This window comes from Leuciscus leuciscus, assembly GCF_965113295.1.
Source record: "Leuciscus leuciscus genome assembly, chromosome: 7".
Lineage (NCBI taxonomy): Eukaryota > Metazoa > Chordata > Actinopteri > Cypriniformes > Leuciscidae > Leuciscus > Leuciscus leuciscus.
Genome location: NC_138731.1, coordinates 5,636,239 through 5,706,711, shown reverse-complemented (window position 1 = coordinate 5,706,711; position 70,473 = coordinate 5,636,239). Strand labels below are relative to the sequence as shown.

General features: G+C 39.9%; 1 protein-coding gene across 2 annotated transcripts; it reads right to left on the bottom strand.

Moving 5' to 3' along the window:
- Positions 1-12,406: 12,406 nt before the first annotated feature.
- LOC309503448 (prostaglandin F2 receptor negative regulator-like) lies at positions 12,407-58,918 on the bottom strand. Of its 2 annotated transcripts, none has more exons than XM_082176281.1 (4): positions 58,771-58,918; positions 52,968-53,339; positions 15,863-16,279; positions 12,407-15,748 (listed from the first exon to the last, which is right to left on the bottom strand). In XM_082176281.1, the coding sequence occupies exons 1-4, from the start codon at positions 58,835-58,837 to the stop codon at positions 15,744-15,746; spliced, it is 861 nt and encodes a 286-aa protein (XP_082032407.1). In that variant the 5' UTR covers positions 58,838-58,918; the 3' UTR covers positions 12,407-15,743. The 2 variants fall into 2 exon arrangements, with proteins under 2 accessions (XP_082032407.1, XP_082032406.1); XM_082176280.1 differs by having other exon boundaries at positions 12,407-15,719.
- Between the last annotated feature and the right edge of the window lie 11,555 nt (positions 58,919-70,473).

Here is a 70,473-nt window from a genome sequence, read left to right as displayed (position 1 = left end):
AAATATATCTAAAGCTTTAAAGCTTTAAATGTCTAAATATTTAATAAATGTTATCTAATTATGTAATCCATATGATACCGAAAGGTTGAGAGGATCCAGTTTAGCTATTATGTTTATGAGCATTTCCCAGTGAGGAAAGGACAAGGAAAGAGTGAAAATCTCACTCTAATTAAATGTAAATCGCCCTGAATTCAAATGTGAAAACAGATCAAATAATTTCTTTGTCGAAATGTTGCGATATTGTTTAATTTAAGTTCATAATTATTCTATAAATTATATTTAGTTTAACAGCAGCATGAAATACCCACTGTGGTTAGAGATTTATTTGTTTGTTTTTTTGTTTTTTTTAAACGCCCTCTGCTTTATTCACATTGGCCTAACCCTGGTTGTAAGGATCCAAAGATCCCAGTGGAATGTAATATTGGGTTGAACATTTTGTTCATGACAACAAATGAACATGAGTTTGAAGTTTGTATTTAGTTTTGCTTGGAAAAAGCTAGTAGTAGGAAAAAGTAGTGTTTTAATTCTTCAATTATTTAAATAAAGAAATATTTAGTTAATAAACTTTTATGACAGAATTACTACATAGCCTGAATGATTTAATTCCTTCATTATCAACACTTTAATAATGCTAATGTCTAGAATAGCGATTTAATTGTGAATTGCGACCCGAACACATTTAAGGGTGAAAATGTAATTGATGTTCAACAAAAAAAAAAAACAGATATAATACAGATGAACAAATGATAAAGCTCGGGTTACTGAATATTCAGTCCCTTACTTCAAAAGCACTTAATGTTAAAGATATGATTACAGAGTATAACCTAGATGTGCTTGTGTTGTGACAGAAACCTGGCTAAAACCAGATGATTACATTACTTTAAATGAGTCAACGCCCAAGATTACAGTTATAAACATGAGCCTCGTCTGAAAGGAAAAGGAGGAGGTGTTGCTGTGTTCATGCGTTCATGACCTCAAGGCTAGATTATAGTAATGCTCTACTGGGTGGTTGCCCTGCACGCTTAATAAATAAACTACAGCTGGTCCAAAACGCAGAAGCTCGAGTTCTTACCAGAACCAGGAAGTATGACCATATTAGCCTGGTTCTGTCAACACTGCATTGGCTGCCTATTAAACATCGTATACATTTTAAAATATTGCTGATTACTTACAAAGCACTAAATGGTTTATCTCCGCAGTACTTGAGCGAGCTCTTAACGCATTATAGTCCTTCACGCCTATTGCGATCTCAAAATTCCGGCCAGTTGATAATACCTAGAATATCAAAATCGACTGCTGGCGGTAGATCCTTTTCCTATTTAGCACCAAAACTCTGGAACAGTCTTCCTACCATTGTCCGGGAAGCAGACACACTCTGTCAGTTCAAAGCTAGACTAAAAACACATCTCTTTGACCTAGCATACACATAACACATTATAGACTTTTATAATTCAATGTTAGGCTGCATAGATTAGGTCGGCCGGAACCGGGAACACTTCCCATAAATCCTGATGTACTTGTTACATCATAAGAAGGATGTTTTTTTATGTAATTGGTGTGGATACGCAGCGACATATACAGTATTATTAGCTGTATGATGTGTTTCTAACCTGAAACATTTAATTTCGACAGAGACCCGGCGCGCCAGTGAGGCTGCAGACCTGGAGCCGGTAGATATACGGCACAGGCAGTTTTACACCCATGTTGTTCCTGATGCGTCCAGTAGGGGGAGAAGGATATACCATGAAATAACATAATTAAAGGGATAGTTCACCCAAAAATGAAAATTCTGTCATCATTTACATTGAAAAATGTCTGTAACCAAACAGTTGATGGACCCCAATGACTTCCATAGTATTTTTTTTTTCCTACTATGGAAGTCAATGGGGTCCATCAACTGTTTGGTTACAGACATTTTTCTAAATCTTCTTTTGTGTTCAGCAGAAAAAAGAAATTCATACAGGTTTGAAACAACTTGAGGGAGAGTAAATGATGACAGAATTTTCATTTTTGGGTGAACTATCCCTTTAAATCGACCCTGAAACTTACACATTAATAACCGTCCTGTCCATAGACTTTGAGCAATTTTGTGTTTTTTGTTCATTTAAATATGAACGTTACAGTGTAGATCTGCACTACGGATTAAAATATCTGTAGATTCAGTTGGGCTTCACTCTCTTCACTCAGCCTACAGAAGACTATTTGTTTTTGTGAATTAAAAAATTATTAATACTCATAGTTGGATCAGATGACAAGTAAATATATAGGACCTACTGTAGAATAGTTATATTCACCATAGGGTTTTATATACAGGAGACTGAGTGAAATATGTTTTTTTATGAATTTATATAAAGTTACTTTTAGATATTAGCCATATTAAGCCCATTAGACATACAGCACCGTGTAATCATATGGATCCTCGATGAAATATCTGCTGTACTATTCACTATTGGTCATCATACAGCTACAAAACAGTGTCCTACATAGCATTTTATGAAGACAAACATTTCTAAAATTCCAAGGGCAATTAAGAAGAAAGAGACAATATTACTAACATAAAACAATAAAATATTTATTAACACCATTTATGAATTATGATGACTCCCCGTAGATGACTCCCCTGTGGCTTGCAACTCTTCTTTAACTGTTTTTCTATCCTCCTGTCAAAGTCCTCCCGCTCACTGATAAAAAAATAAATAATAATTATAATATTATAAAGGACATCCATGGTGAATTTGATCTTGTGTGGGTGTGCTGTCCAGAATTGATGTCATGTGAGTGTGGATTGCATCAATTTGCTCCTGATCCTCATGTCCATGTCTCTGTAAGTCGTTTATACTAGACAAGCTATTGGTTTGGAATGCAGTGAAAAAAAGAGATGGTTTATAGTTATACAAGTTTAGAAAGGGAGAGAGATTTTCATTTCCTTAAGTACCTAAAGCAAACACACATCTTTATGAAATGCAAGTTAAAGAAAACTTGGTAAAGACAGAGTATGATAAAACCCACATTGCACATACATTTTAGTCCAGATCAGTAAGCTATAAAAAAAAAAAAAAATTTAAAATAAAAAAATTATAGGCTACATATGAATGAAGAGTTCAGATGCAAAAGCCTCTAAATGCCATCTGAAATTTTCTTATACAATGATCATTTTTATCAAGCTCGTATATTTAAAATCAATAATTTAACTTAAATGCCAATGAAGATACCTATTAATTGTCATTTAAGTGAAATTACTGAACTTAAATATACAAGCTTGATAAAAATGATCATTCTATAAGAAAATTTCAGATGGCATTTAGAGGCTTTTGCATCTGAACTCTTCATATATATATATATATATATATATATATATATATATATATATATATATATATATATATATATATTAAGATATAAATGAGATAATTAGATCATCTCATTTATAAGAAAGAACTCAAACCAGAATCTACATTCAAACCAAATGGGACAAAAGTTTTTAATGTGGGTTTTATCATGTATGATGTAATCAAGATATTTGAGTGAGTGTGCAGTTCAAATCTTTACTTAGAGAGAGAGATTTACATACATACATACATACATACATACATATATGCCTATTATAAATGTGTCTTCTGTGTGTTCACACCATAGACTGTAAAAAACAAGTTCACATATTTCCATATCTACAGTAATGTTGCCCCAGTAACCATGTGGAGTATGTTTTAATACAAGGAGTAAACAGGGTCTTACCAGAAGAGGCCATCTCACGCACGCAAGACAATTAAAAAGAAAATTAATTTTGAAAGTGAGTAGAGAAGACTAGGGGCAGCTAAACCTACACGTGTTAGCTAAGTTTGAGCCAGACAGAACATCAACCTGACCGACCGTCAAGAACTTTTTATAGACCCATCCATTGATATATAGAAATTAATTTATATCTACCCTTAGCTAATCGTTTATAAATAATAAACTTTAAATAAGCTAATAATAATATTAACCAGCAGCCATATCACCCTGTAGCCCAAGACCGGTTGCCCACTGAAGCTAAGCAGGGCTGAGCCTGGTTAGTACCTGGATGGGAGACCTCCTGCTGGAAGAGATGTTAGTGAGGCCACCAGGGGGCGCTGTTCACCCTGTGGTCTGTGTGGGTCCTAACGCCCCAGTATAGTGATGGGGACACTATACTGTCAAAGAGCACCGTTCTTCAGATGATACGTTAAACTGAGGTCCTGAATCTCTGAGGTCACAAATAAATCCCAGGATGTCCTTTGAAGGAGTAGGTGTGTAACCCTGGCATCCTGGCCAAATTTGCCCAGTGGCCTCTGTCCATCATGGCCTCCTAATCATCCCCATATATGTATATATATATACTGATTGGCTTCATCACTCTGTCTCCTCTCCACCAGTAAGCTGGTGGGCGTTCTGGTGCAGTATGGCTGCCGTCGCAGCATCCAGGTGGAGCTGCACATGGTGGTGGTTAAGGAGATTCCCCCTTCAAAGAAAAGCACTATGTAATAAATGTAATGAATGAATGAATTAATATTGCATAATTGCTAAACAACAATATCTTTAGCAGATTATTTAGCATAGGCTACCTCAATTTGTGTCACTGTGCAGCATCAGGAACAGCAAGGGTGTAAATCTGCCTGGGCCGTATATCTACCGGCTCCAGGTCTGCAGCCTCAGTGAGGCAGACACAAGAAACTTGCTAAAAAGAGATCCAGCGCGTCTGCGAGAGAGAGGCAAAGAAAAACGCCTGGACTTAATTTATGTTGCTTTGTACTATTTTCATTTTGTACCGTTTTAATTGTACAGAGCAAAGCTGCAATTTCTTTGGCAATACAAATTTAAAATGTCGCAAAAATAATATTCTGTATTTTTCATTTTGCATCGCAAAGGGTATAAACGCTAAACTCGATGCAACCCTGTTTTAAATAAATAAACTGTCCCGACACTTTATTTAAACCTTGAAATGTGCGATGGGGTTTTAAACTGAATTCATTTGAGTGTTCTTTTATATTTTCATTGTTTTTTCTATTGAAAGCAATACTATTTAATTAGTCTGTTATTTTTTTGAAGCCAAGTCTTTTTCTGATATGTTCAATGTATTCTGAAAATGTTCTTTTGTTGCTATGGCCGGGTATCACTGTCAGTCAACTCATTTTCATGAGCTATTCACAAAACAATAATAGCAGGTTAAAGGGTTAGTTCACCCAAAAATGAAAATGATGAAAATGATGTGTTAATGACTCACCCTCATGTCGTTCCAAGCCCGTAAGACCGTAGTATAAATGCGTAGCGCATCTGTGTTGTACGTCACACGTAGGCTCACTATTGGCCGACGCTGGTCATGTGTGTGATGCGTGTGTACAACACAGAAGCGCTACGCAGTGAATAGTTGTCATTTTCCTTTTGTAAGTATTTTTCTAGATGTTATCCTTGTTCTATGTCTCAATGACATGCAAGCAAACAACCAAATAAAGGATTTCAAGAAAAAAAAAAAAAAAAAAAGTATTCACTGGCTTCCTGTCACATGAGGCTGTCAACTTCCTACCCCTACTTCCAAGGCTGCGTTCCAGTCCAAAATTGTAATGCCCTTCACTTGCTAACTTCCCTCCGTCTTGTTCACTCGGATGTACGTCATTGCGAGTGCCCACTACTGGCGGAAACTGCAATGGGCTGAATTGGAACGTCCTAAGCCCTTGATCACTTGGAATCAGCTGTGGAGTTGATTTATTATTTACATTTGTTTTCCCTTTAAGAATTTGTTTAATGCAGCATCCAAATGTATTTATGGTTTTTGGGTTGTTTTCAATTAAACAAATTAGAATTAATATATCATAGAGTTGTTTGTTGTGGTGGTGATTAGACAAGATCTGTGGTGACGTCACAATCGTACTGCATTGTGGGACATATAGGTGCCTGAAGTGTACATATGAAGTAGACTCGCTCCCTCGGTCCAAATCGCGGGAACGAGGGTCTGTCCATCTATGGCCCTGTCCCAAATGGCACACTCCGGACTTGTGGACTTCCTCAGAGTCCACACTTTGGTGACGTCATGTAGTGCAGACCTATAGGGCCCTTGGCGCGAGTCCACGAGGGCGCATTGAGAGGTATTTTTGGGACAGACTCGATCGGCATGCCGGAAATAACGGTCTGGTTGTTGTTGGACAGGAGAAATCACATTTTTGCGCTCCGACGTCTTATCTGCATGTCCACTACACAGCCTAATTTTACAGTTCTATATTTTGATATTATGCATATCACCTGGGCATTAGACAATAGATAAATCATGCTTATTTAAATGATGTAGGCCTATACAGTTGTACATAATAATACATAATGTTCCATTTGAACTAAGATTACAATTTTAAAACATAATTTAAACATATTTTTTTCAATTTACAGGTTTCAATATTCATACTATGTTTACATATGACTCAGTAAAGCCCTGCCATTCGGTTCTATTTATTTAATGAATCATAATGCGATCGTATTATTAAACACGCTATTATTATGTTTGAGACATCAACCACTGGTCGATGACCATAATGTTTGTATAAACTGTAGGTAACAACTGGTAAAATGTACATTTAGGTCATAAAAACAGTAATATTTTCTTCACAGCCATGTCAACAATTATCCGTGAGTGAAATCTCCTCCCATCTGTTGTCTGATTGGCCGTTCGCAAGGATTCCTGGGTAGTTAAAGTGCGTGGAGCCTGCATCTATGCGGGCTTCGTGGAAGACCGCTTCAAGGGTACAAAGGGGGCGCTGCTGAGCACACTTCAGAGCGGTAAAATGCTGAATGGGACGGCCTACGGACTCGTAGACTCAGCGAGCACGCGCAATTCAAGTCCACGAGACCGAAAGTCCGCATGAAGTGCGCCATTTGGGACAGGGCCTAAACTTCCCTCGTCCACTTCACGAAGTGGAACGCACTTCAAAATGGCGGCGGGGATTCCCCCGAGGGGAAGTGCTTAGGGAAGTTCGCGAGTGCGTGTCTAAAAGTGGACTGGAACGCAGCACAAGAAGCATGGCGAAGTCAAACCCTCCCAAAGAAAGGTCATTTTAATGTTACTAATAAGTATTTTTTTATTGACATATATATATCTACATAATCATGAAGGTCTCTAGAATCATCCAAACAAAACAAATCTTACAAGAGATATATAGTTTTATTGTATACTTAGTCAAAAGTCCAAATGGCAACTGCCTTGTAAGTACATATCCCAGAGACCCCAGGCATCAAAATGTAATTTTATAACAATATATATATATATATATATATATATATATATTTAAACAAATGTAATTTTACTGCGTTTATTAATGTTTTTACTCCACATTTGGACATTTTTACTCCATCAAATTTATATAAAAAAATAAAAAATATTTTTTAAATAGGTTTTTATAAATAAATTAAAAAAGGAAGAAAATTTTTAATTCACCTTATAAAAGGCCCACATTTCCAAAATTTCATTCATGGGGATAACATGGATAATTTGACATGATTTAGTGTAAGATTTTTTGCCGATATTTTGGAAAATGCAGTTTTAAAAGTAAAAATAAATAAATAAAAATCACTTTAACCAGTAGATGGCTGCAGAGCTCTAAACGCACTAAAAGTTTAAAACTAAAAGACATCTTTTCACAAGTTCTTCCAGTTAGATTCATATCTACAAATTATGAAATCACAATTATAAAAACAGAAGTTATTTTTTGTCAACTTTAGCAGTTTTTGTACTGAAAAAAAATTAATAATAATAATAATTCAATAATGTTACATTATGACTAGAATCAAACCTGATCAGGATGTTACAAAGAGAAAGTTCTTTAGAGTTCATCATTTATTTCAAACATCCATTTTCCAAACGGCAAAAATCTTTCACTACCATGTCAAATTATCCATGTTATCCCCATGAATGAAAGTTAGAAATGTGGGTCAAAAAGACCCTGAACAGCACACAGGGGTTAAAAAAATGTATTTGTTGTTTGTTGTGTTTTCATATTCAAGAGATTATAAGATAGATGCAGCTTTTTTGGGTTCGCATCAAATGTTCTTCAATTTTTATACATAATAAATTTGTTTATGAATAAAGATTGATCTGTTGAAAGCAGTTATTTTGAGATAGATGCCAAATGTTCTCCTCCTATTCATATTTGACATTGAGGGGGTGCATACAACATATTTGCCCACTGGCAACTATAGTTGCCGCACATTCAAATACGATTTTCAAGAAAAAAAAAAAAAACCTGGGGAAAATAAATGCAGAACATGTTCACATAGGACACTATTAACACAACTATATGCATGAAACCATTCAGAAAAATTTGCCCACAAATGGGTTAATGCTAAAACACAAATGCTGCCGACTAACATCGTCCTGTCAATGTTTTAATTTTACGATCATTTAGTTTAATTTATTTCACTGTTATGTTTCAGTTAATAAATCTTCTAACAAATTAAAATAACATAAGTATAAGACACATGACTGTAATGAATGGTCCACTGAAGGCAAGTTGAGGTGAGAGCTAGTGATGTGACATTTGAACCGAGGCGTCGGAGCTTGTGTCGAGAAAAAATGGGCGTGCCAGATGAAGCCGCGATTCGAGGCTTGTGTTGTTAACGTGAAAATCACGTGACTAATGACAAACGAGGCCTCGGTTTGTGTGGATACGTCATCGGTTCGGTCTGAGTGTCGCTTCTGGATAAAAGGCGGTTCGAAACTCGCGCCACCTTGTGGGTGTTGTCAGCAGTAGTAAAAAGCAGATGTAGTAGTGTCAGAGAGCTAGAGAGTTAAATAACTATCATTGTCATTGTCGTTGTCGTTATTGTGTCATATGTGTTAGGGCTGTATATTATTACATTATCAGGTTAGAATAGTTATAGTATATTGTTATTATTAATTATAGTAGGCTTAGCTATATTATAGTCTTGTTATATTAATTAGATACGATTATTTGGATTGCTCTGGATTTTTTGATTTGGATTGTCCTTTTGGATTTGTTTGCTTTTTGTGACTCTTCCTTTTTCCTGGTAATGGAGACAGCAAGAAAGAGGGAATCCTGCCCTGTCTGGGCTCAACAGAAGCATCAGTATCCTCATTTATACCAGCTGGCACTGGCATTTTTTAAATAAGTGTGTTACCCCAACACACTTGAAATAATTCTGTTTCTCAATAAAAATCGATTGTAATCCTTCCTTCCAGACTATTCTGTTGCAGTTTACTTTATTACACTCCCTCCGCCATAAGCTCTGCACTAAACACAGTGTCACTGTTGTTGTTCATACTGTCACTATCCAAACAATTAATGAATATTTAATTAACTGTGTGTGTGACTCTGCACAAGTAAATTCAGACAGAGAAAGATACATATTTTATATTATACACAGTAATGGACAAATGTCTGCTCATGTCTTTTTATTATTGCAAATGAAAGGTTACATACATCAACAGCGAGTACAAAATAAATAAATACATATTTTTATTTATACAAATATATTTCTAAAATTTATATATTTTTCTAAAAAATATATATATATTGTAAATGGTAAATTTATTTACCATTTACCATATATTGTATAAAATTGGGGGGGGGGACGACACTGGTTCAGAATGAATGAATTTGTCTGCTATTTCTTTGCACAGTAGCTAGGTGTCACTAGTGAGCAATGCTGAATGAAGCTTCGAGTAATGAACCTTTGGCTGAAGCAATGGGCTGCGAGGTATCAGTGGTTCAGGAAGCCTCATTTTGCCATCACTAGTGAGAGCCCAAACGCAATTTATTTACAAAAAGAACACAATCAAACATAAAACAAAAACATGGCAAGGCATGAAAACTCAAAACTAAAGCAGGTTCACGTTCACGGACTAGAAAACAAGACTACAGGAGCCTGAACATGGAACAATCAATACTCAACAAAGACACAGGTCTAACAAGAGGGCTTAAATACACACAATACTAATGACAAGACAAGGGACACCTGTGAACAATTAACAATAAACCAATTACAATATGACACATGAACACATGGCAGGATCACAAGACTAAAACCAGGGGATCACATGACAGACAAAAGACAGGAACAAGAAACAAACACCCAAAACATGACAATAACCTATTGACATGCATAGCCTTTCTAAATTATAGAAAAACTGGGCACACAATGTTAACGTTTAGCCTACTTTGCTTAAATGTGATGTAATAATAGAAGCCTACATTTGTTTCAGCTCTAAATTTGTACTGTAATTTCAGTATTGTGATTATGAATTTGTTTAACTACAGTGTTTTGCTTGAATTTGAATGAGGTGAATATGAGATAATATGAATATGAGATAATAGATTGACATTATCTGCTACAGCTCTCAATGAGCCACGGCAGATTACGTAATGGAGAGAATAAACTGACACGTTTCAAAGTTTGTGATTATAGCGCCACTTAGCGATAAAAGGCAGCAAATACACATCCCCAATTTTACCACCGTGGGAACAGCAGTAATTATTCTGTTTTTATCAGAAATGATCAATTATTCTGGTTGAGTACCAACTGTACATCAACGACATGTGGATGTGTGGAAAGCCTCAACATCATCAAGATCTGTTAATTTGGTGAGTAGTTGTTTAGCTGTGGCTTGGGCACTGGGGAGTGAAGCTCGCAGTGTGGCCTCTAGGCGGAGCCATTCAAATGCATTTTCCGACCTTTCCTGACGCATAGACAACTCCTCTGAAAACCTCTGCTGGTGGAGTTAAACTTCAGCCAGCCAGCGCAAAATGTCCTCCATGTGGTACCAGAGAATGAGAGAGAGACAGATCTGTAGAATGCTGAGAGAGAGAGGGGAAAAAACATAAAAGTGTAGGTCAGAATCTGTCCTCAATTCTCACTTGCCCGCATTCTCCACCAGTTGTGGCCGGAGAAGAGAGGGCTATACGTGGTGAAATTACCCCGGAGGTTCCTTTATTAAGTGACAAAGATTATTAGATAATTAGTGCAGGTGTTCCAAGGTGCAGAAAAACTGGTGCTTCAGTGTAGAAGTGAAGCGGTGGCAACTTGCTGGAGTTTCTTAACAATCACTGGAGCCTACAGGAGAAAAGAACCAGAGAAACTGTTAGTCTGGTCTAGGGAGATCTAGTCTCCCCTAAGTTTCTTTCTGTTGTGCTTATATCCTCTTCCCCCAATGGCTCTCAGGTGGCTTGGGGAGTGCTTGGGGAGATGCCACACCAGAAAAATCACAAAAGTAGTCAACAAAAACACTTTCTAGGGCTAAGGCTCCTGAACATTAAATTGCTCACACCTAAGGCAGTTATTGTAAATGAAATGATCACAAAATAGATTTGATATATTCTGTCTTACCGAAACCTGGCATAAACCTGTTGATTATTTCGGTCTTAACGAGTCTTCTCCACCAGGATACTGTTATAAGCACGAGCCCCGTCTGATTGGTTGTGGCGGCGATGTTGCAACAATCTATAGAAATATTTTTTATATTACTCAGAAAACAGGAAACAGGTTTAATTCGTTTGAAATGCTTGTGCTAAATATTACAATATTTATCTCTCAGATATAAAAAAAAAAAAAAAACCCTACTGTCTCTTGCTTTAGCTATATAGATCCATGTATAGATCTCAAGAGCCCTATGTTGATAGAAAAGAGTTTTCGGATTTTCTCTCAGACCTATTGGTCACTGTCGATAAAGCATTGGTTGTCAGAGATTTGTAACATTCACATAGATAATACAAATGATGTGTTAGGGGTTGCCTTTACAGGTTTACTAAACTCCTTTGAGGTCAAGAAAAACATCACTAGACCCACTCATCGTTGTAACCAGAGCCGTCGCATAGACTGTGCGAATTGTGCAACCGCACAGGGCCTCGCTCCACTAGGGGGCCTCGCAATACTGCTGTTTTTTTTATTTATAAATACATTAGTTATGTATGATTTTGTATCAATGACATGTCTCTGTCAAGGTCACATAAAAAAATAAAAAAATAAAAAAAATCCAACAAATTAAGCGGGTTTTTCATTGCGCTTTGTTATTACGTAATGCGTCCTCACTGAAGACGGGAGAGGGGGAAAGCCAACATGTTAGCTGCAAGAGAACGGGACCGATTTCGCAAGCACGAATCAGGTTCTGAGAAAAGGAAAAAAATTTAAAAGAAGGAAGACTTTCATAAGTCACTGCGGGGATCGCTGGATAAATTTATCAGCACTTCCAGAGATGCGGTGGCAAAAGCTAGCATCTGCATAACCCACGCCTACACTGTGGCAGAGCCTAGCGGGCTTCATCAACAGCAGGACGGGAACGTAGGCACGGAGGATGACGGTGAAGTCCAAGGTGACGGATGAGGATAAATATCTGTGGTCATAGGCGTAATTTGCAGGTGGGACATGTCCCCACCACTTTTTGCCAGGGTCGATATTGTCCCCACCACTTTTTAAAACATCTCGCGGCACGAATGTACCAATTCTACAAATAAATAAAACATCTCCAGTTAACTGGCAGAGCATTCATTTCATTCGTTTTTTAAATAAGAGACGATCTAGCGCTGAAATGTGTTTTTTAAATCAAGTGATCAAAGTGCTCATTGCCACTGCGATCAGAGGCGCGGATAGAGTGTTTTCTCGTGTGGCTCACGCACACACACCGCACTGTCTTCACTCGGACGCGCGCTTCAATCCGTTGCGGATACTCTATTCGTTCTGGTGAAATCACAAAACATAATGCACACAAACGTGTCCCTGCTTGATATACAACCACTGATGAACATAATCGGTTTTGATGAGAAAAAAAAAACGATACGAGAAAAAAAATAAACTATGCGAGTGCGGATTAGAACCCAAAACCTCTGACACGCTTGGCAAAAGTTCCCCCACTGAACCATTAAGATATACGGTGGTCAAATAGGTGGATCTATGTATTTATTCACATGAAAATTCTCGGCACTGACAACATATATCAGGCTACATCTCATTAAACGACAAATTAAACCCCATGTAGCCTACTATTTAAATAGATTGCTGGACATCGTAATGTAATTGTACATATATATATATATATATATATATTATGAATGAAAAGTGTCCTAATCTATTTGTTTAAACTGTCATGATGACAAAAATAAAGCGACTGAGCTGACTTGATGTAAAGCCACTCGTTGCACAGTTGATTTTTTTCCCTCTGAAATAAATAGCAAAAAGTCATAGCTGAGACTGTGCATGATTATGCTGTATTATTCTACTTGATAAAAACGTATTGCAGCGAGATTATGCGTGCAATAGAACTAGAACAGCTACGTCCGTATGACCGTTATTCATGGTTAAAAGTACATGTGTGAATGGTTGTTAGACTAACGGTTACTAAACTAGCAGCTAGGTGGAGCACAGCTTACCTTTACCTTTGTCCGGATTACTGTGTTCCCACTGTTTACCGGCTTTATGATCTGCAGCTCCTGAACCCATCCATTTGTGAACTGCACATGAGACTCCAATGACTTGTAGCTTTGGAACTGTACTGAAGTGTAGGTGCTCACACCACAAACAAGGTAGCCGAAGATGTCTGTGATGCAAAACTGCGGCAGCAAGTCGTCGTCGGTGCTCCATTCTTTGTTGGGAATTTCATATGGATCTAAACCATTAATAGTGCCGATTTTGTCCACATACCGGTCCCTGGCTTCCCTATTTAACGTATCCCAGTAAATTCCACATCCTTTTCGGGATTTTAACATCTTTTTTCTTTTTCTTTCTCCCAACTCTGTTTCTTCTCCTCGTTCGACTTGCTGTATGTTTACATTCGCGAGGCCATCACCACATCCCAGAATGCAACACGGCACCCAAGCCCTATAGAGCATCCACATCAAAGAGCAGGGCCTCGCATTTCAAGTTCACACAGGGCCTCGCACCCCACCTGCGACGGCACTGGTTGTAACCATATACTAGATTTATTTATATCACATGGAACTAATCCTACTGATATAGATATTCTGCTGGAAAGTGCTGATGTCACTGATCACTACCTTGCAACGTGCATATTGCGTACTGCTGATATTTGCCATATTGCGCCACGTTATCGTCTAATACAATTATCCCAACCTCTATAGTTAGATTCACAAATGCCTGATCGGTCTCTGTTGCTCAGTGTACGCATGAACACAAATGGGCTTGTTGAAATGACTAGCAGTATAGGCACCATTTTCTCTAGTAAATTAGAAGCTAGTGCTGGGCGGTATATCGGTTCATACCGAATACCAGTGTTTAGTTTTGTTATGATATGAATTTTTAATATACCGCAATACGTATGTTGTATGTCGCTATGACACTGTTTGAGAGGGGCCCCTTTTCACTGTTGCACTGTGGTGAGGACACAGCTGTATGTGTTACTTAGCGTGACGGTGAAGATGGATAGGTTAAACTATAATTGATAGCTGTCAGATTATATTACATTGGATCACAATATCAACACTGCCCCCACAAACTAGATTTTCCAAAAGGCTTTGACATCACTGAACAAACATGAGCACTGCATTTCACAGTCAAAACGTGGCGCGGGTGTTTTAATATTGATGTATATTTGAAAGGAACTGACTTTTTTTATTTTTTTTTAATGTTATTTTCATTTAACCTTGCTTTATCTTTCATGATAAGTGAGACAAGTGCTGTCTCTGTAGAGTGGGGATTATGTCAGACGGAGCCAGGAAACGGACGCATCCAGAAGCATACAGGTGAAATGCCATCTTGAAAAAGACACAACGTCACCCGTGCTTGCTCTTTTAGGAAAAAAAAATGCTCTTTTAAGCGCCCAGGAGTGTAGTCGCTGCACTTAGCTCTGCAAAGTATCTCAATGCAACCACCGCTGAACAGGCTTTCACACCAACACAGAACACTTCCCTCTTGTTCAGCTCACACAAACGATGATTGTCAGAGTGCTGAGTTATACAACTGATCGGCTCCTAAGCAAAAGCTTGAATGAGTGAGTTGCATGCTGCCTTATATACCCATTTGTACCTGGAGATTTGCCATACAAATCTCACTCACCAATGTGCATTGGCTTGTTTTGTTATCACACGAAGGTGATTGGGCTCTCAGGCGAGATCCCATTGCGTCAGTCAGTTCTGACGTAACGTTGAATGTGACTGATATGCACTCTGAACTAACATGAACATTTTTATTAAGTAACATTAACAAACGTTAAGAAATGCTGTAAAAAAAGATTGCTCATTGTTAATGTTAGTCAGTGCATTAACTAACGTTAACAAATGAGACCTTATTGTAAAGTGTTATCAGTTATCTCATTAATGACGTCAACTGGATTTGGCCAAGATGTCCAATGTCCTTTTCAGGATCTTCCTGTGACCCTTACATTTTCTTATGTCCTAGAACACACACACATACTCACATCCATGTACCGTGGGTACATCACACAACAGTTTATTGTTGTACTGCATATAAGGTATTTTCAGGTAAATATAATTAAGTAAATACTTTGGCTAAGTAAGTTTAGTAAAAAGCAAAAATAGACAAACAAAAAGACAGGATAACTGAAAATTTATGAACAATTGGATCATTTGACAAATTAAAATGTTTATAGGTAACAAAGAATTAGACTAATCGAAATAATTACATATACAAAACATGTTTATATTTTTATACAAAATACATTTTCATTGTTGCGGTTCACTTCTTTTTCTTTGTCTTCCATCATTCTCTTTGCTTTTCGTCATTTGTTGCATGCAGACCTTAAATAGTTTATAATGTTGTTTTTAGTCTGTTAAGACATGTATATGGCAACATTTTAAAATTGAAAATAAATTAAAATGCTCTACGTAACAAATAATTAATAATAAATAATATAATATTTTGGAAAATGAATTTGACTCACCTGTGGGCGTAACCACAACCTTCCCCATCTCCTCAGACTTCTCCAGAATCTTCCTCCAGTTTCTTCCTCCTTCTCCCTGCCTCACCCACTCCTGGGCCGAACACACATACTCCCCTTGGTCTGACGGCTTTGCACTCTTCAGGGCTAGTCCATAAAAGCCACCTCCAGGAAAGTCCAAGCGAATCCCATAGTCTGTGTAACGCTGAATGTAGTTGCTCCCTACTTTGATCTTATCATCTGGCCCGAATGTCAAGATTTCCTCCAACATTCCGCTCTCTTTCTTGATGGACCAGCTAACAGAGAGGAAGGTGTGCTCTGTGAAGCCCCGTATCGTGTTACACCGAAGCTCCACGGATTCTCCCTCGGACACCGCAGACTTGGGAATGGCTGGAGAAACCTTCAGACTGTCCCCGATCACTGGACACAACAGAGGACACTTTAAAGCAGGCAGGAGAAGGTGTGTCAAAAGGGTTTAAATGGTGTCAAAGTGTGTCAAAGGGTTTAATGTGTTCGAACAAACTAATTTAACTTCAGTTTGGTATAAATACAACATGATTGGGATATGAAGAATTTATTGAAGAGCATTTTTTCATATATTCATTTCAAGAAAAATATTTAAAAATATAGTTTATTACACATTTTATATGAATGGAATATTTTAAGCAGTGTTTTTTATCTTACACTGACCCTGAATCTTTTTCAAATGAACATTAAAATCATAGTCAGTTCCAAAGTCTTTTTCATAAGTCCGTATATTGAACTTTATCCTATAATCAAACAGTATGTTCAAAAAGGACCATCAAAATAAAGTGTTAACAAGTTTATTTAAACGTTGATATATATTTTTTACTTAAATTTTTTCTAGGGATTTTTGGCCGAAAAAGAACAAAGGCTGAAAATATAAGCCGAAAATATGCCGGCCCGCCCCTCCACGTTCAGCTCCACATGTTCCCTCCATGTTTTGTAACTTTGCGACCCTCCACTTCCGAAGATGCACAACTTCAAAGCGACTGGTCAGTGTTCCACTGTGTGTGTGCTCTGTCTCTGCTCAGTCGCTCACGGCCGAAACGCTCCACTGGACGATTCTAAGGGCCCACGCACTTTTGGGCCCCCAGAGATCGATTTTATTAATGGAATGGGTGCAGTAGGGGGCCCAACCTCATATTCTTTCATGGGGCCCAATATTGCTAGCAGCGCCCCTGATTGTACCATTCGCACGCAACGTCCATTTAAAAAACATGCTAATCATAAGCATGTCTTTTTCTTACACTATGTTTAACAAGATTTCATTTTTAATATGAATGAGTAGGGATATATATATATATATATAAACTAAATAGAAATGTGTTCACAAACTAACAAAACCATTATTGAAACTAAATAAAACTAAACTGAAATTTATAGGAAATTTAAAAATTATATTAAAATAAAAACGAATTTAAAAATGCAAAACTATAATAACCATGATAGGCCTACTCACCATGTTACAGCACAGTAGGGCTATTGCAATCAGATGCAAATAGAAAGAAAAAAAACACCCACAAATTAAGAAAACATCTTCATCAGTTTCACAACACACGTGTGCTCCAAATACTCACAGCACAACCAAATACAGAAACGCGCTGCAAATAACACAGACCACAGCGGAGATGTTTCCAGGGGAACCAAATAAGTGACTAACCCGGCTGGGACGTGCTTACAGCTCAAAAGTCGACTTTATTTTATTTTATTTTATTTTATTTTATTTTATTTTATTTATTTATTAGGGGTTGCATGAAATGCTGAAACCCTATTGTAATTGTAAGGATTCGTAAAACGCATCGTGCAGGACAAACCGTAAGGCCTAGAGACGTGAAACCTGGCCAGATGGTAGGCCTCAATTTGGGGACAACCTATCAGAGTATGACCCCGATTGGCCCATAGGTGGCGCTACAGCAACCAAAAGTTCAAAATTGCTCATAACTCTTAGACCGTTTGTCCCAGGATCAAGTGTCTTATATCGTTGGAATCCTTGGCTCAAGGCGGACAAAATGGCTATCTCCGATTTGCTGGCCCTTCAGGCGCCAATTTCGAGTAAATTGCATTTTTTTGAAAAACCTATTTTTGCGAACTTCTCCTAGGTTTTTGGCCCGATCGAAACCAAACCACTGCAAGAATATTCTCTGGAGTCTGACAATCAATAATCATCCAAACAATTCAAAATTTCAATTAACGGTCGATAAGGGGAACCAAAATATTTGATGGCACCAGGGCCACTTTTACTTAAACGGTTATAAATTGTGAACGGAAAGATATTTTTTTGCTAAACTTGGGGTACATCTTGCTGAGCTCAATCTGAGATCACTTGAAAAAAATCGCAACAATTGGCCACTTGGTGGCACTATAAAACGGTTATAACTTGTGAACGGAAAGAGATATTTTCGCAAAACTTGGGACTAGGGGTGTCGCAATATACCGGTGTTTACGATAATTGTGATATTCAAAGCATGAAATATGGACACCGTGTTAATTTAGAGTGTGACAATATACCGGTATTGGCGATAACCACAATGTTTAAAATGAATAGGACTCTTATGATAACATGACACGTAAATACTCCAGCGCCAGTACCTGGTTGACCTCTCAGGTGGCAGTATTGCACCCGCTGACACCTGTCAAATAAGAAGACGATGCAGCAGCGCTCGTCCGCGCCCGCGCAGCTAGAGTGGAACACTCTGTCCACACCCGAAAAAAGTAAGCTCGCCAGTATTAAGAACAGAGTTCTTCGGCTTCAAAGAAAACAGCACCTTAAAGGTGGTCGCACACCGGACGAGAAGCGCAGCGCCACGTCTTTAAAATTCGAACACATTCTGTATGAGTGTAGGCTACACACACCGGCGGCCGCGACGCCCAGCAACGGCTCAGGACCATGTTCAAAATCCTGCCGCGACACAGAGCGTCATTTACATCGTTTTATATTAACTTTACATTATATTTGTCTCAAATTATCGTAAAAATTTCACCCTGTGCTGCAATATACATTTAATTTTACATTAATTTACAGAAATCAGCTGCTTGAATGAAAATGGCTGATGTTATCGGATTTTCAGGTGATAGTCTCAATTCATTCAGTTTACGGACTCTCTGAGGTAAAGTGTTCAGATCACAGACTCAGCAACTATTATTTAATTGTACAGTGTAATCATAACATAGTACAGACATTATCTCAATTCCATAATGTCCTTAAACAATGATATTGCTGGCCATAAACTGAGACGCGCGTGCGTGTGCGATACCTCGAGTTGTCAGACGCGACGTGGCTATTATTTTACTAGTCATGGAATGGGAAACGTGACATTAACTGTTAACAGGGGGTTTCTGTGTTCATATATTAATAAAGGGTGATTATTAAAATTAAGAACCCCGTTTTCTTTACTCATTTTATTTTTAGGGCCCGAGCACCGATGGTGTGAGGACCCTCTTGGAATTGCTCTGTTTATTATTATTATTAGGGCCCAAGCCCTGAAAGGGCGAAGGCCCTATTGTTTTCGGTAGAATTATTTATTATTATTATTATTCTTATTTTTCTGTCAACCTTTCGGGCACTTTTGAGACCCTTAACGTGCTCAAAAACTCTTGAAACTTTACATACAAGTCGGAACCCCCTGCCATCAGGGATGGGTTGAAGCTGGTACCCGGGCGTGGCAGGGGGGCTCAACAGCGCCCCCTTGAACGGGGTCCCAAAACTTGGTCCATAGATCAAACACGCTTGCATGAATTAATTTGAAACTCAAAACACATATAGATATCATCGGGCCGAACAACTTTCGTGCTCTAAGTTTTACGCCAGCCCAACAGGAAGTCGGCTATTATGGGTTGTTTGGAAAACGCTTGCTGTGGAATGCGAAGTACTCCTCCTAGAGAATTCATCCAATCCCCACCAAACTCGGTGTGCATGAAGTCAAGACATTGAGGATTCTAAATTGCGGACGGATTTTTGATATCTCGAACGGTTTGGCCGTGGCGAGGAAACGAATTTATGGCGAGAAAAGAGAAACACGAAGTGGAATAACTTCTGCATACATTAACTGATCTTGATGAAACTTCAGCAGTGTGTTCGTGGTAAGAGGCCGATCAGATGGATGTAACTATTGTGAGTCAAAGTTATAGCGCCACCAACTGGCAGCAGGAAGTGTGTCACTTTCAACATGCTTTTGACAAAAGTGGGGGGGTTAGTTTTAACTACAGTAAAAAAAAAATTGTTTGTATATTGTACTCATCAAGCCGGACAACTTTCTAATTTACATTCATTAGCTCCGGCCATCAGGAAGTCAGATATTTTGGTCTGAATGTGGATTTTTTTGCTAAATCAGCCTCTGAAGTTTTAGCCACTCCTCTTAAACTATTTATTTTATTCCCACCAAACTTTTTCAACATGATGAAAATACATTAAATATGCTAAATTGTGAACGGATAATAAATATCTCAAACGGTTTTGCTATGGCGAGGGATTAATGTCCAAAAAGGAAACACTAAAAAGCCTCAAATCTTCTAAAAATGTAATTATATACCATTTATTTCTATATAAAAGTATACAAATATTACAACTAAACCCATTTTTTTCTGTTTTTAAAAAGAATTTTATTCTAATTTTATTCTAAAATTGAAAAAAACAGTAAAAAAAAAAAAAAAGTCATGCATAGGGCTATTCTGCCCTCTTGTGTCCAAAAGGACATCAAAATAGTATATACAACTTTTTACTAGGTAGGCCAATATTGTATTTAAACATACATTTATTAGGTATGTGTCTGGAGATATTTTCCCACCGGTTAATCGACGTGTGACACGAGCGGGTGCTTTTAAATTGCTAATATAAATGTGAAAGAAAAATACGGACGTCCGCACGGACATTGATAATGTTCCACACACAAATCACACACACGTTGGAAAGAATGATACTTTTAAACATAACACTAAACCGCCATTAAGTGTCGCCAGGCGACCGTCTTAATGAGTGAGTCATTGATTCATTCGTTCAAACGATTCGTTTGAATGACTGAGTCATTCATGATTAAGACATGTTTATGGATTGATCATTCAATCGGGCAAGTAAAATTCTCTTTCAGGTTGGCCTATTGTATTTATATATAAATATATTAGGGATGTGACTGTGGGAAAATTTTCCCACCGGTTAATCGATGTGTGACATCGCTGGGGGCTTTTGAATCGGTAACTTAAAAACGAAAGTAAAATATGTTCGTCCGCACGGACATTGATAATGGTGCAGAGCGAGCGCATTGCAATCTTGATATCGCAGTCTGTTCATTATAGCCTTTATAAAATATAATAATAAAATAGTCAACCTAACATATAAAAATTACACTGCTCTGAATAGTATGAATTGTACTGACTATTTAAACACAGTAATCACCGCTAAACTGTGATGTTTCCAAGCACATATTTGCGCATGTGAAGAGGATAATTTTTCCCTTCAATAGTGGAACGTGAGTGAAGTACAAAGCCTATAATAAACAAATGTTTAGCATCCAAAAAATGTAATATATATATATATATATATATATATATATATATATATATATATATATATATATATATATATATATATTTATATATATATATATAACAAAAAAAATAAAAAAAAAATAACAAAAAAAAAAATATATATATATATATAAACACACTTAAAAAAAAAAAAAAAAAAAAAAAAAAATATATATATATATATATATATATATATATATATATATATATATATATATAAATATAGCTGCGAGCAGCGATGGAGGGCCCAAGCCGGTGAAACCGCCACCCCGGTGCCTTTAGTGTAACTAAAGGCACCAGGGTGGCGGTGCCACCGGCTTGGGCCCGCAATCGCTGCTCGCAGCTATATTTATATATATATATATATATATATATATATATTTAGGGCCCAAGCCCTGAAAGGGCGAAGGCCCTATTGTTTTCGGTAGAATTATTTATTATTATTCTTATTCTTATTTTTCTGTCAACCTTTCGGGCACTTTTGAGACCCTTAACGTGCTCGAAAACTCTTGAAACTTTGCACACGGGTCAGAACCCGCGGCCATCAGGGCCGGGCTGAAGCTGGTACCCGGGCGTGGCAGGGGGGCTCGACAGCGCCCCCTTGAACGGGGTCCGAAAACTTGGTCCATAAATCAGACACGCTTGCATGTAATAATATGAAACTCGGTACACATATAGATCTCATCGGGCCGAACAACTTTCGTACTTTTACTTTTTACGCCAGCCCAACAGGAAGTCGGCTATTATGGGTTGTTTGGAAACGCATGCTGTGGAATTTAATGTACTCCTCCTAGGGAATTCATCCATTCGCCTCCAAACTCAGTCAGCATGAAGTCAAGACATTGAGGATGCTAAATTGCGGACAGATTTTTGATATCTCGAACGGTTTGGCCGTGGCGAGGACACGAATTGATGGCGAATAATGGAAACAGGAAGTGTGTTATAACTTCTGCATACATTAACTGATCTTGATTAAACTTCAGCAGTGTGTTCGTTGTAAGAGGCCGATCACATGGATGTGACTATTGTGAGTCAAAGTTATAGCGCCACCAACTGGCAGCAGGAAGTGTGTCCCTTTCAAAATGCTTTGAAATCACCCTCTTATTTTTACCCGATTTGCTTCAAACTTTATGTGTATAATGTAAACACACGGCAGATGTAGACCTGTGAAAGGATTTTTGATATCTTTAATACTGTTGCCATGGCAACGCTTCAAACTTTAATATTCTTTTTTGATGCTTTTGAGACTCTTAACATACTTGAAATTGGATGAAACTCGACAGACACATCACATTTATTAGCCCGTAGACATGTGCAAAGTTTCAGAAACGGGCGTGGTGAGGGGCTCAGTAGCGCCACCTTTAGTCATAAGTGGGGGGGTTAGTTTTATCAACAGCAACAAAACTTGGTATGTGTATTGTTCTCATCAAGACGGACAACTTTCTAATTTACATTAACGATCTCTGACCAACAGGAAGAGAGATATTTTGGTTTGAATGTGGATTTTCTGAAGAATTTTCTCTCCCTCTCTCTGTGTCTCTGTGTGTGTGAGGGGAGGGGGGATTTGACTATTGCTTTTATATTGTTAATCAAGGTTTCAGGGGCTTTTGGGGTCCTTAACGTGCTCAAAAACTCTTGAAACTTTACATACAAGTCGGAACCCCCTGCCATCAGGGACGGGTTGAAGCTGGTACCCGGGCGTGGCAGGGGGACTCAACAGCGCCCCCTGGAATGGGGTCCGAAAACTTGGTCCATAGATCAAACTAGCTTGCATGAATTAATATGAAACTCAGCACACATATAGATCTCATCGGGCCGAACAACTTTCGTGCTCTAAGTTTTGCGCCAGCCCAACAGGAAGTCAGCTATTATGGGTTGTTTGGAAAACGCTTGCTGTGGAATGTGAAATACTCCTCCTAGAGAATTCGTCCAATCCCCACAAATCTCGGTCAGCATGAAGTCAAGACATTGAGGATGCTAAATTGCGGACGGATTTTTGATATCTCGAACGGTTTGGCCGTGGCGAGGAAACGAATTTATGGCGAGAAAAGAGAAACACGAAGTGTTATAACATCTGCACACATTAACTGATCTTGATGAAACTTCAGCAGTGTGTTCGTGGTAAGAGGCCGATCAGATGGATGTAACTATTGTGAGTCAAAGTTATGGCGCCACCAACTGGTAGCAGGAAGTGTGTCACTTTCAAAATGCTTTTGACAAAAGTGGGGGGGTTAGTTTTACCCACAGTTATAAAAATCAGTACGTATATTGGTCTCATCAAGCCGGACAACTTTCTAATTTACAGTCATTAGCTCAGACCAACAGGAAGTCAGATATTTTGGTTTGAATGTGGATTTCTTTGCAAAATCAGCCTCTGAATTTTTACCCAGTCCTCTTAAGTGGTTTATTTTATTCCCACAAAACTTTTTCAACAGGATGAAAATACATTAAAGATGCTAAATTGTAAACGAATAATAAATATCTCAAACGGTTTTGCTATGGCGAGGGATTAAAGTAATGTCAAAAAAGGAAACACTAAAAACCTCCTATCTTCTAAAAATTTAATTATACACCATGTATTTCTATATAAAATTATACAAATATCAGAACTAAAGCCATTTTATTCTTTTTTTTATATATATTTAATAATTGTTTAAGTTTAAAAACATCCAGAATGTTTTTTTAGTCCAAAAAATAAATTATGTAATTCATAGTGCTATACTGCCCTCTTGTGTTCAAAATCAGGTAGGCCTATTGTATCTATATGAAAATATACTAGGTTTGTGACGGTGAGAATATTTCCCCACCGGTTAATCAACGTGTGACACCGCTGGGGGCTTTTGAATCGCTAACTTAAAAACGAAAGTAAAATATGATCGTCCACACAGACATTGATAATGGTGCGGAGCAGAGCGAGCGTTTTCAATAAATTCCTATGGAAGTAGGAATGAATATATATATATATATATATATATATGTATTGTTACATTTATATATGTATATATATATATATACAGTATATATATATATATATATATATATATATATATATATATATACACACATATCGTCGCTGCCCGATGAAACTCACGTATGTCCAAAACGGTTACTTTTCAGGAAGTGAAAAAAACACCGTAATTTCAAAAGCAGTTGAACGTAGCATTGTCATACTTTGTACGGCATCTTTAAATGTAACCATATTCTTGCCAGTGTAATGATATAATCCACATTTGACCAAAATCGAGTTTAAATGGACATACGTGCATATTTTACAGTAACGGTGGTCGATACGCGTTCTTCCGATCATTAATTAGAATGGCCAAGTCGCGTTTTATATTGACAGATGAATAGGCTACGCTCAGTTTATTAAATAGCCTACGTCTCAGTTTATTAAATGTCTCTTGCAAACTATGAAGGGACAATGAATCAACACTCATTGCTGGGCCGGCGCGTCCATATAGGCGAACTAGGCAATTGCCTAGAGCGGCACTTTTGTAAGGGCAGCAAAATGTGTGCCAACCGGGAATGAACAATTCACAAAATAGGCTAGGCTATATGATCATATAATCATACATAATTAGAGAGCCTTTTTCTTTTCGTTTTGAATTATTTCGTTTAAAGACTTTTCAAGCTTTGTGTATTTGATGTATTTCTCATGTCTGTGTGAGGCATACACTGAGTTTCGTTAAGTTAGGATGAGATGCGCTCCAGTTAACGTGCAATGCAAGTGACCGCGCGGGCGCCTCCATGATTATATTGTCTGCTATATATTTGCTTCTTATTTATTAAATCCACTCCAGGCAATTGGTTGATGAAAAATTGATTAAAATTAAGATACAATTTATACAAAACGAAATTCACTTTAAAGAAAGGTTTTCTACAAAACCAAACTTAATGAAGTGGTCAAAATCATGTTTGACCCGTCTCAAATTGTCCATCCTATTACTCGTGCTGTTCACTTTTCATACTTTTAACAGTACAGTAGACCTACAGACTCTATTTGTACAAATTGCTGCACATTCATTTAATTCTGCATTTTGCACACACAAGTGTTGTTTGAAGATTGGCTTCAAATCAAGTTCACGGATAATTGTGCGTGCATTTATTAATCATTATGATACTAAAATCATAACAAAGTAGGCTATGCTATGTACAAAAAAATACACGGACCCAACATGTAGGCTATTAGCCTTTTTACCCATTATCAATCTAAATTAATCTCGTTTTTAATTTAACTTAATTCAGTTTTTCTTTATTTAAATTTAGTTTTTCTTTATTTAAATTTCGGGTTTTTCTTTATTTAATTTTCGTTTTTTCTTTATTTAAATTTCATTTTTCTTTTTTTAAATTTCATTTTTCTTTTTTTAAATTTCGTTTTTTTCTTTATTTAAATTTCGTTTTTCTTTATTTAAAATTCGTTATTCTTTATTTAATTCTACCCTTTACTGTGTCAGTAATTTATTAGTCAGAAAAATATTAGACTACCTTCAAAGTATTGCTTAAGTTAACAGACCCGTGCGTGAACATCTCCACAATAAACAGTGACAATTACTTCGTCTAGACCATTTACCGGTAAATAACAGTTGTGAATATATTGCGAATATATAATAAACTTGAACAGTTGTCAAAAACAAACGTTTGCTGATACTTTACCTCACAGAGTTATTCGGCTATCCAATGCTGAGCTTCCAGAGACGCTTAGACCGGCGAGATGCCTCCACAGGGCGGGAGATACGCGGCGTGATTGACAGCTTTGACACCAAATGGATATACGTGAAAATCAGATGACATGATTTCACAACTTTTCATTGGTCATTTAGATATGTAAAGCATACTGTATACGGAAATGAACCTGGACATTCTATCCGTCGAAAAATCTCAAAATCGGCAAAATGGACATACGCGGTTTTCATCGGACAGCGACGATATATAAATATATATATATATATATATATATATATATACACATATATATACACACATATATATATATATATATATATATACATATATATATATATATATATATATATATATATTTATAAATATAGCTGCGAGCAGCGATGGAGGGCCCAAGCCGGTGACACCGCCACCCCGGTGCCTTTAGTGTAACTAAAGGCACCAGGGTGGCGGTGCCACCGGCTTGGGCCCGCAATCGCTGCTCGCAGCTATATTTATAAATATATATATATATATATATATATATATATATATATATATATATATATATATGTATATATATATATATATATATATTTATTATTATTAGGGCCCGAGCACCGATGGTGTGAGGACCCTCTTGGAATTGCTCTGTTTATTAGGGCCCGAGCACCGATGGTGTGAGGACCCTCTTGGAATTGCTCTGTTTATTATTATTATTCTTCTCCGCATTTAATTGCATTTTTGAGGGCCTAAACATGCTCGAAAACTCACAAAACTTTGCACACGCGTCAGAACTGGCGAAAATTTACATCTGATATAGGTTTCAGAATTGGACGGGGCAAAATGGCTCGATAGCGCCACCTATAAAAGTTCAACGGAGTGCGCCTCCCGCAACGTTCCACGTACGTGCACGAAATTCGGTACATACATGTAATCACCTAATACCTACAAAAAAGTCTCTTGGAGCATAGCCCTAAACACAACAGGAAGTCAGCCATTTTGAACTTCCTCTCAGATTTTTGTGCAGTTTTTGCCATTTTCATGCCTCGTACTTTAACGAACTCCTCCTACAGTTTTAATCTGATCATCTTCAAATTTGGTGAGTGTAATCTTAAGGCCTTTGCGACGTTAAATTGCGAAGATCTTGAGTTTTCGTCGAAGGGCGGGTCCTCGGCGGCCTGACAAATTTCGATGTTTCGCCATGAAACAGGAAGTTGCTGTAACTCAGGCATGGAATGTCCAATCTGCCCCGAACTTCACACGTTTGATAAGCGTTCTGTCCTGAACACATGACCATGCTCATATTCAGTTATAGTCATAGCGCCACCTGCTGGCAACAGGAAGTGACATGTTTAACACTGTTATGGACTCCTAATAACATATAAAAAAGTGCCAGCAAGTGCTAAACATGCTAACAACATACTAGAAGCATGCTAAAACATGCTAGCAAACTCTTAGCTAAGTGCTAAAGCATGCTATTTTTGCAATTAAATAGGAATTTGCTGTAACTCAGGCATGGAATGTCCAATCTGCCCCAAACTTCACACTTTTGATAATCGTTCTGTCCTGAACACATCTACATGAGAATATTCAGTTATAGTAATAGCGCCACCTACTGGTAACAGGAAGTGTCATGTTTAACACGTTGATGCCATTCTAGCAACATGTTAAAAATGCCATTGACTTCTAAACATGCTAGAAACATGTTAAAACATGCTAGCAATACTTAGCTAAGTGCTAAAGCATGCTAATTCAATGAAACAGGATGTTGTTGTTACTCAAGAAGGCAATGTCCAATCTGCGCCAAACTTCACACTTTTGATAAGCGTTCTGTCCTGGACACATGACCATGCTCATATTCAGTTACAGTCATAGCGCCACCTGCTGGCAACAGGAAGTGACATGTTAAACACTGTTGTGGACTCCTAATAACATATAAAAAAGTTCCAGCATGTGCTAAACATGCTAACAACATACTAGAAACATGTTAAAACATGCTAGCAAACACTTAGCTTAGTGCTTAAGCATGCTAATACTGCAATTAAATAGGAATTTGCTGAAACACAGGCACGGAATGTCCAGTCTGCCCCAAACGTCACACGTTTGATAAGAGTCATGGCCTGAACACATCTACATGAGAATATTCAGTTATAGTAATAGCGCCACCTACTGGTAACAGGAAGTGTCATGTTTAACACGTTGATGCCGTTCTAGCAACATGTTAAAAATGCCATTGACTTCTAAACATGCTAGAAACATGTTAAAACATGCTAGCAAAACTTAGCTAAGTGCTAAAGCATGTTAATTCAATGAAACAGGATGTTGTTGTTACTCAAGAAGGCAATGTCCAATCTGCGCCAAACTTCACTCTTTTGATAAGCGTTCTGTCCTGAACACATGACCATGCTCATATTCAGTTACAGTCATAGCGCCACCTGCTGGCAACAGGAAGTGACATGTTAAACACTGTTGTGGACTCCTAATAACATATAAAAAAGTTCCAGCATGTGCTAAACATGCTAACAACATACTAGAAACATGTTAAAAAATGCTAGCAAACACTTAGCTTAGTGCTAAAGCATGCTAATACTGCAATTAAATAGGAATTTGCTGTAACACAGGCACGGAATGTCCAGTCTGCCCCAAACTTCACACGTTTGATAAGAGTCATGGCCTGAACACATCTACATGAGAATATTCAGTTATAGTAATAGTGCCACCTACTGGTAACAGGAAGTGTCATGTTTAACACGTTGATGCCGTTCTAGCAACATGTTAAAAATACCATTGACTTCTAAACATGCTAGAAACATGTTAAAACATGCTAGCAATACTAAGCTAAGTGCTAAAGCATGCTAATATAATGAAACAGGATGTTGTTGTTACTCAAGAAGGCAATGTCCAATCTGCGCCAAACTTCACACTTTTGATAAGCGTTCTGTCTTGAACACATGACAATGCTCATATTCAGTTACAGTCAAAGCGCCACCTGCTGGCAACAGGAAGTGACATGTTAAACACTGTTGTGGACTCCTAATAACATATAAAAAAAATGCCAGTAGGTGCTTAACATCCTACCAACATACTAGAAACATGCTAAAACATACTAGTAAACACTATAAGTACTAAACCATACTATTACTACAATTAAATATGAATTTGCTGTAACTCAAACATACAATATCCAATCTGCCCCAAACTTCACATACTTGATAAAAGTCCTGCACTGAACACATCTACAAAGCAATATTCAGATATATAACCCCACCTACTGCCAACAGAAACTGAACTGGTTAACACAGTAATGCAGTACTAACCACATACCTATTGTGTACTAAGCATGCTAAAAACATACTAAACATGCTAGCAACTACTATATACTGTATACCTCCTTAAATGCACATTGCCCAACCATGCTCTGTCTTCCTAAAGCCAACGAGTGACGATGGCACGGGTGCGAGGGCCCTTTCATCGCTGCTTGCAGCTTTAATTATTATTATTCTTCTCCGCATTTAATTGCATTTTTGAGGGCCTAAACATGCTCGAAAACTCACAAAACTTTGCACACGCGTCAGAACTGGCGAAAATTTACATCTGATATAGGTTTCAGAATTGGACGGGGCAAAATGGCTCGATAGCGCCACCTATAAAAGTTCAACGGAGTGCGCCTCCCGCAACGTTCCACGTACGTGCACGAAATTCGGTACATACATGTAATCACCTAATACCTACAAAAAAGTCTCTTGGAGCATAGCCCTAAACACAACAGGAAGTCAGCCATTTTGACCTTCCTCTCAGATTTTTGTGCAGTTTTTGCCATTTTCATGCCTCGTACTTTAACGAACTCCTCCTACAGTTTTAATCTGATCATCTTCAAATTTGGTGAGTGTAATCTTAAGGCCTTTGCGACGTTAAATTGCGAAGATCTTGAGTTTTCGTCGAAGGGCGGGTCCTCGGCGGCCTGACAAATTTCGATGTTTCGCCATGAAACAGGAAGTTGCTGTAACTCAGGCATGGAATGTCCAATCTGCCCCGAACTTCACACGTTTGATAAGCGTTCTGTCCTGAACACATGACCATGCTCATATTCAGTTATAGTCATAGCGCCACCTGCTGGCAACAGGAAGTGACATGTTTAACACTGTTATGGACTCCTAATAACATATAAAAAAGTGCCAGCAAGTGCTAAACATGCTAACAACATACTAGAAGCATGCTAAAACATGCTAGCAAACTCTTAGCTAAGTGCTAAAGCATGCTATTTTTGCAATTAAATAGGAATTTGCTGTAACTCAGGCATGGAATGTCCAATCTGCCCCAAACTTCACACTTTTGATAATCGTTCTGTCCTGAACACATCTACATGAGAATATTCAGTTATAGTAATAGCGCCACCTACTGGTAACAGGAAGTGTCATGTTTAACACGTTGATGCCATTCTAGCAACATGTTAAAAATGCCATTGACTTCTAAACATGCTAGAAACATGTTAAAACATGCTAGCAATACTTAGCTAAGTGCTAAAGCATGCTAATTCAATGAAACAGGATGTTGTTGTTACTCAAGAAGGCAATGTCCAATCTGCGCCAAACTTCACACTTTTGATAAGCGTTCTGTCCTGGACACATGACCATGCTCATATTCAGTTACAGTCATAGCGCCACCTGCTGGCAACAGGAAGTGACATGTTAAACACTGTTGTGGACTCCTAATAACATATAAAAAAGTTCCAGCATGTGCTAAACATGCTAACAACATACTAGAAACATGTTAAAACATGCTAGCAAACACTTAGCTTAGTGCTTAAGCATGCTAATACTGCAATTAAATAGGAATTTGCTGAAACACAGGCACGGAATGTCCAGTCTGCCCCAAACGTCACACGTTTGATAAGAGTCATGGCCTGAACACATCTACATGAGAATATTCAGTTATAGTAATAGCGCCACCTACTGGTAACAGGAAGTGTCATGTTTAACACGTTGATGCCGTTCTAGCAACATGTTAAAAATGCCATTGACTTCTAAACATGCTAGAAACATGTTAAAACATGCTAGCAAAACTTAGCTAAGTGCTAAAGCATGTTAATTCAATGAAACAGGATGTTGTTGTTACTCAAGAAGGCAATGTCCAATCTGCGCCAAACTTCACTCTTTTGATAAGCGTTCTGTCCTGAACACATGACCATGCTCATATTCAGTTACAGTCATAGCGCCACCTGCTGGCAACAGGAAGTGACATGTTAAACACTGTTGTGGACTCCTAATAACATATAAAAAAGTTCCAGCATGTGCTAAACATGCTAACAACATACTAGAAACATGTTAAAAAATGCTAGCAAACACTTAGCTTAGTGCTAAAGCATGCTAATACTGCAATTAAATAGGAATTTGCTGTAACACAGGCACGGAATGTCCAGTCTGCCCCAAACTTCACACGTTTGATAAGAGTCATGGCCTGAACACATCTACATGAGAATATTCAGTTATAGTAATAGTGCCACCTACTGGTAACAGGAAGTGTCATGTTTAACACGTTGATGCCGTTCTAGCAACATGTTAAAAATACCATTGACTTCTAAACATGCTAGAAACATGTTAAAACATGCTAGCAATACTAAGCTAAGTGCTAAAGCATGCTAATATAATGAAACAGGATGTTGTTGTTACTCAAGAAGGCAATGTCCAATCTGCGCCAAACTTCACACTTTTGATAAGCGTTCTGTCTTGAACACATGACAATGCTCATATTCAGTTACAGTCAATGCGCCACCTGCTGGCAACAGGAAGTGACATGTTAAACACTGTTGTGGACTCCTAATAACATATAAAAAAAAATGCCAGTAGGTGCTTAACATCCTACCAACATACTAGAAACATGCTAAAACATACTAGTAAACACTATAAGTACTAAACCATACTATTACTACAATTAAATATGAATTTGCTGTAACTCAAACATACAATATCCAATCTGCCCCAAACTTCACATACTTGATAAAAGTCCTGCACTGAACACATCTACAAAGCAATATTCAGATATATAACCCCACCTACTGCCAACAGAAACTGAACTGGTTAACACAGTAATGCAGTACTAACCACATACCTATTGTGTACTAAGCATGCTAAAAACATACTAAACATGCTAGCAACTACTATATACTGTATACCTCCTTAAATGCACATTGCCCAACCATGCTCTGTCTTCCTAAAGCCAACGAGTGACGATGGCACGGGTGCGAGGGCCCTTTCATCGCTGCTTGCAGCTTTAATTATTATTATTCTTCTCCGCATTTAATCACATTTTTGAGGGCCTAAACATGCTCGAAAACTCACGAAACTTTGCACACGCGTCAGAACTGGCGAAAATTTACATCTGAAATAGGTTTCAGAATTGGGCGGGGCAAAATGGCTCGATAGCGCCACCTATAAAAGTTCAACGGAGTGCGCCTCCCGCTATGTTCCACGTACGTTTACGAAATTCGGTACATACATGTAAGGACCTAATACCTACAAAAAAGTCTCTTGGAGCGTAGCCCTAAACACAACAGGAAGTCAGCCATTTTCAACTTCCTCTCAGATTTTTGTGCAGTTTTTGCCATTTTCATGCCTCGTACTTTAACGAACTCCTCCTACAGTTTTAATCTGATCATCTTCAAATTTGGTGAGTGTAATCTTAAGGCCTTTGCGACGTTAAATTGCGAAGATCTTGAGTTTTCGTCGAAGGGCGGGTCCTCGGCGGCCTGACAAATTTCGATGTTTCGCCATGAAACAGGAAGTTGCTGAAACTCAGGCATGGAATGTCCAATCTGCGCCAAACTTCACACGTTTGATAAGCGTTCTGTCCTGAACACATGACCATGCTCATATTCAGTTACAGTCATAGCGCCACCTGCTGGCAACAGGAAGTGACATGTTTAACACTGTTGTGAACTCCTGATAACATATAAAAAAGTGCCAGCAAGTGCTAAGCATGCTAACAACATACTAGACACATGCTAAAACATGCTAGCAAACACTTAGCTTAGTGCTAAAGCATGCTAATACTGCAATTAAATAGGAATTTGCTGTAACACAGGCACGGAATGTCCAGTCTGCCCCAAACTTCACACGTTTGATAAGAGTCATGGCCTGAACACATCTACATGAGAATATTCAGTTATAGTAATAGCGCCACCTACTGGTAACAGGAAGTGTCATGTTTAACACGTTGATGCCGTTCTAGCAAAATGTTAAAAATACCATTGACTTCTAAACATGCTAGAAACATGTTAAAACATGCTAGCAATACTAAGCTAAGTGCTAAAGCATGCTAATATAATGAAACAGGATGTTGTTGTTACTCAAGAAGGCAATGTCCAATCTGCGCCAAACTTCACACTTTTGATAAGCGTTCTGTCTTGAACACATGACAATGCTCATATTCAGTTACAGTCAAAGCGCCACCTGCTGGCAACAGGAAGTGACATGTTAAACACTGTTGTGGACTCCTAATAACATATTAAAAAAATGCCAGTAGGTGCTTAACATCCTACCAACATACTAGAAACATGCTAAAACATACTAGTAAACACTATAAGTACTAAACCATACTATTACTACAATTAAATATGAATTTGCTGTAACTCAAACATACAATATCCAATCTGCCCCAAACTTCACATACTTGATAAAAGTCCTGCACTGAACACATCTACAAAGCAATATTCAGATATATAACCCCACCTACTGCCAACAGAAACTGAACTGGTTAACACAGTAATGCAGTACTAACCACATACCTATTGTGTACTAAGCATGCTAAAAACATACTAAACATGCTAGCAACTACTATATACTGTATACCTCCTTAAATGCACATTGCCCAACCATGCTCTGATTTTTCCTAAAGCCAACGAGTGACGATGGCACGGGTGCGAGGGCCCTTTCATCGCTGCTTGCAGCTTTAATTGTATTTGTATTTGCACTTGATTTTTTTATTCAAATCTGCTATCTGCATGACTTTATTGGCGCCGGTGCAACAATAGGTTTAAGAGCTTTTCAGTTCTTCAGGAAACCTTCAGACAGTGTTTTGCTTCAGTTTGAAACCAGATAAACTTCACATGCTTGTCTTCCTTCACAAGAATTTGCCATAGATTGAGTACGCAAGAAGTAAAAAATGTATGTGCCTTGTCTATCAGTATCCTTATGTTTGTTGGGTAAAAAAGAAAAACTATATAAACAAAGTAAAAATTAATTTGACTGATAACTACCCGAAATAGATTCTATAGATATCGCGATATATCGATATCGTGAATTCTTTTGGCCACAATAACCGTGGTGTGAAAAATCTAACATCGTGACAGCCCTACTTGGGACACATGTTCATGAGCTCATTCTGAGGTCATGTGAAAAAAAATCATGACAATTGTCCACTTGGTGGCACTATAAAATGGTTATAACTTGTGAGCGGAAAGAGATATTTTCGCTAAACTTGGGACACATGTTCATAAGCTCAATCTGAGTTGACATGAAAAAAATCGTGACAATTGGCCAATTGTTGGCGCTATAACAGTGAAAAAAATCATGAAAATAGCTATAAGCGCACCCAACTGTTAGTCTACTGAAAATTGGCACTCAGTGTCTTTGTCCAGGGTGCCATGATAGTCTATGAGAACATTGGTGTATCTCAAAAAACTCAGTATACGTCATTGGCACAATGCCTTGAAGGAGCCTTAGAAGTTTCCAGCCAGTGTTTTTTCACAGGAGTGACCTCCTAATGGTGCGTTCACACCGGACGCGAATAGCGCGTCAGGCGCGAGTGATTTCAATGTTAAGTCAATGCAAAGACGCGTTACGCGCGCAAAAAATTCCTGCGGCGCGGTAGACGCGAATACGCCTCGTTCGCGCGAATAGCGCGAATTGAGCGTCTGGCGCGTTAAGCGCGTTACGCGCGAATGATTTTATTAGTGCTATTTGTGCATTCACGCGTTTGATGCGAATTCGCGTCTGCCGCCCGAGTTGAAAAATCGGAACTTCTGCGTCAATTCGCGCCGCGTTAACCAATCAGGAGCCTGCTTGCTGCTGTCACGTGGTGAAGTGACAGTTTACAATTTTATTTTTTGCCTCAATAAATTATTTTGTAATATGACTAAAATGCACAACAAAGCAAATCTTTCACATAAAAACTCGATTTCAATATATGAGAGATACTCATTTTGTATTGAATGTTATTTATTCCATATCTATTCTAGATTATATGAAACATTATTATTCTAATGTAAAGACAACAAACACAATTTAGTGTATAAAAACAAAAATCACAGGACAGGTTTCACTTTTGGAGGCTGACTCCAATTTATTATTTATAATTTATTATCAAAACAAAAATAAATGACAGATTAGGTGGGTGCGGGCGAGGGTGAACCTCGCGCCGGGCTGTAGAGCGCGGGCTCGTCAGGCAGCGACCACTCGAGGCCGAGGCCTTACGGCCTACGCTGTCCTCGTCAGCGTCCTCACCATTAGGTCCACCAAACCTAGCTCCTGGAGCAAATTGTGAAACTCCTGAAACCCTCTGGAGGGTCTGGTGGACCCGAGTACAGCGACGATGTCCCCTACGCAGCTGTTTCTGCTCTCCAGACCATATACGAGCGATGACTCTCTCGATTAATGCTAATGCTAATGCTCGATAAACATCAAAAAAAGATGGCCGCCAACGGGTTTCGAAACTTTCGCCTCTGACGCGCGTAAATTTTGCTTCAAACTTTTGTTTTTACGCGCGTCAATTTCGCTCTTGACGCGAATTAACACAAAAGTGGTCAAGCGTCAAACTAGACGCGGTAGGCGCGAATTTGACGCGCTATTCGCGTCCAGTGTGAACGCACAGTAAGACTCCTGAATCCTTGCCGAGTCCAACAATACCAAACATGCCAGGTTTCGCCTTATGGTTTTTGTAAGTGTCATTTAGAGCTTTAAAAAATTGTGGTTATCTTCAAAGCCGTTAGTCCGATCGAGACAACAACAAAAAAACAAAGGAAATTTGAAAACATAGGTAAATAGCTAAACAATAACGCCAAAATGTTAAAATTATGATAGGAACTGACAAAAAAATGAATTCAATCCAATCAATTTCACCCATGGATCATTTTGATGCTCTCACATGTTTGAAACGAACAATGATGAATTGTGATGAAATTTGTTTTGAATTGGGACTGGCGAATCCCCGTCCATACTGTCAATGACCATTCGCAAAGACTTTAGTTACTGTTGCTATGTCTGACAAGCGACACCACTCTCACACCACACTAAGTTCTCACGCAGTGAAAAATACATTGCGGATCAGAGAGGAGACTGCGCGCTGACAGACAAGTACTTTTGATATGAAACAAATGGCGCTTTTCCACTACACAGTACCAGCTCGCCTCGGCTCGGCTCGGCTCGGCTCGACTCGGCTTTGTTTGGTTTTCCACTGTGTAAAAGTTGTACCTGTACCTGCTTCCAGGTACTTTTTTTCGTACCACCTCCGGCGAGGTTCTAAGCGAGCTGAGGCAATACTAAAATGATACTAAAAACACGGCAGACTGCTGATTGGTCAGAGAGAATCGTCACTATTCACTGCGTCATCATTGCACGCGCCAGACGGAGTATCCTGAATAAAAAACAGCAAAAACAAAAACATCCAAAAACAGCATACACTCGATTTCCTCCATTGTCCTGTGTGTGTGTGGCAGCGGATGTATCTCACGTAGAAGATTAAGTCACGGCAGTTTCCTGCGGCGTCGCTATGACGACGAGGTACTATTGTGGAGGTACTATCTGCAATGGAAAACGGAGCGAAAAGCGAGCCGAGCCAAGTTGAGTCGAGTCAAGTTGAGTTGAGCTGGTACTGTTAATGGAAAAGGGCCAAAAGTCTCACCTTTCAAATGTAGTCATTTTTAGAGACATTTAAACAATAAATACTGTTTTGTGACTCTTTAATGTGTCTGACAGAACGCTGTAGACTCGAGGCTCAGTTAAAGCTGCTCGTGAACCGATCATCTCTTCCTTCTAGTTAATTTATAGCATTAAAATAAACATGAATGAACATAAAAGGAATGTTGTTTTAAAGTGCTAAGACGTCAGTACACTTTGTTTTTCAAATTTAAATCCTCCAATGTTAATCTACTAACTCTCCTGACTGCTTTGTGGGACAAAATGGCGGATTATGATTAGTCAGATCGCCTGTCAATCAATTGACTTTTTCATCTATGATGGCAGTTGTTAAATGCTTGCTAAATAAAACGTAATGTCTTTTGATGCTTGTGTGCTTAAAGGCCTTAAAGGCCTTAACTGCTTGAACCCCGATAAATGCTGCTTGCAGCTTTAATTTTAATTGTTGTTGTTGTTGCAAAACATACAGAGATTACATTTTTATGACACGCATCTTGTATACAATATACAAAATGTATTAACAATATTTTCAATGTCATCAGAATACAAATGAGAATGAGCTGAAAACTAAAATAAATAAATAAAAAAGATAGAGAAAAAGCACATGAGGGAAAGATATTAATCTATACATCAGTTACACTGTACACATTTTTTCATGTTATGTTTAAATTTTCATAAAGAAAAGTTTCATAAGAAATGTTAGGTAATGTAGGGTCCAAAGTTTTAAAGTTGAGACACTCACACACAGATATATAACGCATATTTTAAAAGCTTTTTTTGTAAAAAAAAAAAAAAAAATTATTTGCAACCGTTAAGTTAGCAGCATTATATTTCTGTGGTAAGAACAGCTATTCAGCTGATGGACACCGTGCTTCGTTGTCATGGGAACATCCCAGGTGAAAATAATGAGGAAATTACGTTGTCTTACCTAACATGTTACTCTTCTGTTTTATGACAAACTGCGACTTTCTTGACTTTCATAATTATCTTTTAAATTGACAAACATCATATGTGTAATTCAGGGCACAGTTCAGACGGAATAAAAAGATAAGTTGTCTCTCGCCATTGACTACCATACATATTTTTTCCGAAATAAGGTCCCATGAGCCGGAAGCGGAGGGGGGGGACTTAGGCTCTCTATACGCACGTCCCAGCCGGGTTAGTCACTTATTTGGTTCCCCTGGAAACATTTTCGTTGTGGTCTGTGTTATTTTCAGGGCGTTTCTGTACTTGGTTGTGTTATTTGGAGCACATGTGTGTTGTGAAACTGATGAAGATGTTTTCTTAATTTGTGGTGTTTTTTTTCTATTTGCATGTGTTTTCTTCAGTTGCTGCGCGTTGAGCTCTCTCGGCCACCGTATATTAGGCCATTTCTGCTTCTTAGGGCTGGTTCACACAGAAAGCGTTTTTTCTTTGAAAAACGGAAAAAACAACAACACGGGCACAGTGGGGGGAAAGCGCAAGGTCTCGATATGCGTCTTTTAAAAGTTTAACTTATTTGAACTTGAGTGCCGTGTTTTTAGAGCATCATGTCATGCACGTGATGCTGCAGAAGACACGAGACTCAACGGTCATACACTGAAAAATAAAGTAGCGCAGTATAATGGAAAAAAGTGATTTTCTGGTAGGCTAGAGCAGGGGTTCCCAAACTTTTCCATGACTAGGTCCCCCAAATACCACTAGGTTCTGGCCAAGGCCCCCCTTTTGCAAGATGTGTTATTGAACCCATCAACAATGCTACGGCAAATGTAGAAATAAATAAATAAAACATCTAGGTGAACATCATTATGTGATAATGTTTGATACCAGCCAATCAGAGAGATTACAGAGATGCACCGATTACAGTTTTCTAGGCCGATTCCGATTTTTCATTGAGTTTGACCTGCAGATACAGATTTTAGCCGATTCTGATTTCATTTTTTCTAACCACTTTACAGAACACACAAATATTTATTTTCTATAGGCTATTTTTTTTTTTTTATAAAACACCACTTTTACCCAAACGGATTAATAAAAACAAGTTTAAATGGGTACATTTCCTATAAATATTTTTGAGTCTTCATTTTCTTTTCTGACATAGCCTACTCCAGTTCTTGTTAAAACACACTATAGGCCTATGCAAATGATGTGCATTTTAGGTACTTTTTGTGTGAAATTATATTTATTTTGTCCATCAAAAGTGTGCTTTCACTTTAATACGCTGATTTCACGCAGCCGCCATTTTGAAATCGAAAGCGAGGCTCCAGTGGGAAGAAAACCGGAAGTGTCGCCTTTAATCACAGGAGAGTCGTGAATGCGATGGCGTATTGTTGTGTTTAATGTATAAAATGAGTTATTCTAAAACCGTACATACATTTCTTTCATACTTTAGACTATATGCAGTGAAATTCATTTATAAATAATTTTTTTTTTTTATATATATATAATTCAGAAAGTAAAAAAGGAAGCAGGAATGAACTATATACATATCCTATATTGGATATTAACATCCCAATAGTGTAAATCGCGGCAGCAGCTTCAGGTTGGTAGTCCAAGGCATTGTTGTTTATCTTTACTTCCGGGGTTCTTCCCACCGGAGCCTCACTTTCGATTTCAAAATGGCGGCTGCGTGAAATCAGCGTATTGAGCGTGAGTAGCGCAACAAAAATAGACTCGGCGCCGAAACCCTCAGCTTTCACTACTGCTCACGTGACACTCCAGCTTGACGCTCACGCGCTGCTCCTGTTCGCGGTGTGAATCCACTCACTGAATGCACACCGAAAAAAAAATCTCGCTGCTCACTAATTGTTTATTGCTCACTAAGCGCTTGCGGTCTGAAACGGCCGTAATTCACAAGGTTTCCTACATGTGCGTTCCGTGTGCATGCACGTGTGATGCTGATGTTAATCATGCGGCGCCCGAGTGCATTTGACTGGCATAAAATCGGCATATGTCAGACTGGAAATCACGTGAAAATCTGTAAATTCTGGTCACCAGCCGATCAATCAGTTCATCTCTAAAAGATTAGCATTAAACGTATAATGTTCAGATAGGCTATGCAACAAATTATTATAATGCTATTTCATAACAATACTCAAATTAACATATATTTTTACGTGTTTTAACTTTTTTCCCCCCGCTTTTTTCTTTTTCAATTTCATGCAGCCCCCACTTTGAAAACCCCGGGGCTTGAGCATAGACTGTAAAAAAAATGGACAAAGCGTCTGTGACGTCACCCATAGACTTTCTGAAGAACGGTTTTGAGGCCGTTTATGGGGGGAATGGGCGGCGCCATCTTGGGAAATCTTGGGAAATCGGCTTTGTGTGAGAGGATGACAGCTTATTAATTACGAAAACGAATATTTATTTTTGCTAATTATTATTTTGTTTCAGTTAGTTTTTCAGTAACTGTTGTTAGTTTTCGTTTAGTTTTAGTTTTTCATTTGTTGAAATTTCAATTTTATTTCAGTTTACGAAAATGTTTTTTGACCAATAGTTTTAGTCTTAGTTTCAGTTTTCGTTTACGGAAATAACCTTGGTGAGTACCCAGCAAACACATGTGGCACGTTGCATTTCTGCTATGGCGACGTCGCTGTCTAAGTGCTCGCAACGTTGTAACAACGTAAGGCACAACAGGGCTGTAACAACGTTGTTGCGAGACATTCAGCAACTGAGAGACGACATTCCGACAATTATTTTTTTTATGCTAGATATAGATATCCCCCATTTAGCATGTTTTGTTTTGTGGTTAATTTTTAATTAGTCATATGTTGGATAATTATATACTTTTTAAATATTGTTTATCTTCATTGTTATTTATGGGGCTATCAGTAAATTAATTATAATCAACACCTGCAAGTGTACACTTTGAAGAGTAAAAATGACATAGGTTAGCTAATTCAACTTTAATAAAACTGCATATGGTAATCAAATTGCACTTCCAAAAGTCATACATTTGTGAGAAAAAAAAAACATTATATAAAACGCTCTCGGTTACTAACGTAACCTCGGTTCTCTCTAGATGAGGGAACGAGTGTTGCGTAAGCTAGCTTACGCTACGGGAAAATCCCTTTTCTCGAGAATACTGAAGCCAAAAAATTATCCTTAATTTTGCATTAATTTAAAACGCATTGCTGCATAAGCAGACCTAGGCGAGGCAGCTCACGTGCCTATTGGTTGCTCTGCAGCAACTGCTGCAACCTATCGAGGGACTGCCTGTGACGAAGCACCAATGAGAGCGCGGGCGCCCGTGCACGTCACGTCACGTCCCGCCAGAATGGGCGTGGCTTAAGGCTATATAGCAGAGTCCAGATAGGTTGTTCTTTGGTTTTTCATACTGAAGCGAAACCAGAAAGTAGCACAAGTACGGCAGGGTTACGCAACACTCGTTCCCTCATCTAGAGAGAACCGAGGTTACGTTAGTAACCGAGAGCGTTCTCTTACGAGAGTACTCTCGTGTTGCGTAAGCTAGCTTACGCTACGGGAACCCAATGTAAAACGCCGTGCATGCTAGTAATGTCCACACATATATTCCCAAGGGCATGTGCCCGGGGATACACATAATAGTGGTAATATAATGAACCATTCCTGAGAAGGGGGAATGGGTGCTTAGTATGGTACAACAGCCGGGATAGACATCCGTGGGCTGAACCTCATAAGAATGATTTAATAACTGCTTTGTCAGTCAGAAGACATCTGAACCCAAGGGACAGATGTGAGTGTATAATCACAGTCAGGGGGAACAATCAGCCTGATCTGTCGATCTAGTTTCCGTGCCGGCAGCACGTACATAATATACAGTCTGCGCAGATCTGAGTCGAGCAGAACAGTACGTGTTATATTAGACTGACAACAGTTTATCCTGTAAGGTGGGAAGCAGCAGACCATTCAACATATATTCTTAATGCCCTGACAGGGCAGCGAAAATTCACATCGCCCTCACCATCAGATCTTGGGAGAGCTGACGGTGAAATGACTTGTGGTCTGAACGGAGTGGAAAGCACTTTGGGGACATAACCGTGTCTTGGTTTGAGGATGACTTTGGAGTCATTAAGCCCAAACTCAATGCACGTAGCACTCACAGAGAGCGCGTGGAGGTCACCCACTCGCTTAAACTGAGGCGAGAGCCACGAGGAAAACGGTCTTAACGAAAGATACCGCAGATCCACGGACTGAAGTGGTTCGAAGGGTTCACCCTTCATGGCATCCAGGACCATGGAGAGGTCCCAGACCGGAACCAGAGGGGGCCAGGGAGGGTTTAATCTCCTAGCTCCTCTCAAGAAGCAGATGATGAGATAATTCCTTCCCAGTGACTGGCCATGCATAGGTTTTGTAAACGCTGCTATGGCTGCCACGTATACTTTGAGCGTGGAGGGGGACCTGCCCTCATCCAAAAGCTCTTGAAGAAAGGAGAGAATCTCCGTAACGCCACAGCGTTGTGGATTTGTGTTTCGAGCCGACCACCAGCCAGCAAACACTGACCACTTAGAAGCGTAGAGCCGTCTAGTAGAGGGCGCTCTATAGCCTGTGTAATTATGTTCAACACTCCCGCTGGGAGATCAGCGGGTACTTGTTGATGGCCCATGCATGCAGGGCCCATAAGTTGGGGCGCGGGTGCCAAATCGCGCCCTTGGCCTGGGAGAGGAGATCCTTCCTCACCGGAATCGGCCATGGGGTCGTGCTCGCTAGCTGCATCAGCTCCGGAAACCAAACTTGGTTCCTCCAGAGCGGTGCCACGAGGAGCACAGAGCATTCGTTCTCCCTGATTCGCTTGATCACCTGTGGTAATAGCGCGATCGGGGGGGAAACGCATAGAGCGGGCGGCTGGGCCAGTCGCGGGCCAGCGCATCCCTATCTTTCGTGAAAAATATTGGGCAGTGCACGATCAGAGGTCGATTTCCGCTCTGCCGAAGGTGTCCCATAATGACTGGACTACCTGAGGGTGCAGGGACCATTCCTCGGGGGGAACATTGTCCCTGGACAGCATGTCCGGAACCACAGTCTGGCAGCCTGGCACATGCGCTGCTCTTAGCGAGCGCAGATTGAGTTGGGCCCACACGAGGAGGCATTATGCCAGCGTGTGGAGGCTCCGTGACCTGAGACCGCCCTGACGGTTTGTGTAAGACACCACCGCCATGTTGTCCGAACGGACTAAGACATTGTGGCCCTTTAGGAAGGGGAGAAAATGTCCCAAGGCGTTCTCGACTGCTTGCATCTCAAGACAGTTTATGTGTAAGCGCCCTTCCTGGGCTGCCCACAGACCAAAAAACTGGCCTGCCCTCGTAGAGGGCGCCCCAACCTGAGTTGGAGGCGTCTGTCGAGTTTACTTTTCATTTCGAGACTGTTCCCAGATCCACGCCTGACTGATACCAGTCTGTCACCTTCCAAGGGTCCAGTGCTGTGGCGAACGCGGCCGGAGGTCCATGCTTGAAGCGGGACCCGCGTTTTCAGCCAGTGCTGGAGAGGGCGCGTGAAAAGCAAGCGCAGTCGAAGCACTGCCAAGGCCAAAGCCATAAGACCCAGCATCCTCTGAAAACTCTCGAGAGGAAAGATGCTGCCGACCTTGAAAAACGCTACTGAGCGTTGAATTTGCAGCGCGCGCTGTGACGTCAGCCGCACTGTCATTGACACTGAGTCTAAATCTGTCCCCAGAAAGGAATTTTCTGGCTGGGAGACAGCGGACTCTTGGTCCAGTTGATTTGGAGACCCAAATCCTGTAAATGGTCGAGTAATAAAGCTTTGTGGGCTATCAGCTCTGCCTCTGACTGCGCTATAATCAGCCAGTCGTCCAGATAGTTCAATATTTGCATCCCCTGACATCTCAGGGGAGCGAGCGCCGCGTCCATGCACTTTGTGAATGTACGAGGTGCCAAGATAGACCGAACGGCAGGGCGGTGTACTGATAGCTCTGACCCTCGAAGGCGAATCGCAAGAAAGGCCTGTGATGGGGCGCTATTTGAATCTGAAAATAGGCGTCCTTCAGATCCACAGAGATAAACCAGTCTCTCGGGCGAATTTGCGCGCGAATTTGTCTGGTCGTGAGCATTTTGAACGATCTCCGCATGAGGGCTTTGTAAAACCGTCTGAGATCTAGGATGGGTCTGAGACCGCCATCCTTGTTTGGGGCGAGGAAATACCTGCTGTAGAAACCTGACTCGCTCTGTGTCAGAGGGACGGTTTCTATAGCCCCCTTTTTTTTTTTTTTTTTTTTCAGCAGTTTCGCAATCTCTCTGCAAAGTAGGTGTGCCACTTCGTCTTTCACCGTGGTTTCGACCCTGGCTCGAAAGCGTGGGGGTCTCCGAGCGAACTGCAGTGAATAGCCTCGTTCTACAGTGAATAGCCTCGTTCTACTTCCTGCTCAGCTCAGCTACCGTTCGGACGCTCTTGCTTACTGCTCCGCGCTTTGCTCTATCGCTTTTATATTTTATCTTCTATATTTTTATATTTTAGCTCCTTTTATCACCTAATTTTAACTTCAGCAAATCAGCACAGTGCTCAAACGACAAAGTTTGGATTACCACAAAAACGCAGAATTCTTCTACCCGACCAGCTTACATTCCGGGGAAAGGAAAACACAACTGCCTACAAGGATAAGAGAGAAAATGCCTCTTCTGGAATCTACTTGCTGCACTAACTGCCACAGACTTTTACAAAGGATTGCAGTTCTTGAAACAAAGTTATTTACGGGACCACCAAACCAGACGGAACACACAACAGAGCTTCGTCATGGACACCCTCAGCATATAGCCGGTGAGTCCCATGAAACTAGTGCTCCTCGACAGGTAGAGAAACAAGCCGATCGACTTACAAATCGATGGCACAAACAGGGAGCGAGACCCAAAGGCACTCGAGACATCAGATTGTCACGAGCCTCACATATTACCGCAGTAGCATCCTCTACCCCAGATACAGCTCTGACAAGGACTGTAAACACTGGTCTCCTACCAACACCTATACATCTTGAGAACAGATTTGAAGTACTAATGAATGTAAATGAGGAATCCCCAAACGTGATGAATATGATCGAACACAGACTGTATCAGCCAGTAGCTAACACTGATGCTAACTGGCGCTCAAGGTCGAGCAGACAGCGGCACTCAGCTCAGAGCACAGCCGAGCCCAGGAACTCTGATAGTGGGGGACTCCATAATCAGAAACATTAGCTGCAGGGATACAACTACATGCTGCCTTCCACAAGCTACAACTTCTGATATAAACAGGGAACTTCAAAACATTCTGATGAAACATAAGACTGCAAATCGACTCATAATTCATGTGGGGAAGAATGATATTCATAAAGAGCAGTCAGAACTCCTTAAGAAGGATTTCAATGAACTTTTTGAAACACTTAAAAGACTGAAAGTTCAAACATTCATCAGTGGACCACTCCCAGCAAGAGGAACAAACAGGTTTTCACGGCTGCTTGGGATTAATACATGGCTGCAAAAAACCTGCAATATAAAAGGAGTAAACTTCATTGACAACTTCAATCTTTTCTGGAGTCAGAGACAACTATTTAATCGGGATGGCCATCACCCAAACAAACTTGGTTCAAGAGTGTTAAAGGACAATATCGACTTCTCCCTCAATCATCCTTCTGCAGTGTGTGTCAATCTGAACGACACACACACACCTGGAAACAGTATGAATGAACACGGGACTTCACTTCAGCAGCAAAATGGACATGCGGTTGACATATCACACAAGGACAATGATAACACCACTGAGCCACAACAACCTCTGCTCACGGACACAATCTCAGCTGAGCCCTGCCCACAGAGCTCACCACAGACAGACATATTAGAACTGCTCGAAGATTCAGCACCCAAGGACGATTTCCTGGAAAACAGCCAGGGAAGCCAGGACAGCATATCACAGCCTCCGATAACACCTGAGCAACAGCCCCTTTCACCAGATACTTTCTCGCTCTCGCCAGCAACTCCACTTCTGTGCTTCTCACAGAAAATGGAACAACTGGTGCATGCTGGAACCAGACTATCCCACTCTTTTGCTGCAAGCCCCCAGATACCAACCAAAAAACGTCAGGCACCTCAAACACCGAAGCCTGCGCGCCGAGCTCGCCCGCCCCCTCCTCCTGTGAGAGCTCTTCGGCCTCTTTGGCCAAAACGCCAGGGCCCACACCCTCCTCCATCTGCTCGAGGTCAACCAAAAACAACTGATACCAGCTCTCAGTGATGTGTTTTGGGTTCCTGCGATGATAACAGTAACTTTCTCAAATGTTTACAGAACAAGCGGGAACCCAGTGTGCCTGTATCTTTCTCTATTGCTCTTCTATCACAAGATAGAAAGTCTAAGGCCTTCAATAGCCGTAAAGCAAACCCAACTAATCTGGTGCCTATTACATGTCAAACTAAGATTGCTGTGGGGACAAAAAGTAAGACTGTTAAGTTAGCACTTTTAAACATTCGCTCACTTAAAAATAAATCACTTCTAGTCAACGACTTAATAACCACAAACAACCTGGACTTTATGTTTCTAAATGAAACCTGGCTAGAAGAATCCTCAATGAAACATCCCCTCCTAACTTTACTTTTATGAGTGTCTGCAGAGCTGTTAAGAGAGGTGGGGGTCTAGCTGCTCTTTTTAAAGATATCTATCAATGTAAGCAAATATCATTTGGGAATTACCCGTCTTTCGAATATCTGGGTACTGTGTTAAAAGGTGCTCCTCGCATTTTACTTATCATTATTTACAGGCCTCCAAAATATTCTCCAGCCTTTGCTGAGGACTTTACAGAACTGTTATCAACAATTACCTCAGAGTTTGACTGTTTTGCCATTGCTGGAGATTTTAACATTCACATAGATAATGCAGAAAACAATATGGCAAAAGAAATCAAAACTGTTTTAAAAACTTTTGATCTGACTCAGCATGTACATGGACCCACACACAATCATGGACACACTCTAGATTTACTTATCAGTAAGGGTCTAAACATTTCATCGATTGTTATTAAGGATGTAGCACTGTCTGATCATTTCTGTATTTTCTTTGATATATTGATCTCTCCTGCCACTGAAGCTAGATCTGTGTCTGTCAAGAAGAGATGCTTAAATGAGAACACCAGTGTACTATTTATGAAGGCTATATCCTTAACACCAAGCATATCTGCTGACTCTGTTGATTTTCTCCTTGATTCTTTTAACTCAAAAGTTAAAAATATAATTGATGATATTGCTCCTGTGAAAGTCAGGAAGAAGAGTGGCAGACAAAAAGCACCTTGGAGAAACTCAACAGCAGTGCAACATATGAAAAGACAATGCAGAAAAGCAGAGCGCATGTGGCGGAAGACAAAACTTGTAGTCCATTATAACATCTACAAAGACAGCCTTCATGCTTTCAATATGGAACTAGGCAAAGCTAGACAGACTTTCTTCTCAAATATTATAAACAGCAATTTAAACAACACACGCACTCTTTTTGCTACTGTAGAGAGACTGACAAACCCCCCAAGCCAGATTCCTAGTGAAATGCTCTCAAACAGCAAGTGCAGTGAGTTTGCTTCTTTCTTCTCTGAGAAAATCAATAATATCAGAAAGGTGATCAGCACATCCTTGAGTTGCACTGAGGTCAGACAGATCAGACCACCTGAGAAAGTAGTTACTATGTCTGACTTCAAAGAAATTGATGGCAAAATTTTGGAAGAAACCGTACAACACCTTAAAACATCAACATGCGCTCTTGACACACTTCCCACATCTTTTTTTCAAAAGTGTGCTAAACAGTTTAGAAGCAGAAGTGGTAAATGCCTCACTTCTCTCTGGGAGTTTTCCAAACCCCCTGAAAACTGCAGTTGTCAAGCCCCTCCTGAAAAAGAGCAATCTGGATAAGACCATATTAAGCAACTATAGACCGATCTCAAATCTTCCTTTCATAGGCAAGCTCATTGAAAAAGTTGTCTTCAATCAGCTGAACAAATTCTTAAGCTCGAATGGATACTTTGACAATTTTCAATCTGGTTTCCGACCGCATCACAGCACAGAGACAGCGCTCATAAAGATAATAAACGATATTCGCTTAAATACTGATTCAGGAAAATTATCAGTGCTAGTACTACTCGACCTCAGTGCTGCATTTGACACTGTCGATCATAACATACTTCTTGACAGGCTGGAAAACTGGGTGGGGCTTTCTGGGATAGTCCTAAAATGGTTCAGGTCATACTTAGATGGGAGAGGTTATTATGTTAGTATAGGAGACCATAAGTCTGAGTGGACATCCATGACATGCGGAGTCCCTCAAGGCTCAATTCTTGCGCCACTCCTGTTCAACCTGTATATGCTCCCAATGAGCCAAATAATGAGAAATAACCAAATTGCTTACCACAGCTATGCAGACGACACACAGCTGTACTTAGCCCTATCGCCTAACGATTACAGCCCCATTGACTCCCTGTGCCAATGCATTGATGAAGTCAACAGTTGGATGTGTCAAAACTTTCTTCAATTAAACAAAGACAAAACTGAAGTTATTGCGTTTGGAAACAAAGATGAAGTTCTCAAAGTGAACGCATACCTTCACTCTAGGGGTCAAACAACTAAACATCAAGTCAGGAATCTTGGTGTGACACTAGAGTCAGACCTTAGTTTCAGTAGTCATGTCAAAGCAATAACTAAATCAGCATACTATCATCTGAAAAATATTGCAAGAATTAGATGCTTTGTTTCCAGACAAGACTTAGAGAAACTTGTGCATGCTTTCATCACCAGCAGGGTGGATTATTGTAATGGACTCCTCACTGGCCTTCCCAAAAAGACCATAAGACAGTTGCAGCTCATACAGAACGCTGCCGCCAGGTTTCTGAGCAGAACCAGAAAATATGAACATATCACACCAGTCCTCAGGACTTTACACTGGCTCCCAGTTAGATTTAGGATTGATTTCAAAGTATTATTACTGGTGTATAAATCATTCAATGGCCTAGGACCTCAATACATTGCATATATGCTCACTGAATATAAACCCAACAGATCACTCAGATCATTAGGATCATATCAGCTAGAAATACCAAGGGTTCACTCTAAACATGGCGAGTCCGCTTTTAGCTATTATGCCAGCCACAGCTGGAACCAGCTTCCAGAAGAGATCAGATGTGCTCCTACAGTGGTCACATTCAAATCCAGACTCAAAACACTTCTGTTTAGCTATGCATTTACTGAATGAGCACTGTGCCGCTGTTCGTCCGACTGTTTGTACTGTACTGTATTTTATTTTATTTTTCTAAACTGTTTTAATTATTCTTATTTCTTTTAATTATTTTAATTTCTCCTATGTCAGCAGGGCATTTAGCCCGTAACTGTAAATGCCCACTCAGAAGGTGATAATGTGAAAGTGATGTGTATTAATGTGGGTTTGAAAGTAGAACAGTATTTAAATGACGATATTAAAGTTTTCGTCTGAGAAAGAATGTGAACGCAGTGCTAAAGAAAGTGAAAAGAACGTGTGAGTAAATGAGGGAGAAAAGAAAGTTAAAGGAAAGTTGATAGATGGAAGTCGTAAGAAGATTGAAGGTTAAAAGAAGGTTGAAAGATTTAAGTCTTAAGGGAATCCTTTGAAGGAAAGATCTATAATAATATTTTTTTTTTTTTTTTTTTAAAGTACTGTATTTTATTTTATTTTTCTAAACTGTTTTAATTATTCTTATTTCTTTTCATTATTTTAATTTCTTCTATGTAAAGCACTTTGAATTGCCATTGTGTATGAAATGTGCTATATAAATAAACTTGCCTTGCCTTGCCTTGCCTTGCCTATAGTGTTCAGTATCCAATCTGACACGCCCGGGATCATCTCCCATGCTTTTATGCTTAAAGCTAGAGGGAGAGTGGTGTTCGGGCTCTGGTCACTGTGTGTGGTACATAGTCAAGTCAAGTCAAGTCAAGTTTATTTGTATAGCGCTTTTCACAATACAGATTGTATCAAACCAGCTTCACAGTATTAAATTAAAATAATACAACAAAGTTTGTTTCAAGAGGAATTTATTGATTGATAAAATTAAATTAAATATCCCCAAAATATCCCCAACTGAGCAAGCCAAAGGCAACAGTGGTAAGGAACCGAAAAACTCCATCAAGTGACCTAATGGTGTCCTAAAACTCCATTAGGTGACCTAATGGAGAAAAAAAACCTTGGGAGAACCCAGGCTCAGTCGGGGAACAGTTCTCCTCTGGCATAGCATACATAGCATACAGTGTTTGCTAGTGAGCGCGCGCTCATGGAGGTGCGCGCGCGCGCTCTTCACACACAATACAATTTGTGTTTATTGATGGGTTCTCTGCACACAGAACGCATTTTGTGTTTATTAACAGGGGCTGTGAGTGAGCGTGTGTCACAGAGCGACCCGTGTTTGTGAGTAGGGGTGAGCACTGTAAAGCGGGCACCTTTTCTACATTTAAAACACACGCGGCGTGAGCCGGTTTTATTGATGTGGGCCGTGAATGAGTGTGCAACACTGAACAGGCCGTGCTTATGTGTAGGAGTGAGCACTGAGAAGTGGGCACAGAACCTACAATTATTACACCATCGGCGTGAGCCAACACTTCCGGCATGAGCCGGACCAACAGACATAATGAGATTTATCTGGGTTGCCGTGAAAACGGCGTTTGGGTACAGGCGAGCGGGTTGTATAACGGGCTCGTTGGCTGCAAAATACACTCCTCCAGTCACCTCTGCTGTGGGAACTGTGAGAGCGAAGCGTTGTCGAGAAGAGCGCAGTATAATTTAAATCTACAGCAAAGCCGGGATTAAAACACGGGTCTCTGGCGCCAAAGCCTTAGATTTCGCCACAGGGGGGAAATTACATAAGCTTTCAGTAGCGTGAGCAATAAGAGAGCGTCATGTGAGTCACGCGGGGGGCACCGGCGAGGGCTCCTATGTTTAAAACGCTCATAGTACTCGAGCCCCGCCATTGAACGGGAGGGCGCGAGGGGCGGGTCCGCTTTCTGTACATAAGAAGCTGGCCGCGAGCTCAGAGAAAAACAGCATAAGTTTTTGACTGCCGCCAGAGCCGGGATCGAACACGGGTCTCTGGCACGAAAGACTGAGATTTCGCCACTGAGCCACAGGGGGAAATGACATAAGCTTTCAGTCAGCGTGAGCATATAACAGAGCGTCATGTGAGTCACGCGGGGTGGAACCGGCGTGGGCTCATATGTTTAAAACGCTCATAATACTCGAACCCCGCCATTTGAATGGGAGGGCGCGAGGGGCGGGTCCGCTTTCTGTACGTAAGAAAGCTGGCCGCGAGCTCAGAGGAAAACAGCATAAGTTTATAACTGCCGCCAGAGCCGGGATCGAACACGGCTCTCTGGCACAAAAGCCTTGGATTTTCCCACTGAGCCACAGGGGGAAATGACATAAGCTTTTGGTCAGCGTGAGCATATAACAGAGCATCATGTGAGTCACGCGGGGTGGAACCGGCGTGGGCTCATATGTTTAAAAACGCTCATAATACTCGAACCCCGCCATTTGAATGGGAGGGCGCGAGGGGCGGGTCCGCTTTCTGTATGTAAGAAAGCTGGCCGCGAGCACAGCTGCAATTTGACTCAGAGAGCGATGCACACGGGGAGTTAGCCGGCATGCAAGCGCTCTCAGGGATGACCTCCGGCGTTCTCTGTGAACGGCGCTTTTTATGGCGCGGCCCGGAAGAGAGAAGCGGAGGGGCGGGGTCCACGTCAAGGAGGCTAGTCGAGCCCGCAGGGTCGACATAGCCATAGCCTCGCATTCCGGGTAGCCGCCCTAGGAAAGCGCGTGGTCCGCGTGGAGAAAGAGGCATTTGAAACAACGCCTCTACTCTTTTAGATGCTTGTGTCGCGGGGCGAACACACACAATGCAAATACAAGATAGAAAGGATATAGGCGCCGGATAGCGCAGCAGGAACGGCGGCTGAGACGGCGAGAAGATGGCCGGCTTCTGTCTGCGAAGCAGATGGCTCGTCCCGCTGAAAAGCTCTTTCGACGGCGCAGGCTTCTCCGGAGAACAGCGATGTGATGTGACACTTCGCTGAAGAGATGAAAAATCAAAGAACAACCTATCTGGACTCTGCTATATAGCCTTAAGCCACGCCCATTCTGGCGGGACGTGACGTGGCACCCGCGCCCTCATTGGTGCTTTGTCACAGGCAGTCCCTCGATAGGTTGCAGCAGTTGCTGCAGAGCAACCAATAGGCGCGTGAGCTGCCTCGCCTAGGTCTGCTTATGCAGCAATGCGTTTTAAATTAATGCAAAATTAAGGATCATTTTTTGGCTTCAGTATTCTCGAGAAAAGGGATTTTCCCGTAGCGTAAGCTAGCTTACGCAACACGAGAGTACTCTCGTAAGAGAACAGGGAGTGACTAACGTTAACTTAGCATGAGCAGACATGAGAAAATCTAGCAAAGAAACGAATGAGACGACAAATCAAAGGATTAAAATAAACAGGTGTGCGAGGGTTACAAAAATGTTTTCTCTGTGCATTTCCAAAAAAAGAAAAAACATTAACGTGCAACAAGTGTTTACTTTTTGACCAATTATCAAAATAAAGTAGTCCAACAAAGCTATTATTATCAGAGCATGTGAGCAGATAGCATTAAATCGTTCACTGATCCACTCCCTGCTATCTGCTCACATGCTCTGATAAATAATAGCTTTGTAGGACTACTTTATTTTGATAATTGGTCAAAAAATAAATCTGTTGAATCTGTTTATGTAATATATTTATATATTGATTTTAATATATTGATATTTAATATAATTTTAATATAGGCCTATTTTCTGTCCAAATTTTGTGTGCTACTTTAAATAAAAGTGTGGTTATTTTATTTATTGTTTATTTCAATTAATTAAATTATTGTATTTAATGAAAAAGTCTTGAAAAATAAATGAATAATACTTTTTTTTTAAATGTCATTTTCGGTTTTCGGCCAAGTGCATCCAGAATTTCGGTTTAGAAAATAAACCCTGTCAAAAAAAAAACTAGCGATGCCCCTGGTTGTAACTGTAATTAAATCTTGACTCACCTTTGAGCTCCACATCGGCATGGTAGTTCCCGCTGATGACGGAGTCTGTGCTCGGGGTGCTGCAGCGATACACACCGCTGTCTGTCGCTCGCACCTTCTTGAACCTGAGCTCCACTGAATCATCGCCCAGCTTCTTATAGCTGATGTCCCTGCTGTTGACCCGGTCCCTCACTGTGGGGTCTATGAAGCTATCGTCAAAGGTGGAGATGAGATTGAGTGATTTATCACCAGACTGGATCATGGACCACTCGAAATCCTGGTCCCGGGGCCCCTGGTAGTCGGACACATTGCAGCGGATGGAGACGGCCTGTCCCTCGACATGCATCAGAGGACCGACTGGCACCTTCACCACACGGCCGTCGTTGACCGCCACTAATAGAAAAAGACAAGATTTCTCACATATACAGTAGAGCATGAAGAAAGGAAATACAGCAATACCTCTGTATATCTTAACATATGTATCTTTCTCTGTCTGAATTTACTTGTGCAGAGACAACTGTCACACACACAATTAATTAATTATTCATAAATTGTTTGGATAGTGACAGTATGAACAGCAAAAGTGAGACTGTGTTGAGTGCAGTGCTTATGGTGGAGGGAGTGTAATAAAGTAAACTGCAACAGAATAGTCTGGGGTGGGAAAAGTTAAGAATTGTTTCTGGGGGGTTTTGTGCAGTGAACTGTTACTAGTTTTAGTGCAGTGTTGTGCTTATGGGACTGGGGAATTTTTTCAAGTGTGTTGGGGTTTAGACGATTCCTCTTCTTGGACAATGCCTCTCCAGCCACAGAGGATGCAGGGGAACATAAAAATGCTAGTGCCAGCTGGTATAAATGAGGATCCTGATGCTTCTGTTGAGCCCAGACAGGGGAGGATTTCCTCTTTCTTGCTGGCTCCATTACCAGGAAAAAGGAAGAGGTCACAAAAAGCAAACAAATCAAAAAGCAGTTCAATCCAGATCCAAAAATCCAAAGCAATCCAAATAATCTTATCTAATTAATATAACAAGACTATAATATAGCTATGCCTACTATAATTAATAATAACAATATACTATAACTATTCTAACTTGATATAATGTAATAATATACAGCCCTAACACATACAGTATATGACACAATAACGACAATGACAATGATAGTTATCTAACTCTCTGACTCTGACACTACTACAACTGCTTCTACTACTCCTGACAACACCCACAAGGAGGCGCGAGTTTCGAACCACCTTTATCCGGGAGCGACACTCAGACCGAACCGAAGACGTATCCACACAAACCGAGGCCTCGTTTGTCATTAGTCACGTGATTTTCACGTTAACAACACAAGCCTCGAATCGCGGCTTCATCTGGCATGCCCATTTTTTCTCGACACAAGCTCCGACGCCTCGGTTCAAATGTCACATCACTACTGGTGAGTACGAGGCAGAGAATCAGAGTTGAATGATGAACTTAGCTGAGTGTTAATCTTGGTTTCTTGATTGTAGATGGTCGTAGAGGATACGGCAGGCTGAAGGCGGAAGACAGATGACGGATGATAGAAGACGGAGTTCGGTTTAGGAATCCTTGAGGCAGGTAATCACGGGTAGGTATCGGTAGAGTCTGTAACCCCTAATTTCCACCAACTGCAGAACGGCTGCGGATCCGCTCCGGAACGGCGGCGGAGTCAATAGGTTTCCATTAAAGTCAATGTGTGTATTTTCACTGACTGCGGAACGGCTGTGTTCCGACTCCGGCGATCCGCAACCCTCCGGAGCAGATATGCAGAGCTTCTATTTTTGCCGGATGCCGGAGAGCTCCGCAGCAATTCAGCACATATAGCGCGATCATATGTGAATTTGCGAGATCTCGTGGGTCCTCGTGACTTCAGCTGTCTGTCATGGCCACGGCCGTTCAGCAACAAATCCAGACCTGGTGGGTATTGAAGGACAGCGGAGCACAGAGCCGACACGCAGCGGAGCCGATCCGCAGCCGTTCCGCAGTTGGTGGAAATCCTGGGTCACTGTACGTAAGGCCGAGACCAGACAAGGAAGTGAAGGAGAAGTGCCTCTTTATAGTGTGTGCTGATGATGATGTGCAGGTGCAGTGAATCAGAATTCCGGGGAGAGTGAACGAGTGGGGGGAGCATGCTGATATAGTGACTCCATGACACACACTGTACAATTTCAATCCCGCGTGTAATGCAGTTCACTGTGAACAAACGTGACATTGATTGATGACGTAAAACTCCGGACAATGAGTTTTTAATGCATCTGGACTGTCTGACATTAATGATAACTGGCCCCTCAGGTTTCGGGCCCCTAAACAGCGATGGTAAACTCGTGTCCTTTCCAGAGCCTTTTCCTAAGATTGGCCGCCGCTCTTCCAGAGCCTCGTCCCAAGATGGCCTCCGCCATTCCAGAATCTCGTCCCAAGATGGCCGCCGTTCTAGAGTCTCGTCCAAAGATGGCTGCCGCGGGGCGAGCCCTGGCTCGCCCTGGCCCCCTGAACTGCCGGCTCCGCCTTGGCCACTGAACCGCCGGCCATTGGCCCCTGAACTGCCAGCTCCGCCCTGCCCCCCCAAAATGCCAGCAACGCCATGGCCCCTGAACTGCCGCCTTCCTTGGCCCCCTGAACTGCTGGCACCGCCCTGGCCCTCTGAACTGCCGGCTCCGCCCTGGCCCGCTGAACTGCCGGCTCTGCCCTGGCCCCTTGAACTGCCGGCTTTGCCCTGGCCCCCTGAACTTCCAGCTTCGCCCTGGCCCCCTGAACTGCCGGCTCCGCCTTGGCCACTGAACTGCCGGCCATTGGCCCCTGAACTGCCAGCTCCGCCCTGCCCCCCCAAAATGCCAGCAACGCCATGGCCCCCTGAACTGCAGCCTTCCTTGGCCCCCTGAACTGATGGCTCCGCCCTGGTCCCTCAAACTGCCAGCAACGCCCTGGTCTCCTGAACTGCTGGCACCGCCCTGGGTCACTGAACTGCCAGCTTCGCCCTGGGCCCCTGAACTGCCGGCACCGCCCTGGTCCCCCAAACTGCCAGCAACGCCCTGGTCTCCTGAACTGCTGGCACCGCCCTGGTCCTCTGAACTGCCGGCTCCGCCCTGGCCCCCTGAACTGCCGGCACCGCCCTGGTCCCCCAAACTTCCAGCAACGCCCTGGTCTCCTGAACTGCCGGCTTCGCCCTGGCCCCCTGAACTGCTTATGTCAGTTTGTTTTTGGTCTTCATTATGTGTTCATTGTGTTCAGTTTCCTGCCTCTCCTTGTTTCCAACATCACATTCATCATTAGTTAATTTGGTTCAGCTTTGTGTAGTTAATTATCTTGTTAAGGTTCTTTGCCTGTCCCATGTATATATTCCCTGTGTTCTCCCTCAGTGTTCTCCAACTGCAGCCTCTGATTTGCAGGAATCAGCAGCGAACAATGTCTTTCAAACCTTGGCCCTCTCCCCCTCTTGTCGGTAAAAAAGTAAACTCAGCCTAAAATCAGCCTATAGCTTACTGTGTCCTCTTCTATAATAGTGTTAACTTTGACAATAAAGGCAACAAGCAAACATCAGAGTGAGCGTGAGACACAATCACCACACAATCGTGTGTCATTTCAGCGTAATATGGTGACAACTGGCCACAAAACCCCAAAAATGCAATGTAAGCCAACACATCACGACAGCGCTCAGACCAAAGCACATTAGCAACAGACACAAAGGGCCCTATCTTGCACCCAGCACAATTGACTTTGTACACAGACGCATGTATCATCCCTATTTTGCACCTGCGCACAGCGGACTTTTCCCTCCACAGACGCACGTCGGTAAACTAGGAAATGCATTTGCGCTTCCGGGGGCGGTTCAGCGCAAAGAGGAGGCGTGTTCCGGCGCAAACGTTCCCTGGTGCTATTTTGCAGGTTTAGAAAACAATTCCGGCGCTAACCAGGAGAAACCTAGTCTAAAGTCAGTGGCGCGTTGCGCATGTTATTCAGATGCTATTTTAAGGGCGCATGCTTGGCCATAATCAATGTAGCGTGTGCACAACGCGCATACACTTTGCTTATCTCATCTACACAGACGCAGAAGTTCTCATTTTTAGAAAACCATACATTATTACAAGGAAAAATATTAACACACGAGTGAAATCATTGTTGTGTCCATGAAGATGTGAAAAAATAGGCATAAATCTAGCTTACACATTTACCCACATTTTTATACGCCTGTTTAACCGAAGATAATTTGGGTTTCTCCATCCCCATACGATGTCACTTCTCTGTCTTTTACGGCCCTGACGAGAACGTCGGTCTCCTCGGCTGTGAACCGCTCCTGGCGTGTGCCTGGCAAATCTGCCGTTATAATAGCAATCCGCCATGGAACAAGCGCGCCTGCTCTTAAAGGGAATGTGAGATGACGCTCTGATTGGTTTATTTCACGTTACACCCAAACCACACCTATGAATAATGAAGCTACTTCAGACCAACCCATTTTAGATTTGCGTCGGGCGCAAGAGTCATTTATCCCGCCGGTATAATAGCAACAGCGCCCAAGACCCGCCCACAAAGTTACTTGCGTTTCGCGCTTGATACTTGCGTTTCAGATCGTTAAAATAGGGCCATTACACATCATAGACAGTGAACAGCGATCGTGGCATTTTGGAATCCATCACCACAAACAAGCAATGTTGATAATAATAATCATAATAATAATTTCATTAGACTGGCATAGCAGCCGATTCAATTTAACAGACCATATTAAATTTATGATTGGGAAAAATGTAACTATCATGCAGAAAGCAACAAATGTGCATGGTCACTAAGTCAGTAAAGTTACAGACACAATCTTTGTTTAATTGTGTTGTCACAAGGTTATTAATTAAACAAACAAACACATAAACACACAGGTAATATGTATGCAGTCAAATCACAATCTTTTTTGCGTCATGGTTGTGGGTAACCATGTCTTCAGACGGAGGAGAGCGGACAATGTTCTTTCCGATGAAGCAGCTGAGATGGGGAGACTTCTGAGTTTGATGAGGTTTTCAACTTTGAAAAGAGCCCTTGTTTGTAGAGCTTTGCCAAAATGCAAGTAAAGTGAAGGGAATTTGTCATTCGTGTTGGATTGCAACCGTGACACCTGGAGGGCCCTGGTTCCCCTCTGGCAGTAAGATAGTTTTGTATACTAAGTTATGCCATAAACATGTCTTACGATACTATACCAGCTGAAGTATCATGATACCAAGTAGCATCGTGATACCATGCAATATTGTGTTTATAATTCAAATCTACAAAATGAATCAAACTTTTATGAATACATAGATGTAGATGAAAACAGACAAGATTTTCCTCTGAATACTTCATTAATGAGAATATATAACTGGCTCTAGTTACCAAGCAAATAAAATAAGTGTAAACAAAATTCATTTTAGCACTGCACAGTAGCACAGAAGCTGTATGAAGTGACATTTAGATGTAGTATTTATGCATTTGCACTGCAATTACAGTTGCATTAATAATGTTATGAGATTAATGTTTTAAATATAAAACTCTGAATTTGGAAATATGAAATGTTGGGAAAAAAATTATAACGCACCTACTTTTAGATGAGAAATGTAATAAACTGATAAGGAACAAACACCTGTTCTTTATTGGACGATAGAATTTGATTAGATTTAAGTGTAATCTAAAACACAAGCTATTTTTAATCACACTAATATACCACAAAATAAGAGTTTATAATAGGACAGAAAACAATATGTCTAATGAAATACAAATAACAGGTTAAACCAAGCATTCATTTAAAAAAAATAAATAAAGGTAACAAGATTGTCTTAAACATGTCAACTTACCAAAAGCAAATAACAAAATCACAGAATGAAAAAGTCCAGTTATTCCATCCATTTTAAGAAGGTGCATGATATCCTCCCGTGAGAGTGTCAAAAAAAGTCTCTTCTGAAATGAACGTTTTGTGAGAGTAGCTTAGTCATTTAGAGATTGTGGTAGATCAGAGAGAGAGAGAGAGAGAGAGAGAGAGAGAGAGAGAGAGAGAGAGAGAGAGAGAGAGAGAGAGAGAGAGAGAGAGAGAGAGAGAGAGAGACAATAAAGCACCTTAAAACTGAAACAAACTGAGAGAGAGAGATTTTGACTATTAAAACTCATTTAATTAAAACAACTAATTTTCAAAACATAAACTGAACATTGTCAAACATCACACTGAATAAAGTAATATTGCACACATAACCAATACAAAAGTTCTAGTTCAAGAGCCATTTCACACAAAAAAGAAAATACATTTTATCTTTTAACTCAAACAAGGGGGTTATCTAGAAAACCAAAATTGTAAAAATAAAAATGTGTTTTCAGTTACCAGTGCTTCTAGCCTCACTTCCTGTTTGGTTTGTGCAATGAGAATGTGACTTACTCCATTGAGTGCTAGACTGTAATGTTTTAAAGGGATACTCCACTTTAAAATGAAAATTCTGTCATCATATACTCACCCTCATGTTGTTTCAAACCTGAATGAATTTATTTCTTCTGCTGAACAGAAAGGACGATATTTAGAAGAATATCAGTAACCAGACAGTTTCTGGTACCATTGACTTCCATGGTATATTTTTTTCCTACTATGGAAGTCAATGGGACCAGAAACTGTCTGGTTACTGATATTTCCCTTTAATGAAGTATCCCTTTAATTAAACCGATAACATCCCGTACAGCAACTACTAGTCTGTGAACGTTCATTATACAACAGCGCCCTCTTGTGTCCTGGAGATCTTATCATATCATTACATCTCCCCTTTTTAAAATGATTTAACAGAAATATAGGGCAACAGGACTGCAGATTTATGGGAAGTGTTCCCGGTTCCGGCTAACCTAATCTATGCAGCCTAACATTGAATTATAGAAGTCTATAATGTGTTATGTGAATGCTAGGTCAAAGAGATGTGTCTTTAAAGGGACATTGTGTAGGAATTTCTCCCATCTAGTGGTGATAATGTATTTTGCATTAAAAAAAATTGTGCTCTTCAGCACCTCGCTTTTTCAAATGCGTGTTGCATCTACGGTAGCCGTTATGTACCAAAAAAGCTATGACAGGATGTTCTAATAGCACTTCGAGTTTTCCTTCGGGTGAACAGGTTTGTTATTTCAATTGTCGTCACCACTTTTGAATAAGAAACAATATCAAGACTATAAAACTCGTCAAAACTCCGCGAATCACACAAGCGTAGCCTATCAGTGAGAACATTCGTTCAAACAGCGCACACACTCAAACCGGACTTCACATCACATTTTTTGACTTTATTGATTCTGCTTTTATTCGTAATGCAATGGACCGGTCAACGGGACATAAATTAATCCTTTAGTTTAAAGAAAAGGGTTATTGGGCTGTTTACAGTGTCATATAGCCTACAATAAAAGAGGCTGCACAGCGACAGGAAATAGAAATGAACACAAAACTGGCAGTGGCACTGGACTTTTTTTTAGCTGCGGACAAATTCTTTCGACGCACACACAATATTACATAACACTCAGCGCGTATGTTTTAAAAACATAATCTAACATATAAATTCACACTTTTTAAATAGCCCACTTAAAGTGTTAATTACAAATAAATGACTAAATGCTAAAAACGATTAAATGTTAATGAACAAACATATGCGTTGCATTTACAATTCTGTGAAAACAGGGAGTGCTGCATCCCACTTCCCTCGGCCCTGTATTATATAATAAAGTACACAACCAAGCAATGAAAAAAAGCTTGTAATTAAGAACGTAACATTGACTTGCCTGTCGAGAAGAAAGCAGGCAACTTCAACGTCTCTTTTGAAAGCTTTCTCCTGCATTAGCTCTGTCCACCTGGAAAAAGCTATCCCGACATTAACCCTTGTTTTTTTTGTAATCTCCGTTCACGTTTCCTTTTACGGTCTATTTTGGACTTTTCGACGACGAGGACTCCTTATCCTGTGACTCAGCATATGTATGGACTCCTCCATTATAAATAACCGTACAGTGCAGCCTTTTAAACTTGCCGGGGCAGTGACAAACGCCTCTCACTGCTCTGCTCGTCCGCTTCTGCTGGTTTCAGTCATGTGATGCTGGCTCTGAACGAAAATGCGTTGTGGAAACACGTTGGCCTATTACTTTTTGTTCCTCTCTGCTATTATAGTTTTTCAAGATGGCGGAACTACATGGAAGCCTCCGTGGACCTACCCGTCCTATGTATATAAAGATAATAAATTCTTCGTTTACGAGGATAAGTCCGATAATTTGCAGAGGTATTTGTACACCATTGAGGACATATTTATGAATAAAAATATTCATTTTAGATAATAAAATACCTAAAAAGTTACACATTGTCCATTTAATCTGGCTTTGAACTGACAGAGTGTGTCTGCTTCCCGGACAATGTTAGGAAGACTGTTCCAAAGTTTTGGTGCTAAATAGGAAAAGGATCTACCGCCAGCAGTTGATTTTGATATTCTAGGTATTATCAACTGGCCGGAATTTTCAGATCGCAATAGGCGTGAAGGACTATAATGCGTTAAGAGCTCGCTCAAGTACTGTGGAGCTAAACCATTTAGTGCTTTGTAAGTAATAAGCAATATTTTAAAATGTATACGATGTTTAATAGGCAGCCAATGCAGTGTTGACAGAACCAGGCTAATATGGTCATACTTCCTGGTTCTGGTAAGAACTCGAGCTTCTGCTTTTTGGACTAGCTGTAGTTTGTTTATTAAGCGTGCAGGGCAACCACCCAGTAGAGCATTACTATAATCTAGCCTTGAGGTCATGAACGCATGAACTAATTGTTCTGCATTTGTCAATGAGAGCATTTGACGTAATTTAGATATATTTTTAAGATGGAAAAATGTGGTTTTACAGATACTAGACACGTGACTTTCAAATGAAAGGTTGGTATCAAAAAGCACAACCAGGTTCCTAACCGACGATGAAGACTTGACAAAGCAGCCATCAAGTGTTAGACAGTATTCTAGGTTATTACGTGAGGAAGTTTTTTGTCCAATAATTAGAATCTCTGTTTTTTTCAGAACTTAGTAGTAGGAAATTACTAGTCATCCAGTTTTTTATATCAGCTATGCATTCCGTTAATTTTGTGAATTGGTAAGTTTCATCAGGTTTTGAAGAAATATACAGCTGAGTATCGTCGGCATAACAGTGGAAGCTAATTCCATGCTTCCTAATGATATCTCCTAATGGTAGCATGTACAGATAGAACAGCAGCGGTCCTAGTACTGAGCCTTGTGGTATGCCATACTGAACTTGTGATCGATGAGACATCTCTTCATTTACTGCTACAAACTGATAACGGTCAGATAAGTAGGATTTATCTGGATCTATGACCTCTGGAAGCATCTCTTTCAGTAGCTTAGTCGGTATAGGGTCTAACATACTGTACATGTTGTCGATTTAGATGATTTAACGAGTTTAGTAAATTCTTCCTCTCCTATAGCAATAAATGAATCAAATTTTTCCTCAAGGAAACTGCAATGCACTGCCTGATGCGATACTGTAGTAGACGGTTGCATAGTTATCATTTTGTCCCTGATATTATCAATCTTATAAGTGAAGAAGTTCATAAAGTCATTACTGCTGTGCTGCTTGGAACTTCTGGGCTTGAAGCTTTCTTTTTCGTTAGTTTAGCCACCGTTTCAAATAAATACTTAGGATTATGTTTATTTTCTTCTAATAGGGTTGAAAAATAAGCAGATCTAGCATCTTTTAAGGCCTCTCTGTAAGTAATCGAGCTCTCCTTCCATGGAATCCGAAATACCTATAGTTTTGTTTTCTTCCAGTTGCGCTCCATTTTTCTGGCTGCTCTCTTAAGGGCCGAGTGTGCTCGTTGTACCACGGCGTTGGACTATTTTCTTTAATCTTCTTTAAGCGCAAAGGAGCAACTGTGTCTAAAGTGCTGGAAAAGACAGAGTTAAAAGTTTCTGTTGCAATATCAAGTTCTTCTAAGCTATCCGGGATGCTAAGATGATGAAACTGATTAGGAAGATTATTGATAAAGCAATCTTTAGAGGCAGACGTGATAGGTCTCACATATTTATAACACGGAGTCGACTCTGCAGCCTTGGCTAAATGTAATTTACACAAGACTAGATAATGATCTGAGATGTCATCGCTCTGCTGCAGAATTTCAACGGCATCAACATTTATTCCATGTGATAATATTAGATCTAGAGTATGATTACGACAATGAGTAGGTCCTGACACGTGTTGTCTAACTCCAATTGAGTTTACAATGTCTTTAAATGTCAATCCCAATGCATCTTTTTCATTATCTATGTGTATATTAAAAGCACCAACAATTAGTACTTTATCTGCAGTCAATATTAATTCTGATAGAAAGTCCGCAAATTCTTTGATAAAGTATTTATGGTGCCCTGGTGGCCTGTATACAGTAGCCAGCACAAATCTCAAACGTGATTTATCATTTACACTATGGGCCCTATCTTGCACCCAGCGCAATTTACTTTGTACACCGACGCATGTATCATTCCTATTTTGCACCCGCGCAAAGCGCGCTTTTCCCTCCACAGAAGCACGTCGCTAAACTAGGGAATACACTTGCGCTCCTGGGGGCGGTTCAGCGCAAAAAAGGAGGCGTGTTCCGGCGCAAACGTTCCTTCATGCTATTTTGATGGTTTAGAAAACAATTGCGCCACTAACCAGGAAAAAATAGTTTAAAGTCAGTGGCGCGTTGCGCATGTTATTCATATGCTATTTTAAGGGTGCATGCTTGGCCATAATCAATGTAGCGTGTGCACAACGCGCATACACTTTGATTCTCTCATCTACACAGAAGCAGCAGTTTTCATTTTTGCAAATCATACATTATTACGATAGATAGATAGATAGATAGATAGATAGATAGATAGATAGATAGATAGATAGATAGACAATTTATTATAAAAGCATACATCTAGCTTACACATTTACCCAAATTATCATATGCCTGTTTAACTGAAGTTAATTTGGGTGGGTTTCTCCATTTCAATGTAACTTCTCTCTTTTACGGCCGTGACGAGAGCGTTGCTCTCCTTGGCTGTGAACCGCTCCTGGCGCGCGCCTGGCAAATCTGCCGTTACAATAGCAATCCGCTATGTAAAAAGCGTGTCTGCTCTTAAAGGGAATGTGAGATGACGCTCTGATTGGTTTATTTCATGTTACGCCCAAACCACACCTATGAATAATGAAGCTACTTCAGACCAACCCATTTTAGATTTGCGCCTGGCGCAAGAGTCATTTATCCCGCCGGGAAAATAGCAACAGCGCCCGAGACCTGCCCACAAAGTTACTTGCGCTTTGCTCTTGACACTTGCGTTTCAGATCGTTAAAATAGGGCCCTATATATTTTTACATTAAGCACCAACACTTCAAAAGAAGTATATTTAAAACTTGATTTCTTAGTGGTTTTGAAAATATTACTATAAATTACAGCAACACCTCCTCCTTTGCCTTTCAGACGAGGTTCATGTTTATAAGTATATTTTGGACATAATGTCCTTCTTTAGTAACCCTCTGGGGTCTAAGGTGTTTTTGGGGTCCTTGAGATGTTCTGACATGCCCTGACATTTGTGCTTTTTTCAGTTGCTTATAAACATATTAATGGCAAAGGTGTAATTACACTCTATTTAGCACAAACAGGGCTACCATAATATGTGAGCAACATGTATGTACATGTTTGTATTTTTGAGAGAATAATGTTTATGCATGGTTATTGAAAAAACTAAAAAATTAAAGTTTCTGAAATAAGGCCACAAAACACATACTAAATATGTGTCCACAAGACTTTTGACTAATGGATGTTGTCGCCTAGAGTTTTTGCTTCAAAATGATCTGAAAATCATCCTGCCTAATCATTCACATAAGACAATACATTGATTTAAATTTTATAGGACACTTTTTGTTTGGAAAGGCAATATGCGGATGGGCGTAAACGATCATGAATAATGCTGTGATACACACCTGAGAAGACAATGACCGGCATAATGAGCTGCATACTGAGCCTTTCATTCAGGTGTGTCACACAAGAAAGAATGCAAGGACAAATATATATATATATATATATATAATCCAAATATAAATGAAAGTCAACCGCACATTTTTAGTACATAGTCATACCTGGAAACAAATGACTAGCGCGCGCTCTCCGTGGGCGTGTTCACATTAATGAGCTATAATGAGCTGAAATGGGAACCACTCATATATATTACATAAACAGAGAATATTTTGTTTTCAATTTGAATTAGATCATTTAAAAGTACACACTTTAATAATTATAAAGATATATAGCTCATGCCTGTGTAACTAGTATTCGCAGAGTTTTGTTTAAGTTTAGAGACGTGCACCAGAAAAAAAGTTCACGGTGACGGAGAGGCAGAAAGCACATCCTGTTTAGTTTCTTTATTTTACTAAAGCACAATGTTTTGTTTCGATTGTAAGTGGACACATTTACAGCTTCTTTTTTTCATATTTCTTAAGTCTGTATGACCAAAAATGACGTATTTTAAGTATTTTAAGTCTATTTTCCTGCTATGTGAAAAAAATCGAGCAAAGCGCACCGGCGCGTTTGCCGACCCCAGAGGGTTAAGAAAAATAAAGATCATGGTCAGTAAAGACTTGTGAAAAAGAGTCAGAAGTGCATGAAAGCTTAGAGAAAGAAGAAAGTCCAGAATAAAAAGAGAGCCCATCAGCAAGGTGATTTGGTTTCAGAGAGGGTCAGCAGATCTGGAGAGAGAGAGCAGGCAGACAGCAGGAGAGTGAGGTCACTGAACATCTAGAGCAAGAGAAGAAAAGAGATGAGGCTGCTGAGAGTGAGGCTGAACTGTGTCCAGCTGAGTTGTCAAAGACAACTGGGATTATATGAAAACAATAGCTTATAAGTACTACTACTAACTGCCACACAGAACATTGCTCAAAGAGGACACAATGAGTCGGCAGAGTCAGACAACAGGGGTAACTTCATAGCAATCTTGGAAACAATTGCCAAACATGACAAAACTGTGAAAAAAGGTTGAATTCTATCCATAATGCCAAGTACACCAGCAAAGCAATTCAGAATGAAGTTCTCAGTTGTTTGGCAGACATGGTTAGAACAAAAATAATAGAAGTAAAACAGAGTGAGGTCTTCAGTATTATGGCTGATGAAACACAAGACATTAAAAAAAAGAAGCAGATATACTCAGGTACTATTATAGTGGAGCCATCATAGGAGAGTTTTCTCCATTTTGAATCGGCTGATCGGGTAGACGCAGCTGGGCTTACTGAAAAGATTATCCACGTTAGAAAGCCATGGTCTAGAATACAGAGAAAATTTAGTAGGCCAAGCCTATGATGACGCATATGTTATGAGTGGCAAGCATGCGGGTGTACAGGCACGAATTAAAGATGTGGCAAAGCATGCTTTTTACATTCACTGTAGTCAACACAAAGCAATCCCTGAGGCTAACAGATGTGTTCATGTCTGGGTCACATGTGCATAAAAAATGACTTGCTGTACAAAGAGAAATGTTTGAAGGTGCTCCTAGAGAACTTCAGAGACTAAGTGATACTCGGTGGGCATGTAGTTACATTTCATTGTGTAATACCTTAGATAGATTGCCTGCCATTAAGAGAGTTCTGCAGGAGTTGAGGAACACAATGGTGACAGGCCTGTTGAAGCGCAAGGTTAGACTTGCACAGTTAGACTTAATTCATTGTGCATCTTGTTACACTATGTAAAATCTTTGGAGAAGCAAAACTGCTTTCAGATATGTTGTAGTCAGCATCACTTGATCTTTCAAAGGCTGTTGATTTAGTTAAAGCCTTGACTCAGACCTTGCTTGAGTACAGAAATGAGTCATTTTTTTGATGGCCTTTGGACTGAAATGATAGATATAGCTGGAAAGTGCAATATTTCAGTTCAGCCAAGTGTAAAAAGGCAGACACAGCTAAGTTCACAATTTAGTGGACATTGTGTTCTCTCTACAACTGGTGGGAGAAGGGCAGATGCAAGTAAAGGTGGTTTCTGTTCTGCTTCTTTTTTTTCTTTTCTTTTTTTTTTTACCCAGTAATAGACCAAATGCTTTCCGAGACGGTTCTCTACCCAGAACTGTAACATTATGAATGGCATTCAAGCTCTACATCCCAAAAGTGATGTCTTTCTCAAAGAGGATGTCCTCTTTTCTTTGGGTAGAATGTATAGCTCAAATATTGAGGATTTGGGGCGTGAAATACATCAGTTCAGAAGGATTCTAGACAGGAAAATAAAACAAGGTATGCAGAGACCCTCAAGTACAGTGGAGCTGGCATCATTTATGGAACCTTATAGTTAGTTTATTTAAAAAAAAATTTAAACTCTTTAAACTTTGCAAAATCTGTGTTGCAATTCCAATTAGTACAGCTTCTTGTGAAAGGAGCTTCTCCACTCTAAAACTGGTCAAGACGCATCTGAGATCTACTACGGCAACTCTCACTAACAAAGTATTGAATCCAAGCGTGCAAATAATTTGAATCTTGAAGAATTTGCTGATGTGTTTGCAAGGAACCACAAAAACAGCAGAATACAGCTTTTATGAATACATGATAATGTTACAGATGATCATAAACACATTTTCAGATGACTGCCTAAGTTGATTTGTGGGTATGTTTGGTTTGTGATATATAAGTATATGTGTCATAGTTTACAGATGTAAAAAAAAAAAAGTGCCTAGATGTGCTTAGATGCTCAAAAATGTGTTATCATTATTGATCATTATATCACACTACAATATAAAATTACTTTAAAACATTATGAAACATTAATTTGAGTTGAAATTGTTTTATTAGCTTTTTTATTAGATTGCAGTGATGCATGACATGGAGAAAAATGACTTGAAATAATACTGAAAATAGGTTAAGATGAATGTTAAAGGTGTGCCCCCTAAAAGCACAACATTCGTAATAATTGGAAATCTGAGAAATTGACACTTTACTTTTAAGTTTTTACAGAATTTTCTGTGAAGATATTTTTTGTGAACTATTCATTTAGTTATAAATATAGTTATTTAATTTAACTAAATTATAGTTTAGTAAAATATAATTGTAGTGACATCGGCCCTCATTTATCATTCTTGCGTAGAAACGGGCGTTGGCGTAAGTTTATGCTTACACTCCTCTCACCGCCTGATTTATGAAGCTGTGCGTACCTTTGAAATCCAGGTGTACGCAACACCTGCCCTTGATAAATGCCGCGGCAGAAAACGATCGTCATTAGAATAACACGCCCCTATATATTCAAGTCTCCGCTTCCCCCACGCCCTCATTTTACGCCATGGACACACGGAAGACGGCAAAGAAGAGAAACTTCTCCGACGTGGAGATCGAGACCATCACCAGGGAAGTGGAAAGAAACAAAATTGTTTTATTTGGGAGTTTAAAGAGTGGGATTAAAGGCGCCCACAAAAACAAAATATGAGAATTGGTGTACGGATCCAGTTTAAATAGCTGTTTGGATGAGCAAATGACCTATCACAATGCATTATTTTACAGCACGTGTTTTGAAACAATTAGCATTTAATTTCGTATCACGTCACATGTATTGGGGTGTACAATAGTGATGGTGATGTGATGTGGAGTACCATTCATTCACATTAATAATTGCATGACAATTTGTAATATTCTTCTTATTATTATTATGATTTTTATTATTAATGACGCTTATTGTTATTTAAAAGAAGAATGTCGTTATTATTATTATTTGTATTATTATTATTATTATTATTTAAAAGAATAATGTCATTTTTATTATTTTGTCAGTCTGAATTATGTTTTGGTCATTGAAAGCCTTTCATTACTGAACCCAGTCCTAACCCTGAAACGTCAGGTAAAGCGCACAGGCTCGCAACTGAAGGAATACATATGCCTACAAATCAAATGCTTTGGTAAAGTCACACAAATTAAACATTGAAGGCCATGTTGCACAAAAATAAACACTGAAGTTTATAATTGTTTTTTTTTTTTACAGTGGGTCATAATATATTATATCTTTTAGTTTGTCAGTGCGTTTTGTGGTGTTAGGAATTGTTTTTCTGCGCATTTCCACACTAACTCAAAACGTGCGTACATGTACACCACCTCCTGAGCTGGCGTAGGATTTGAGCGTGCCGTACGCCAACGTCCATATTGATACATCTCAAAGTCACCGTGGTTTTGGGTGTACGCTGGAAATTTGGTGTACGCACCTTTTATAAAATGTTATTTGTTGAACTATTCAGTTCAAAGCATTGAAGATCTTAACAAAGAAAATTTAAACAGTTGATTGAATTAATTAAGAAAAAAAATAAAGCAAATCTAAAACATGGTTCAGTGTCAATTGATTTATTTTGTTAACTGGCAACATTAAGATGAACAAATTCACACCTAGGTCCGGAACGACATGAGTCTGTACTTTCATTCGAAGGAGTGAAACCATCAGAATGTTCCAGATATGTACGTATTTTTTTGCTGCGTCTGGCAAAGCTGCTTTCCTCCACAAACAATAAAAAGAGGAACTTGGCCTTGTTCCTTTAAGTTAACTTCACAAAAGGAAGATAAATTTCACCACAGGTCAGTCTATACCTTGGACTTGGAACTTTACTTTTCATATAGGCAAGAATATTAAACTCCGAGTATTTAGACTGACATTACTAAAAAAATTATTTAGAAATACTCAAAGTGATTTTACTATAAGTGATTTTTAACTGTTCATGTTATATTTATTATATATTTATATTCTTTATTGATTATGAATGAAATACCCAGTTACCCACGAGACTGCACCCACTCTGTCTGTTTGACATTAGTGTATGTTGGAGGTTTTACTTACTAGTCATTAGGGTTCATAGCGCCTCTGAGATGGCAGACTCGATCCGCTTCAACACTGCTGTGGTGCAGGGCATCAGCATGGAAGGATCTAGGAACATAAACAATTTGTCACAGAGCCAACAATATTATTATACAATGCCAGGTTTATTAAAAGGAAAGAAGCTACAGCAGAGGTGAAATGCAGAAAAGAGAAAGAAAAATATACAGAAAATTATTTCTTAATTAGGACAGAAATAAATTATTTATTACTGGGCCAGAGCTGGTTCACTTCTGGTGAGCCGCTGCCAGTACACAGCCGAGTGAGCCGACACTCAGCCGCAATTGGCCCGATTCTGGGTAGCAGGTAAAGATTTGATTTAGCATGGGCAGACTTATCCTCAGAAGGCCAAGTAAGACAAGAAGAAAAATAGACCATAGGATTAAAATGTGCCATTATGTTTGTTATAATTTTTACTGAGTAATTCCTAAAATAATAATAATAATGATAATAATAATGCTAAAATATTAAATGCAACATTCTCAATGCAAAAAAAAAATAAAAAAAATAATTTTAAAATGCAACCAAACAATGTAAATCCCAATTGAAAAATGTAGCAGAATAATGTAATACATAAATAAAGCAATATAGCCTAAATAACTTTGTAGTTGAGTAAAGAATCTTAGGGTTATATACTGTATATAGAACCCCAAGCAAACTTTTT

Excerpts from the sequence above, each read along its gene's own strand:
- LOC309503448 (XM_082176280.1), bottom strand. The coding sequence starts at position 58,837 with ATGCACCTTCTTAAAATGGATGGAATAACTGGACTTTTTCATTCTGTG. Across the intron at positions 53,340-58,770 it reads GATTTTGTTATTTGCTTTTG|TGGCGGTCAACGACGGCCGT; the intron begins GTAAGTTGACAT and ends TTTTTCTATTAG. Across the intron at positions 15,720-15,862 it reads GGTTGTGGTTACGCCCACAG|GTCTGCATGCAACAAATGAC; the intron begins GTGAGTCAAATT and ends AAACTATTTAAG.